Source organism: Nicotiana tomentosiformis, chromosome 3, assembly GCF_000390325.3.
Source record: "Nicotiana tomentosiformis chromosome 3, ASM39032v3, whole genome shotgun sequence".
In the NCBI taxonomy this organism is placed as follows: Eukaryota; Viridiplantae; Streptophyta; class Magnoliopsida; order Solanales; family Solanaceae; genus Nicotiana; species Nicotiana tomentosiformis.
This window is the reverse complement of record NC_090814.1, coordinates 83,409,665-83,480,042: the sequence shown is the minus strand read 5'-3', so window position 1 is coordinate 83,480,042 and position 70,378 is coordinate 83,409,665. Positions and strand designations below refer to the sequence as shown.

The window sequence follows — 70,378 nt, the reverse complement described above, 5'->3', positions numbered from 1 at the left end:
GATGTACTCCTTTAATCAAACACTGAAAATATTTTATTAACAACATCCATTTCATTCCCATTAGCAGCTTCATTTATAAATTCCAAAATATCACGAGTTAATAGAATTAATGAAAAATGTTATTTCCAAATACCAACATTTATAATCCAATTCCCAACATCAACCACAACCCACAATCTGTCTACGGAGCCTCTAAGTACAATAGAAGAGTAATATAAAAATGTCAGTAACAAGGCCCAGGCTATACCTCAAAACACAGTACATGAGAAACAAAAGATACATGACCCCGAAATAAAGTGAGGCTCACCAAATCAGTTGAAAAGAGTGTACTTGCTATCACTGATCAATGTCGCCTGCTGTAGAACCACCTGCATCCATTAAAGATGCAGCGCCCCCGGCAAAAGGGACGTTAGTATTATCGAATAGCACTAGTATGTATAGCTAAAAATTCTCTTTCAAAATAGAATGCCCATATAAGAAAAGACAATACATAGAAACAGTAAGTCACAATCAATAATATCCAAATGTTCAGTTAAAACATAATAATTTTCAAAATACGAACTTCATATATAATTTTGGTTGGGAGATCATTAGCACCGATATACCACCATCTTTGTTAGCACGGAGTCCGATCATGCCCGATCGGCTAGTCCATCTTCCCACGGACAATGTGGTTTGACAGGTGATGCGAAAGAAAGTTGTTAACAAGAGTAGTACCACCATGTGCGCAACATGGCGTCTGATCTCCACCCGATCAGCTAGGCCACCTTCCCACATATGCCGTGTGGGTTGACTTTTCCAATCCACAAAGGTTCCGGTTTCATCCCAATTAAGGGGAATAAAATCAAAATTTCCCAAAGGTTCCAATTTCATCTCAAATAAAGGAAATAATCGCAATACACCCCTACACCTGCACGTGTAGTTTCAGGTGTGGGCCTTATGACGCACCCTTCCTCGGTTTTGCTAATGATGCTCCCAAAAACATTTTTTTTTATTTGATTTGCAAACAGAAATATCATAATTACAATTGTACACACCTCTACATCTTTCACATTGTATAAATTCTCATTAGTATTTCCAGTCATTCATAACGACAATATTTCCTTGGCTCATTAGGCCATTCACAAAATTCTTTATTCCTGACACGATGGCCATATTTCATATTTCACACTTTTGCCTCTTTCAATTTCGAAGATCACTATCAAATATGAACATATAGAATATTTAAGAAATCATATACTTCAAATCCATTTGAAATGGGAACATCAAACACGAATGCTTTCTTCCCAAAGAATGAGGCATACCAACCAACAATGTAAACATACATGAAAAATCATAAACAATCAATACACCATTTATTCTTGCAATACTCTTCCCCAGAAATGACAATGTACAATTTCAACACATGAGTATATAGAACTCGAATCACACTGGATATATTTATAAAGTAAAGCATTAGTTAAAGGAGCCACTAATGGGCATGAATTGAGTATAAAAGTTCTTAGGCAAATTTTATTTTTCCAAATCACTTTCAAAACGGTGGAGACGAGGCTCATTTCATATTCTTTATCGCATCTTCTAAAATCATATGCACTACTAGCCACAACATAACTTAAATTCTTGGCACGTTAGCCATACTCTAATTCTTCAATCCGCTTATTTCATTTTCAAGCATCTTTAAAGATTATCAACAACAAGACACTTCCAATCAAGTCTTTACGTACACATATGAGCAATTATGAGTCTTAAGCATATCGAGTTTTTCTCACCCAAATCGTATACTAGTTCTCATTTAAAACACGACTCAAAGCCACAACATTTTAATACGCAAACCATACTTTGAACATCTATCTTTCGACATAAGGCTCATTCGGAATAAACAAGTTTATAAGGATTAACCCAGAATATAGAAGTTAGGAATCTTGAGCCAATCATATTTGATCTTATGGAAACATTATGGATATCTATTCCAAGAGAAAAAATTTAGCAACATACCTCAATTGAGCTTTCCTGAAATTACTACAACGTTCCGGAAATTCTAGCAATCCCAATCTATTTTGAGACATAACAAAATTGAACCATTATTTGGAAGATATTCATGGTCTTAGCTCATTTGAGCATTTTTATCAAATACTAGGTGTGCAAATTTAACCACAAGGTTCTTCTACAAGATTTCCTTCACTCCACAACCCAATCCTTAGTTTTTTAAACTCAACAATCTTTCCACAAATCTTATTGATACATGCATGTATAAATAATACACTCATACCCAAGAATCATACTCCTAACCAACCTTCTTCTTCCCAAATTCGAAATTGAAAACTAGGGTATGGAACCTTACCTCTTAGATGAAGAACTTGTGAGATTTCCTTGTTAATCTTCCAAGATCTGAGCAAGACTTGATGAATAATTAACCTAGGGTTTCCTCTCTCTCTCTCTCTAAAGCACTCTCCATTCTCTCTAAAACATCAGAATGTTTGCTCAAAAATGACCCTTTACGTGTATTTAACGAAGTTGGGTCGGGTTGTAAAAACCCAAAAATGAAGCTCCGAAATAGATTCTGCGATTGTATAATCAATATGCGGACCGCATATCGGTCGCATAATTGCTGCCCAAAACGACCAAAAATTTGTCTGTGTCTGCGATCACTATGTGGTCTGCATAACTGTTATGCGGTCGCATAATGCACCGCAAAACAGTTATGCAGTCGCATAGTCGACCACATAATTGCTCCCAGACTAACCCTCTCCTGCCTCACTTCTGCTGTCATTATGTGGCCCGCAGAGTGGTTCTGCGGTCGCATAATGGATCGTAGAAACACTTTTTTCGCCAATAATTTTCCTTTACTTTTCAGTGCATTGTTCAACCCAAAAAGTCCGAGTCGCGGTGAGAAAGCTCACCGCGAAGAATTTCTAAAATCCTTAAACACGTATACCTACTCTGGCACCACGAAACCTTAAATGCATTTGCGAAATTTTACGGAGTTGTACACTTAAGTACTTCGAAATTTTCCGGGGTGTTACATTCTCCCCCGCTTAGGATCATTCGTCCTCGAATGAGGGTAAAAATCCGTTATTAGCATCAAATGTGGCCCAACTCACTAGTAGTTTCAAAATTTGGCTAACTCCCTAAATTTCCAAAATTTTTGTTAGAGTCTCCCCTGTAACTGGGCCTATCCACTTGTCAGAGTAACACCAAAACAACTCCTAACAACACATCCACAACTCAACAAAGCATCTCTATGTATATCAACATCACTAATCTCAACATTACATGCATTACATTATCTCAAGCAGCATCTGGACAAGAATCGCACATATATAAATCGTAACATAAAGAGAGTGCCTTTCGATCCACAATCATTTAACTATACACTCAAGTGAGAATATTTTATTTCCTTAACACTTTTGGCCCTCAATATGGCCTCCTCGACTTACAGGCTTCGCCATAACACATTAACGTAGACAATCTAAACTCCTACACATTTCTAACAAGTATAGCAAATAGTTGCTCCTCACAATCCCAATATCCATTAACTTCACCTTATTAGAAGTGGACACATGAAACTCCGGGTACACGAAGAAAAGTAATAGGAAAATATCATACTCATAGTTTGGCCTATTTCCTTCAAGATTTCATAAGGCCTAATGTGACTTCACATACTTTACCGTTATTAACAATTCACATAGCATCCTTATGGATAAAATATTAATAATAACACATCCACTTTCTTCAACTCTAAATCTCCACGCCGAACACCCAAACTTAACCTTTGGCAACCTCCAACACTTTTCTTTAAGATGTGTTAGCTTGAACATTACCATAAAATTTCACATCCAATATATTTTCTCACGGGATGATGCTTCTTCTTTGACATGTTTGAACCTTCAACCCCCATAAGTTACTATAAAGATGCACAACGAGATTTGAGATTGGCTAAAATTATTCAAGAATCCATCAATGTGTTGAGCACGGCATTTCAAGAGGTTATATCCTAAGAGACATGAAGGTTACTACCAATAGTGCTGACATTGTTAATCATTGTGATGACATCATTGATTTGACATATGAGGCATAGAGCTGCCTAGTAGGCATTGATAATGTAGGGACTATGTTCATGATTCTGAGATGTAATAGAAGTGAGTCGTTTTAGACATGTGACATATGGGAGGCATAATCAGAAGGATAAAGACATTAGCGTCAGTTATTCTTGGGAAGCGATGAGTCATGAAGAGGACATCAATAATTGTTTCATTCCATACATGCCTTGTTTGGCAATAGTAGGCCTCAAAGAGAGATAGCACTTATGTGACACTAGCCGCCTCCTGAAGTGTAGGGAAAATCAGTTTAACTCGAAATGAGGATATTCTAGCACCCTGAATGTGATATGGGTTTCAAGATACACAAAGTTGCATTATGATCTTAACTGTATTTGACACAAGAAATTTATGCCACAAACCCATGAGGATGAAAAAGAAGTTGAACACTTGTGATATTATTATCATTCTGACAACTTTACCCTTCGCAATAGTTGATCCTATATGAGAGGACTAGAGATACAACAAACTTGTCTTTCAAATTAATATGCTCATCATAAGGTTGTTTAACTTTCAACTACACACTAGTGAAATCATGTAGATAGGACATCTTAATATTTGGATGAAATCATGTATTAGTTAGAGAGAATGTACACTTTGTTGTGAGCTAGACATGTTTTTGCCATAACAACCCTCAAGCTGCAATACTAGGCCACTTCATGTACAACTACAATGCTAGGTACAAAGTGAGTTACTTACTGATGCATGATCTAGGTGGACATGAAAGTCACACTAAGATGGGTAAACAACAAGATCTCCCTGTGACAAATTTGTGATAAATCTCAAATTTCTCAGAAACTGTATGCGGACAAGTAGCCCCATTTCAATTGACATATACGTACATGATAGGTGTTGAGATATGCTCTCATGTTACTAGACAGTGAAAATGGTTCATGATACTATTCATAAAGGGGTAAAATGATTGTTCTAATCATAGGAGCTACGTACACCGGAGAGAGAAAGAGTGGCTTAAGAAGGATCTCAACACTAGGCTACCTTACATTGGATATGATACCACTTAGGTAATTATTACGATGATGCACACATAGGCACAGATGCGCAGATGTTATTCATTCGAATCAAAAGATTCCGTAAGAAATTCATCAGATATAGTCCCTTATTAGGAAGTTAGGAAAGCAAGTGGGAAGTATTAATCCTAGAGTTATAACTCAATTTAAGGACATAGTTATAGATCTCAATTCCTCAAGAGGTTGTAAACAAGAGAATTTGTGATAGAGTGGCTTCACGAATAATGCGTCTCATTCAAAGAGTAGATGCAGAGAACGGCTCATAAAGTTGTTCCGGTTCTATCCCAACTTCCATAGTAACATAAGGAGTGACATATGACAAAGTGGAACCGGGATCAATAATAGCATACACATCATGAGATTGGACAGTCAATATACCTGTAACCACATCTGGAGAAGCCTCAAACTTTTGACGCCTCCTCATAGCATAAAACCTGATAGGCCCTCCCGAGCTCTGAATACCACCCCTAGCTGCTCCACGCCATGCGGGCGGTATAGTGCCTCTAGCTGAGGGAGGCGCTGTGGATGTAGTAGCTACAGAACTGGCTGGCTTGGCCATACCCATGCCCAAGCTCTGGCGAGACAAATAACAATCTCTTTGAAAGTGATCCATCATACCACACTTGTAGCATACTTTGGTACCATAGTGACATACTCCCGGATGACATCTCCCACACTTCACACAACGGGGATGAGGTATGCTAAACTGATTCATCTCACTGATCTGATATTTACCCTTTCTGCATACGTCATAAGCATTCCCCTTATCCTTCCTCCAAACTTCCAATGCGGGAGTAATAATTCCAGCATCGGGTTTCTGTGCAGGCCTTTGGTATTGCCCAAAGCCATCACCCCTAACGCGCTGCTAAGCATACTCACAACACGACAACAAATGTTCCTTCCCGCATGACGGACACAACTGGATGGGTGTACCCAACCATGGGCATTTGTTCTTCTTGTGCCCCCTCTTTCCATAACCATAACATATTTCAAGAGTCATCCAACATCTCCCCAAGTGACGCTTCTTGCAAACCAAACAATTCAGCTCATTAGTACCAACAACCCTTTTTCGCTTCTCCGATTCCCTCACCACGCGATTCGGTGGTGCGGTGATATTGGTAGGAACAAGGACACTTCCCTTAGCAATAAGTTCTTCCAACCCCTCCACCGCTCAACGCATTCTCCCAACGAACTCTTGTGTAATCTCCCCAGATTCAATGGCGCGGCCATTCCCTCCTCACTGTTTCGAACTAGTGGATTACTCATCTGGAAAACAAAATAAGACATAACGAGGAAATTAGCTTCCTATCTTGAGCTCTATCGCACGATCTGGAGTATCAAAGAAGTGTGAAATTCCTAAATGTCCAAGTAGCCTCCTCATTATAGATGTGGTCGACAACACGCCGATAAGAAGGACTCTACTAGAAATAGCTCTGAGACATCCTAGGACACTTTAAAACCTTAGGCTCTGATACCAAATTTGTCACGCCCCAAACTCGGGGAGCGCGCCCGGCACTCAATCGAGAGAACCCGGCCGAGAAAGCCTGTTAGATTTTCTTCTACCCAAACTCATCCATGAATAAAGAGAAGATGTACTCCTTTAATCAAACACTAAAAAAATTTTATTAACAACTTCCATTTCATTCCCATTAGCAGCTTCATTTATAAATTCCAAAATATTACGAGTTTATAAAATTAATGAAAAACATGATTTTCAAATACCAACATTTCTAATTCAATTTCCAATATCAACCACAACCCACAGTCTGTCTATAGAGCCTCTAAGTACAATAGAAGAGTAATATGGAAATGTCGGCAACAAGGTCCCGACTATACCTCAAAATACAGTACATGAGAAACAAAAGATACATGACCCTGAAATGAAGTGGAGCTTACCAAATCAGTTGAAAAGAGTGTACTTGCTATCACTGATCAATGTCGCCTGCTGTAGAACCACCTGCATCCATTAAAGATGCAGCGCCCCCGGCAAAAGGGACGTTAGTACTATCGAATAGCACTAGTATGTATAGCTAAAAATTCTCTTTCAAAATAGAATGCCCATATAAGAAAAGACAACACATAGAAACAGTAAGTCACAATCAATAATATCAAAATGTTCAGTTAAAACATAATAATTTTCAAACTACGAACTTCATATATAATTTTGGTTGGGAGATCATTAGCACCGATATACCACCATCTTTGTTAGCATGGAGTCCAATCACGCCCGATCGGCTAGGTCATCTTCCCAAGGACAATGTGGTTTGACAGGTGATGCGAAAGAAAGTTGTTACCAAGAGTAGTACCACTATGTGCGCAACATGGCGTCTGATCTCCACCCGATCAGCTAGGCCGCCTTCCCACATATGCTGTGTGGGTTGACTTTTCCAATCCACAAAGGTTCCAGTTTCATCCCAATTAATAGGAATAATATCACAATTATCCAAAGGTTCTAATTTAATCCCAAATAAGGAAAATAATCAATATACGCCCCTACACCGGCATGTGTAGTTTCAGGTGTGGGCCTTATGACGCACCTTTCCTCGATTTTGCTAATGATGCTCCTAAAAATATTTTTTTGATTTGATTTGAAAATAGAAATATCATAAATACAATTGTACTCACCTTAACATCTTTCACATTGTATAAATTCTCATTAGTATTTTCAGTCGATCACAACGACAATATTTCCTTGGCTCATTAGGCCATTTACAAAATTCTTTATTCGTGGCACAATTGCCGTATTTCATATTCCACACTTTCACCTCTTTCAATTTCGAAGATCACTATCAAATATGAACATATAGAATATTTCAGAAATCATATACTTCAAATCCATTTGAAATGGGAACATCAAACACGAATGCTTTCTTCCCAAAGAATGAGACATACCAACCAATAATGTAAACACACATGAAAAATCATAAATAATCAATACACCATTTATTCTTGCAATACTCTTCCCCAGAAATGACAATGTACAATTTCAACACATGAGTATATAGAACTCGAATCACACTGAATATATTTATAAAGTAAAGCATTAGTTAAAGGAGCCACTAATGTGCTTGAATTGAGTATAAAAGTTCTTAGGCAAATTCTATATTTCCAAAGCACTTTTAAAACGGTGGAGTCGAGGCTCATTTCATATTGTTTATCGCATCCTCTAAAATCATAAGCACTACTAGCCACAACATAACTTAAATTCTTGGCACGTTGGCCATACTCTAATTATTCAATCCGCTTATTTCAATTTCAAGCATCTTTAAAGATTATCAACAACAAGACACTTCCAATCAAGTCTTTAGGTACCCATATGAGCAATTATGAGTGTTAAGCATATCGAGTTTTTCTCACCCAATTGGTATACTAGTTCTCATTTAAAACACGACTCAAAGCCACAACATTTTAATACGCAAACCATACTTTGAACATCTATCTTTCGACATAAGGCTCATTCGGAATAAACAAGTGTATAGGGAGTAACCCGGAATAAAGAAGTTAGGAATCTTGAGCCAATCATACTTGATCTTACGGAAACATTATGGATATCTATTCCAAGAGAAAAAGTTTAACCAACATACCTCAATTGAGCTTTCCTTAAATTACTACAACGTTCTGGAAATTCTAGCAATCCCAATCTATTTTGAGACATAACAAAATTGAACCATTATTAGGAAGATATTCATGGTCTCAGTTCATTTGAGCATTTTATCAAACACTAGGTGTGCAAATTTAACCACAAAGTTCTTCTACAAGATTTCCTTCACTCCACAACCCAATCCTTACTTATTTAAACTCAACAATCTTTCCACAAATCTTATTGATACATGCATGTATAAATAATACTCTCGTACCCAAGAATCATACTCCTAATCAACCATCTTCTTCCCAAATTCAAAATTAAAAACTAGGGTATAGAACCTTACCTCTTAGATGAAGAACTTGTGAGATTTCCCTATTAATCTTCCAAGATTTGAGCAAGGTTTGATGAATAATTAGCCTAGGGTTTCCTCTCTCTCTAAAGCACTCTCCCTTCTCTCTAAAACATCAGAATTTTTGCTCAAAAATGACCCTTTGCGTGTATTTAACAAAGTTAGGTCGGGTTGCAAAAACCCAAAAATGAAGCTCTGAAATAGGTTCTGCGATCGCATAATCAATATGCGGACTGCATATCGATCGCATAATTGCTGCCCAAAACGACCAAAAATTTGTTTGTGTCTGCGATCACTATGCGGTCCGTATAACTATTATGCGGTCGCATAATGCACCGCAGAACAGTTATGCGGTCGCATAGTCGACCTCATAATTGCTCCCAGACTAACCCTCTCCTGCCTCACTTCTGCGGCCATTATGCGGCCCGCAGAGTGGTTCTGCGGTCGCATAATGGACCGCAGAAATGCGTTTTTCCGCCAAAAAATTTCCTTTACTTTCCAGTTCATTGTTCAACCCAAAAAGTCCGAGCCGAGGTGAGCAAGCTCGCCGTGAAGAATTTCTAAAATCCTCAAACACGTATACCTACTCCGACACCACGAAAGCTTAAATTCATTTGCGAAATTGTACGGGGTTGTACACTTAAATACTTTGAAATTTTTCAGCGTGTTACAGGTATCATTCTGAGTTGTTTAAGTATGATTCAGCATGTTCGGAGCAAGTTGAAAGAACTTGAAGTTCATAAATTGATTCGATTTGGTTTTGGAGTGTGGTTCTTTATTTTGATATTATTGTACGCGTTCCGATGGCTCGAGCGAGTCCGGTTTATGTTTACAAACTTGTTGGTATATTTGGTTGAGGTCCCATGTCCCCCGTGTAGGATTCGGAGGGTCGACGGAGCTTGATAGCTCTTTGGAGAAGAGCTGAAGGTGGCTGGCATCTGGTGCGTTCGCACCTGCGGTGGGAATGGCCGCAAGAACTGCACCGCAGGTGCGGTGTATCATTTGCAAAATCGAAATGCAGGGGAGTCAGCGAGTTCCGCAGAAGCAAAACCGCAGAAGCGAAAGATTTCCGCAGAAGCGAACTCACTTTTGCGAAGAAGGGGTCCACATATGCGGAGAGAGGCAGCCTGGCCATGGTCGCAGGTGCGCGAGGCGAGCCGTAGAAGCGGGCGCGTAGATGCAAGACTTGACCGCAGGTGCGGTTGGTCATGGATCGTGTGTGTTCCGAAGATGCAGACAATCGATCAAAGGAACAGTCCCACAGAAGCGGAGATTCTTCCGCAGGTGCGAGAACCGCTGGGAGGCAGTGAAGTGCATTTATATTGGGACTTAGGCTATTTTAGCTTATTTTTTTCATCTCTTGGGCGATTTTGGATCTCTTTGAAGAGGGGTTTTCACCTAGCAGTTTGAGATAAGTAATTTCTAAATAGGATGATGATAATTTATGCATTTTGGGTAGATTCTTAGCACATAAAGTGTAGAAATTGTGGTTCTAGTTGTAAAACCTAGAAAAACCTAGGGTTTGATAAAAATGAAAATTTACCACGAAAATGATTATGGAATTAGGTAAAAATTATATATATGAGTTCGTGAGTTATGGGTAATATTTATCTTTGAATATGTCCGGAATCCGTGCACTTGGGCCCGAGGAGAATTTTAGGAATCTTTCAGTTTGGGTTGGGTAATAACTCTAATAGCTAAATTATTAACATTTGAGTGTATATTAATTAATTTATATAATATTTGGCTAGCTTCGGATTGTTCGGCACCAAGTTGAGGCCTTAGAGTGTATTCGTGGGCTGGAAAGTGAGCTTTGAGATGAGGTAAGTCTCTTGCCTAACCTTGTAAGAGGAATTTTACCTCATAGGTGTTTTAAATTACTATTTGCTTCTAATTGTGAGGGATACACATGCATGAGGTGATGAGAGTCTGTGCGTACATACTAATTATGCTTAAGTCCGGCTAGTTTTAGGACCCCAAATCATGAAATACTTGTATTGTTTGCATTCTACTTGTTAATTTAAGTGCCTAAATTATATTGAAACTTGATAAAGGATTCATAAAGACCGAATTTTACTTACTTTGAGTTTTGGCGGTTTACTTGACCGTTAATGTAAATTGTGCTTCCGTGTGTATTAGTCTTGTAATAGCTTTTAAATCGGATGTTCATAGAATATTCTCTCTTCTTGTGGAGCAGGCCGAATGCTTCGGCAGTAGAATAGATGCATCTGTGATTTGTGCCGCTCGACTCTCGGCAGTGTACACATTATTTTGGATCTGGTCGTACGACCTCGACATAAATCGTTCGTGTTAATGCTTGGAGCCCGAATACACTTGATATTATTTTTATGAATTAAGGGGTTATAACTTATTTATTGGCCCGAATTTTATCTGGAGTTAGTATGTGTTAGTTGAAGATTTTTGGGATTTATTATCAGTTAGAATCATTTATTCACTGCTTGCTAATGTGTTATTTTTATTGTTCTTGTATCTAATGCCTATTTAAAATTCTTATATTTTATTGTTGGCCCGTAGTATGTGTCGATGTCGGTCCCTCGTCACTAGTTATTCGAAGTTAGACTGGATACTTACTGGGTACATATGTACTCACGCTATACTTCTGCACTAATAGTCAGTCAGGCGTACACCCCCGTTACCCCGAGGCTTAGTGGTGAGCTGCTTTCTGAATCCGTTCTGCAGCACCCGGAGTCTCTCTTTTGTATTTACTTTATGTCTACTCTATTTCAGACAGTAGCTTAGTGTTTTGTATATTCTACTAGTCGCTCATACACTTTTGACACCAGGACTTGGAAACATGCTAGTAGACATTTGATGATTTTTTGGGGTATTTATATCATTGTACTTGCTCCTTTATGAGCTTACGCTTACTTTATTAAATTTCTCACTTCTCATTTGCTCAATAAACACAAATCAACTACTTTGAAATTATTAAAAATAATAAATACATGGCTAGTTCACGCGTTGGCTTGCGTAGCGGCAATGTTGGGCGTCATCACGTCCTTTAGGAGAAATTAAGTCGTGACACTAAATTATCCTTGTCATATTCTTTTTGGGAATTGAGGAGTATTTTTCTTTAATATTAAGTGTATAATTAAAAATAATTAACAAATTTATTCTTGAATTATTAAAGTGATAGTAATTATTTTGGGATAAATTGTTTGAGCTAAAGTAACGGTTGATTTGAGATGTATTAAGTATTTATTATATCCGAGAATGGGCCAAATCATCATATATATATATATATATATATATATATATATATATATGTTAGATCGCCATCTTTTTCAGTTAGGTTAAAATACTAGTCAAGTTGTTCAGTGCTGTCGACCAAAAGAAATGGAGTACATAAGATAGAACGTTCAAAGTTTTCTCTTTTAGAAAGTTCAAGAAAGCTATAACAGAAAGATAGTACATAATTTGAGCTTTAAGGACTAGGTAGGCTTCAAATAATTCTGTTAGAAGTGTCACTTTAGAATCACTTAATAGAAGTTAGAGTAACACTTTTGGTGAAACCCATAGCTAATACGTTAAGGGGTCGTTTGGTTGACGTATTTAACCAATCAAGAGTCTGTTTGGCCAAGTTTATGGGAAGTTAAAAGTACTTTTTTCTCCAAAAAAGTACATTTAAAAAAAAATTAAGTTATTTGACCAAGACGGAAAAGTACGTTTAGCCAGCAACAGAAGCAGTTTTTCTGCTTTTGGGAAGAAACGAAAAATTGTAGCTTCTTCCAAGAAGTAGAAGCAGAATCGAGAATCGAGAAGCAAAAGGGAATTTATTGTCCAAATCAGTAGATGGAACTCTATTGAGTATGTATGCTGCTGACTCTACACATAGACCCCATAATCGAGTAAGGCCTTTGGTGAGGAGGTCAGCTTGCTCTTCGGAATAAATGGTGGAAACCAACTCTTGTTGAACCTTCTCACTTTATACGTATAAAGTGACAATCAATATCAATATATTTGGTACGCTCGTGAAACACAGGGTTAGCAGCTATCTAAATAGCATATTTGCTATCGGAGTGTAGAGGGACCGGTAAAGCTACCTGAACACTAAGATCTCTGTAAAGACTAATTAACCAGACAATTTCAGCCACAGTTGCAACAAGACTCATGTACTGAACTTCAGTGGAGTTTGAAAGATAGTTGGTTGTTTCTTAGACTTTTAAGAGACCAGAGAATCCCTAAACTTGACAAAATGCCCGGTGATTAACCTCCGCGTATTAGGGCAAGCAGCCCAATCAGCATCACAATAGGCAATAAACTGATATGAACTCTTGGCAGACGTGAAATCACCAACCCTGGAGCTTGCTTAAGGTATTTTACTATTCTGATGGCAGCCTCTAAATGAGATTATGTAGGTGAATGCATAAATTGGCTTAAGCTCTGTACTGCAAAGGCAACATTAGGTCGGGTAACAGTCAGGTATAGCAATCTGCCAATAAGTTATTGATATGCACCAAGATCTCGCAACAACTAATCACATGTCCTCCCTATGTGTTGATCATAATCCAGTGAAGTGAGCTTGACATTATGTTCTAGTGGTGTTTCTTGAGGCTTAGAGCCAGCTAAGCCCATATCATAAATGAGCTCCAGGGTATATTTTCTTTGATGCATCATAATCCCATCCTTTTTTCCTGGCAAAATTAATACCAAGGAAATATTTGAGCTCACCAAGGTCTTTAATATGAAAGTTCCTTTGCAAACTATCTCTGGTATCTTGAATGAGTTGTGCATCATTTCCAGTAATCAAGAGGTCATCTACATAGATGAGGACCACCACAATCTTTCCAGCTGATTGCATAGTGAACAAAGAGTAATCTAAATGGCTTTGTACAAAACCTGCTGCCAATAGGGCTAAAGTAAGCTTAATATTCCACTGCCTGGATGCTTGCTTCAATCTATAGAGATATTTGATTAATCTGCAAACTTGATTCTTTCCTTTGTCAGTATTGAAACATTGAGGCAAATCCATGTATACTTCCTTATTGAGGTCTCCATAAAGGAACGCATTATTGATATCCATCTGGCGAATGTCTCAATTTTTTGTAGCAACTAAGGAAAACGACCACCCTAACTGTCACCATTTTCACCACAGGAGAAAAAGTCTCTTGATAGTCAAGACCCTCTCTCTGGTTGTTACCCTTGGCCACCAACCGTGCCTTAAATCTTTCTACTTTTTCGTTAGCTTTGTATTTAATTTTATACGCCCATTTGCACCCAATAGCTTTCTTCTTAGCAAGCAATGAAATCACATGCCATGTCTGATTTTTTTCTTTCCTCCTTCATAGCAGTTTTCCATCTGCTATCCTTCACAACCTCAAAGTAAATTCTGGGCTCCACTTCCCTGGAGAACTTGGTAATATGACAGTGGTATTTAGGAGACAAGTTATCATACCTTAATACATCTAAAAGGGATAAGTGCAGCAACTTGCCTTCTTGGATTTGTCAGGCCTCACATAGTCTGCAAGCCAAATGGGAGGCTTGCTAGTCCTAGTGGACTATCTAGTCAATGTATTAGTATGTACAAAATCCCCAGCTGGAGCAATTGTTGGAGAATAAGGAACAGGAGCAATAGGGACACGTAAAGCAGTTGAGTTTGGCTCCTCATCCATTGGACTATGCAAGGGATCAGCAGTAGTAGCAACCTGAACAGCAGAATGATCAAAAGAGAAACTGTACATGAGCAATCGTTGGAACTGAATGCTGGACCTGGATGAAAGGATTTGAAAAGATATCTTTGCACTCCTTGAATGGAAAAATTGCCTTGTGAAATACTACATCTTTGCTAATGAAAATCTTCTTGTTATCCAAGTCATAGAGTTTATACCTCTTCTCAGTAAGGCTGTGCATAATTTGGTAAATACCGAATTACCGTACTGAAATCAAAAATTTTGGTATTTGGTATTCGGTATGGTATTTGGTTTAAGTTTTTAAAAAAATGGATATTAGGTATGGTATTTGGTATTTTATAATAAAATATCGAAATACCGATACCGTACCGAAATATATATTATATTATACAATACACATATTATTAATTATAATATAAACATAAAAAATCTAAAATTTTACTTTCTTTTATTCTCTAAATTCATTAATTAACTCTAAGTAGAAAGACATTTCTAACGATCAAATTTATTCCTTTACGTATAGTTTTCTTTCTCTGAGTTGATATTTGCTGGTTTTAGACAAAACTTTTGTCAACAAATGTTTTAAGTTTTGTACTTTTGAGTATCTTAATTACGAATATTACAGTCTGTGACTTTATGCACTAGTTAGTATTCAAACCGAATAAACCGAAGTTACCAAACCGAATAAACCGAACGGAGAAAAACTGAACCATATCTAATTTAATTAGGTACGGTATTAGTATAACATTTTAAGAAACCGAATACCGAAAATACCGAACCGAAATGTCTAAATATCGTACCTTACCGACCGACGAATACCCCTACTTAGAGGTACCATACCCCAACAAGACTGACTTAAGAACTTTTGTACCAAACTTGTCCTGTGTAGGTAGAGTAGATGCGAAGCACAAACATCCAATAACCCTCAGATGATCCAATATAGGAGGCCTACCATACAAAACTTCTAAAGTGGATTTATTGTCCATAACAGTAGAAGGAACTTTATTGAGTAGCAGAAACAGAAAATTAATTTATTCAAGATAAAACTATCCTCACCGTAAATTTATATTTTTCAAATTATCCCTTACTAATTTAGGCTTTTTTTTCTTTTTTGTTTCTAGTTTCTACCATTCTTTTAAAATAAGAGAAATCATATATATATATATATATATATATATATATATATATATATATATATATATATATATATATATATATATATATATATTAACTTTTCAAATTCTTTTTCGACTTTTCTTGTTTTTGATTTTTTTTTTCTTTGGGTGATGTCTTGTAACTTTTCAAATTATCTTTTTCTTTTTTCACGCTAAAGTAAACTATCTACATCCTTCTTTAGATTATTAATTCTCTTCCTACAAAAATAATTTATAATTTCTTATGTTATAGCCTATTAATTCCCGAATCTTTAAAATAATTATCAAATCTAATTTGTGAAAATTACCTACAAATAGGTAATAAATTTATAATTGCATCACATATATATATATATATATATATATATATATATATATATATATATATATATATATATATATATATATATATATATATATATATATATATATATATAATTTAAAAAAAGAACAAAAGGCCTCCACATTAAGCCAAGTGACAGTCTCACAATAGGTCACTTGAAAATTTAGGAGAAAATTAATTAGGTTAGGTAATAATTAATTTCTTTTTAAATTTAAATTTTAAAAATTTAAATCATGAATTATGTGATGTTAATAATTAGTTACTTTTTTGAATTTGAATTTGAATTTAAATATACTTAACTATTTTTTTAATGAAAATAATATTTTTTATATATTTAAAATTATTTCTATTTTATGCTCAATGTCATCTTTCAATTCTCACATTCAGAATCATCTTGTTATAACTACCATGGCTATACGTAATTTCATCCAACGATATTCTTCTACCGATAAGGAATTCAACTATTATGCTAATGAAGACATTACTGCAAAGATTGAGGAAGGAGATGGGTCTTCTAATATTCCTTTAGAAATATAAGGCAAGCCTTCTACGAATATGTAGGCATTGTGTGATAATATGAGATGAAATTGTTGAGAAATATTATCATGTGTGAGTGACTTTGCTTATTATTTCACGATGGATTATCAATATATAGTAATTCTTGGAATAGACTTCTAATTCATACTGAATGATTACAATAAGTAATTATAATAGATAATATTATGTGCTTTGGTATAACTATATATGTTATATTAATTTAAATTTTTAATATATATGTTTACTTTATGTTTTATATTTTAATTAAATAAAAAATAATAAAGGTCTTTTGCGATAAATATTTAAGTTTATTTTTCTCTTTAAAATAATTATAAGACCTTGGTACTATCCTTTTTGGTAATTTGACACTCAAAAATACTTTTTAGAAAGATTGGCCAAATACAATTTGTTTATCAAATGTTACAAAAAGTAATTCTTAATGCGAGGATTAACCTATTTAAAAATAAAAAATTCCTTTAAAGTAAGTAATTTATGTGTAACAATTCCTTTATTATTGATTACCACGTATACAAATCCTGCATTACAATTACTAGTATGTGAGTCAAAGGCACAATAGTTTTACGAAGAGGAAAATGACCCTTAAGATTTGTTAAAAGCCGCTTTAAAGTCGATAGGCTTTTTAGGTGGATTTTAGCATGCATGCATGCATGCATTTCTTACTATTCTTCCTCTAATGCCAAGTTGCAGGTGGAAGTAAGAGGCCAAATTTGAGTTGGTCTTCACAAGAGCCTTTCTTTGAACCGACTTTTCTCCTTACACCTTCTATTAATTTTCAATCCCTTTTACCCAATTGCTTTGGTGCAAATTGCTGCACAGCCCCCTCCCTACGTGACCCCACATTGTCCAATCCTCTGCGGCAACTTCCAACTTTTATTAACAGCGAACAATGAAAATTAATTAAGAAGAAAATTAAAAAGAGAAAGAGAGAAGTTATTCATTTGTTAATATTTTGTTTACCTCCATTTTTGTATCTTAATATCCTAACATAGCCCAGGAGGCACTACAACTTTACGCATATACAATTACAAAATATATTGTAGCTAAATATGAAAAATATTGCTTTAGCCACGATATTTTTTCCGTAGCAAAAAGTAACGTAAGTAAAAGTTAACTACAAATTTTATACGTTTCGTGGATAAGGATTAATATTTATTATTACAATTTATTTTTTGTATTGTAGCAATATTAGTAGAACTTTTTTTGCCATAAAATTTATATTTATACCAAAAACTCTTATTCTTTTACCACGACTAATAAACTTTGTAGCAATCTTTTTGAAAAAGTTGACCCCTCTAAGAGTTAGTAAGTGAAGGAGTAGAGGATTTTTAGTTTATTTAAAAATTAATTAATCTATATATAAACTAATTTCTTTCTAGTGCTTCTGTCATTCCGAGTTTAAACTCGACTATGATATACTTATTGAAACTTAATTAGTAGGAATACGATAGAATTTTTTAGCTCCCATTTGGCTATAAGTTATTTTCTTTTTAAAAAAAAAAATTGAAAACATTATTTGGTTATAAAAACTGATTAGTTTTTGGGCAGTTTTTGTAGATGAATTTTTCAAGTTCAAAAAGTGATTTAGACTAGTTTTTCAAGTTTCTTACTCACAAAATTTCAAATTCTTTTAAAGTAAAGACATATTCAAACACAATTTCAACTTTCAAAAATAATTTTTTATCTTATCTTCAATTTTAGTTTTCAAGTTTCAACAAAATTTATCGCTAAGTTAGTATCTAAAGATATCGTTGGCAGAAGAAAATCAAGAAAACCCGCTTTAGAGTGAAGAATTGAATATTGTGAATAATTTCAAGTTTTGAGTTACATAACACTTTCCGAAATTCACTAGAACTGAATAATTTTAATGGCAAAAAGACAACTACTACCGTTTGAACTGCACAATGTTATCGAGTTAGATCTCCTCTATCATCTCATTCCAATTTTATCCGATGACTTCGAAGGGACATATCTCCTCTATTTTTCCTCAATTATAATACGCATTTTTTTTAAATAAAAAGATTTCCTTATCAATTTGTTCTCTTCCCACACTAAATTCCAGACTACATTTTTATTTTTATTTTATTTTTGCTAATAATTCCAGACTACATAGGAAGCAAAGGTATATTGATGGGAGCAAAAATCACACACATTTTAGAGGATAAATTCCAAGAAGAAAGTGACGAAAGGAAGCGCGTAAAAAATGCCACGTAATCTAAGATGAGAGGATTGAGGAGTGTGCCGGTCCTCCCCCAAAAAGGGCAAACTAACTGCCACGTGGCATGCCACCTCCCTCAGTCTCACCTACACCTAAAAATAAGGTTTTTCTGGTAATCGGAATTGGATTCTTCGTTCTAACTTCTATACTTCACATCACTTCCTTCACCGCCTCCACTCTATATATACCTTAACCACCCATTCCATTCCTCAAATCATTTCAACCTTCTCCGCTATTCTTTAGTTTGATTATTATTATAAATTGTTTTCCTCATTCTGTGACCAGATTTCTAAGATATAGTACTATATTATTGATTGTGTTAAATATTCGCTATGGCGAGTTTGACACTCACTGGATTGTTGAAACATGTCGCCGAAAAATTCCCTTCTCATCGTGCGATTTCCATTTCTGGAAAGTTTGATATTACTCATGCACGGCTTCAAGAACTCGTCGAACGTACTGCTTCTCAACTTGTATCTGCCGGCGTTAAGCACGGCGATGTCGTTGCCCTCACATTCCCCAACACTGTCGAGGTCTAATTTCTATTTCCTTTGTTTTCCTTTTTACGTTCAGCAAAATTTACAGAATCTGAAAAGAACAACAGAAGAAAGACTTAAGAAGCGTTAAGGATGTAAATTCTTTTGTGATATAATCAGGATTTAATTTTTCAAACCAGACGATTAAAAACTAATTGTCTTTTAAATTTTGTTTTTACAGTTCGTGATCATGTTTCTAGCTGTAATTCGAGTACGAGCCACGGCGGCGCCACTGAATTCAGCGTACATGGCCGAAGAATTCGAGTTCTATTTATCCGATTCAGAGTCAAAACTCTTATTAACTGGAAATGAAGGAAATGAAGCGGCTCAAACCGCAGCTTCCAAGCTGAAAATCCGTCATATTACTGCTACTCTGCCTCAAGCCGACTCTGATATCACTTTTTCCCCTGCTCCTTCCGGGTCGGACCTTGAATCGGTGTCCAAAATCGTTAACGACCCATCGGATGTTGGACTTTTCCTTCATACGTCAGGCACCACGAGCCGACCAAAAGGTGTTCCTCTGACTCAGATAAATTTAGCATCTTCAGTGAATAATATCAAATCGGTGTATAAATTGAGTGACTCGGATTCAACGGTGATCGTGTTACCGTTATTTCACGTTCACGGGTTAATTGCCGGGTTACTGAGTTCACTCGGAGCCGGAGCATCTGTGACACTTCCTTCCGCTGGGAGATTTTCTGCTTCAACTTTCTGGCCAGACATGAAAAAATACAACGCCACGTGGTACACGGCTGTACCTACAATTCACCAGATTCTTTTGGATCGCCACCTCAGCAAACCCGAACCCGATTACCCGAAGCTCCGGTTCATTCGGAGTTGCAGTGCAGCACTGGCTCCATCAGTGATGGCCCGGTTAGAGGAAGCATTCGGGGCTCCTGTTTTGGAGGCGTATGCGATGACAGAGGCGACCCATTTGATGGCTTCGAACCCGTTACCTGAAGATGGCCCGCATATTCCCGGGTCTGTTGGGAAACCCGTGGGTCAAGAGATGGCTATATTGGATGAGAATGGTGTGGTACAAGGTGCTAATGCTAAGGGAGAGGTCTGCATTAGAGGTCCAAATGTTACAAAAGGGTATAAGAATAATCCTGAGGCTAATAAATCAGCTTTCCAGTTTGGTTGGTTTCACACTGGTGATGTGGGGTATTTGGACTCTGATGGATATTTGCATTTGGTTGGCAGAATTAAGGAGTTGATCAACCGTGGAGGTAACTTGGTTCTACACTTTCGCAATCTTTTATATTTTATGTTAACCTATTTTATTTAAGCGAATATATTTGATTTAACATAAAGTTCAAGATAGAAATTTGTGTGAGTATAAAATTATTAGAAGTTAAGATAATATGATTTATATCATTAGATTTCAACAGATTAAAAAAATTTAATATCACGTCAAGTGGAACAGTGAAAGTACTAATAATCATGGAACTTTTCCTTGTTCCTCATTGGAAGAATGACAAATCACATGAAAAGTAGCTTTACGGAGAAATTTGGCTCAACAATTTTACTTATGCTCATTGTTGCTAGTTAAGGGTGGAACACGCTTTTGTAGGATGATGTAATATGGACCTGAAGTATGACATGTTAGTATCTTTACTCTAATGCCAAGTTTGGTGGTCCCAGTATGAGAAAATTAGATCAAACTTGGCTTGCACCGCCCTAAATATTTTGTTGTTAAGATGTAACTTTTAGTTGGTAGAACTTTTCATCCGTTGCTATTGCTGTAAGTTTGGCCACTTTTAGGTGCATGATATTGACTTCTTCTCTTCTTTTTTCAAAGCAAATCCTTGGTTATTCCCTCGTCCATGGTCTTGTAATTAATTTAGCAAGTAGACTTTAAGGCCTTGTAGATGTGACAACTCAAAATTCAAATTTATAAAACGGTAAAAAGCATAAGTCGTGTTAATCTAACTATTTCCTAATCTTCTGAGTGATTTTGTTTCTAGCGTATGACTGCCTAATTTCCAATTTAATGAGGTCCAATAGGAGGCGGATTTTAATATAGTTGAAGACACCCAAAATCTTTTTATTCTGAGATTGCTTGTCATGTCATAATTGATAGTCGAGTTTATGAAAATTGTAGCATCTGTTGAATATTATGAGCGTTGAAGTAACTTTGCTAATTAGATAAATGTATTAAAATATTTGGAGCAACGAATGAACTATTACTCGTCAATGATAGTTTTTTTCCCTGCTTATAATCTTAGGGGAGAAAATATCGCCTATTGAAGTGGACGCAGTGCTGGTTTCTCATCCGGAAGTTGCTCAGGCAGTTGCTTTCGGAGTTCCTGACGACAAGTATGGTGAAGAGGTAAGAGATAAACTCCAATATTGTCAAATTGGTAGGCTTCCATTAATGAAAAATGGAGATCTCCATTTGTTTGTTTGTTTCAATAGCAATGGTTGCACGTGGGGGTGATATGTACATGTTACATGTATATATTTCATTAGTTAGACGTCTATTTCTCTGTTTAATTTGCATGTATCTCATTCCACGTGAGCCCCTCTTTTTATTTTGGTGCCGTTCTGTAGAGAGCTTGCTATTAAATTGCATTTTGGTAACCACATAAGCTAGCTATATCAGCAACGACCCTTGTGACACATAAGCTAGCTCTGTCCCTTCCAAATGCTTTGTATGGTCTCTAAAGCCTTAGTAGCAATGGCGCATGTAGAATATAGACATTGTTGATTCTGAGTTAAGAAGGTGGGTCTCCAAATATACATCTTACCGGTAGCGGAATTAGAAATTCATACAAGGAGATTCGAAAAAAATCTAAGATGTCATAGTTGAAATTTGAACCTATGACTTAAAGCATATTTGAACCCCCTTTACTACTCCCTCTGTCTCATATTTTGTGTCGTGTTTCTTTTTTACACGCCCCTTCAGAAATACTCGCCCAGGTCCATAATAAGTGATTTTTTGACTGTTTTCACACAGATTAAGAAATCCACTTTTTAACATTAATTAGCAATAAAATTGACCATATTAACCTTTAGTATCTCTTCACATAAATAATCCAACACTATTTACTCCAAGGACAATAAAGAAAAAAAAATAATTAATTCATTCTTGAAATATGAAAAAATCACATATTTTGGACCACAAAAAAAAGGGCCAAAAAATCACTTATTGTGGACAAGAGAGAGTATTAATTAGGAAAGGGATTGGACTATTCTACCCTTATTTATGTCTTAAGATATAATCTCTCGTCATTGAATATTTATTCTATTTATGTGTTATCTCCATCTTCAAGAACAATTATTACTAAGGGTAAAAAAGAAAAAAAATAATCAATTTTGTCTTGAACTTCTAAAATGACAAATAATTTGAGACATTAGTTTTAGTAACCACGACTATTAATATGAGACGGAGGGAGTACTATACTTGAATTTTTGTTCATACCAAGGGGATTCAACAGCTCACGTGTAACAAAAAAAAAATCAATTTTACTCCATTTGCACATATATATCAACCCCAAAGTACGGGGATGAACCCAGGAACCCATGGTTACATCCGCTGTTATAACGCGATGTTTATGGTGTTGCCGGCCCTGCATTAAGAATCAACGTTTCATAGAGTTCACTTATCGATATTCTCATTGTATGCTGACTAAATCAAATATTTTCTTGTTTGACAGATAAACTGTGCAGTTATTCCAAGAGAAGGGTCAAACATTGATGAGGCACAGGTGCTGAGATTTTGTAAGAAGAATCTCGCGGCCTTTAAAGTACCAAAGAAGGTTTTCATGACCGACTCTCTACCAAAGACTGCAACAGGAAAAATTCAACGACGACTTGTTGCAGAGCACTTCCTCGCACAGATTTCAACTGCTAAAGTCCCCAAGTTCGGAGCTTAGAAAAATTGTTGCGTAATGATATTCCTTCTCCTATAGTAACAATAAAAGTATGATATTCACTATTAGTTACGTAAATACTTGGTCAAGAAACGAGAATCAATGCCTCTGAGGTTTTCAGTAATGGCGCAAGGTTATCATCCTTGAGTCTTAACAGGGGATATATTGGCTAGATTTTTTGGATTTTATATTAGATTCTTAGTCTATTATTATGTAAAATAAGTAGGTGATTATCAAGTATTGCAATGTTCTTTTATTTATATCAATACCTTTGACAATGAGTATGCAACGCGTAGGTTTGAGCTCTCAGTTTTCGCCCATTTCTCTCTTTTCGTCGCTCTGGATTTTGGGGCAGGGCGTGGTTCACAGGTTCATGTTTCTGATTTTGCATTAGTGCATGTCATATACTCAGCAAACCTGTCATCAATTTCTTAAGAATCATTTGCTTATTAACAGCAGGAATTACTGGGGGATATCTTACTGCAAATCCGTTATATTACTCATAAAATTGAGTGGAATTGATAAGAAACGAATCATATCTACCAAGTGAATAACCCACAATCGATGGGTGAGAATTGGTGTTTATGATTCCTTGTCTTTTGGCCTTGTCTTTTGGCTTACTTTCCGTCAAATATTTGGTTCTCTCGTTCCGAGTTACTATGGTTCAGTTGGCAAAGAGACAACAACATACCCAGTATTATCCCACACCGTGGGGTTTGGAGAGGGTAGTGTGTACGCAGACCTTACCCCTACCTTGTGAGGATAGAGATGTTGTTTCCAATAGACCATCGGCTCAGGAAAGCATAAGCACCACATTAATGAAAATATAGACAAAAAGGGACAGTACCAAAAAGTCATATATAAGCAGAACAAAAATAACAAGATAGTAAGGTGATCATCAATGAAAGAAAATAACGGTTAGTCATAAAAACCTACTACCAACAGAAAGCGAGACTGCGTGCCAATACTACTGTTATGAACACCCTAGACTACCTACTCTACTACCATAATACTCGACCTCCATACCTTTCTATCAAGGGTCATGTCCTCGGTCAGCTGAAGTTGCACCATATCTTGCCTAATCACCTCTCCCCACCTCTTCTTTCGCCTACATCTACCTCTCAGTAGGCCCTCCAATGTCAACCTCTCACACCTCCTCACCGGGGCATCTGTGCTCCTCCTCCTCACATGACCAAACCACCTAAGCCGCGCTTCTCGCATCTTATCCCCAACAGGGGCCACACCCACCTTGTCGCGAGTAACCTCATTTCTGATCCTATCTCACCTGGTGTGCCCGCACATCTATCTCAACATCCTCATCTCTGCTACCTTCATCTTCTGGACATGAGCGATCTTGACTGGCCAACACTCAGCCCCATATAACATCGTTGGTCTGACCACCACTCTGTAAAATTTACCTTTATGTTTCGGTGGCACCTTCTTATCACACAAAACACTGGAAGCAAGTCTTCATTTCATTCATCCTGCCCTAATACGATGCGTGACATTTTCATCAATCTCCCCATCCCCCTGAATAATAGACCCAAGGTACTTAAAACTTCCTCTCCTAGGGATGACCTGCGAGTCCAACCTCACCTTCCCTTCCCCTCCTTGAGTCTCGCCACTGAACTTACACTCCAAATATTCTGTCTTGATCCTGCTCAACTTGAAACCTTTTGACTCCAGGGTCTACCTCCATACCTCTAATTGCGCGTTCACGCCATCTCGCGTCTCGTCAATCAATACAATATCATCTGCAAATAGCATGCACCACGGCACCTCCCCTTGGATGTGGCGCGTCAGTACATCCATCGCCAGAGCAAACAAAAAAGGGCTGAGTGTAGACCCCTGATACAACCCCATCATAACCGAAAAATGGTCTAAGGCCCACCCACCGTCCTCACTCGGGTCTTTGTTCCATCATACATGTCATTAATCAACCTAACGTAGGTAACAGGTACACCTCTAGCCTCCAAACATCACCACAAAACCCCCCTCAGAACTTTATCGCACGCCTTTACTAAGTCGATGAACACCATATGCAAGTCCTTCTTTCTCTCTCTATAATGCTCTATCAATCTCCTAACAAGTTGGATGGCTTCTGTAGTCGAACGCCCCAACATAAACCCGAACTGGTTCTCGAAAATAGACATACTCCTCCTCACCCTTAGCTCTATCACTCTCTCCCAGACTTTCATAGTATGGCTAAGCAGCTTGATACCCCGATAGTTATTGCAATTTTGAATATCACCATTGTTCTTATATACAGGAACCATCGTGCTCCACCTCCACTCTTCGGGCATCTTGTTCGTTCTAAAAATGACATTAAATAACCTAGTGAGCCACTCCAAGCTTGCCTTGCCCGCACTCTTCCAAAACTCCACCAAGATTTCATCCGGCCCGGTCGCTTTACCCCTGCTCATCTTACACATAGCCCCCCAAACTTCATCAACTCTAATCCGCCTACAATACCCAAAGTCACGACTCCCGGAGAGTTCCAAATCACCCAATACAATCACTACTAGAAATTCGGCAAAAACCGACCAAGGTCGACTGACCAACTTTGGTCGGTCAAAAAACCGACCAAAGTTGGTCGGTTTTTCAAAATATTTTATTTTTTAATTTTTTTTACATCGGTTTTCTTTGGCGCAAAAATGCGAGAAATTATTTTTGAGTCCCGCAAAATTTATTTTTCAAGAAACCAACCAAAATAAATAAAAATTAATATTAAAAAAATTGACCAACTTTGATCGGTTATTTTCGTGCGAAAATACAATTAAAGAGTATAAATCAAATAAAAGACAGTCTTAAAATAAAATGCACCAATGGTCTAGTGGTAGAATAGTATCCTGCCACAGTACAGACCCCGATTCGATTCCTAGATGGTAAATCTTTTGATTACATAATTAAAATACCGACCAACTTTGGTCTGAAAAAATCGACCAACTTTGGTCGGTAATTTCCGACCAACTTTGGTCGGTATTCCTTTCCGACCCCTAAAATACTGTTCACACGTAAATGGTCGCGTTTTGGTCGGTTATTGGCCATTAGCGACCAACTTTAGTCGGTTTTTACAGGATTTCTAGTAGTGAATGCTCTTGTCCCCTCCTCATTCAAGAGACTATGGAAGTAAGTCTGCCATCTCTGACGGATAAGCCCTTCATCCAACAAAACTCTACCTTTTTCGTCCTTGATGCAATTTATTTGGTCCAAGTCGCGCGCCTTCCTTTCTCGCGCCTTGGCTAACCTGAACAACCTCTTATCCCCACCTCGACCCTCGAGTTCCTTATACAAACGACTAAAAGCTGCAGTCTTGGCTGCCGTAGTTGCTAGCTTTGCCTCTATCTTAGCCAACTTATAATGGTCCATATTCGCCCTCTTCTCCTCGTCGTCTACACTTGCCACTAGCTTCAGATACACTGCTTTCTTGATTTTCACTTTTCCTTGGACATCTCCATTCCACCACCAGTCTCCCTTGGGACCACCAAAGTAACCCTTTGAGACGCCAATACCTTTCTCGCGGCTTCCCTAATGCACTGCGTAGTCGTGATCCACATAACTCTTGCATTCCCACTACTCCTCCAAGCCCCCATAGTCAACAGCTTCACCCCCAACTCCTGCGCGTTAGCTTCCGTCAAGGCTCCCCACTTGATCATATGTTGGTTATACATCGTTCTCTTTCTCCTCTTCCTCGTGATCTCAAGATCCATTACCAGGAGCCTAGGAAGGGTCAAGAGGTTCTCACTCGGGATGACCTTGCGATCCATGCAAAGACCTCTATCGGACTTCCTGCAGAGTAAATAATCAAGTGCTCCCTCTTCTTCGGGAAACTCGAGTTTGCTATCACCAAATCAAATGCTCTAGCAAAGTCCAGCAGAGACGCTCCTCCTCCGTTTCTATCTCCAAAACCAAAACCATCATGCACATTATCATACCCCCAGACGTCGCTCCAATGTGGCCGTTGAAATCTCCTCCTATGAAAAGCTTCTCGGTATGCGGGATACCACGCACCATCTCATCCAAATCCTCCCAAAAAGGCCTCTTGACTTGCTCATCCAAGCCTGCTTGGGGTGCGTACACACTGATTATGTTCAAAGTAAAACCTCCAACAACTAGCTTAATAGTCATCAGCCTGTCATTCACCCTCCTAACCTTCACCACTAGTTCACGAAGGTCCTTATCAATCAAGATACCTACCCCGTTCCTGCCCCCCACCCTCCCAGCATACCATAGTTTGAACATGTCTACATCTCGCGCCTTATCTTCTACCCACCTAGTCTCCTGTACACAAGCTATATTTGGAGACCAACTATAGCTTAATAGTCTCATGTAATGTTTCAACAAATAAACATTACATGGAAATGTCAAAAAGACCAACTACTTCATGAGATTTGTGAGGGTGGTCTAATACTTGTTCAGTTGGCAAAGAGAATTTATAGAAAAACAAACAAAATCCATTCAAACTAGGATTGTTCAAAACCGAACCGAAATCGTTAAACGAACTGAACCGATAGCTTATTGGCTTATTGGTATCGGATTAGCGGGGTAATGGATGGTGAACGGATTAAAATTTCATAATTAATGGCTTAATGGTTTGGGGGCGGATTACTCAATTTTCTTATCGGATAAATTGTTAACCCGTTAATAATTTTTGTATTTATACTTTTACCCCTATGTATATAAAGTACTATTGAAACTCTAAATGGCTAAATCCCTAATTTTTATTTTCTAATCATTTGCATTCTAACAGCAACAAACGGTCACTTAGGGTAAATGCTCTCCAATTCCACCTCCGAGAAAGGTCTCAGACCCCACCGGCACCGCCGGAACCCTCAAACATGCAATATGTTGCTTTTTCCCCACTGATTCACCCAAATGCCCCTGCTCCGCAAATGTTCCGTCACCAAATCGGAGGCCCCATGATTACTGAAAATACACATCTTGGTGATAATCCACTAAAGTATACATCTGTTATTCGAGGTGTCGTCAGTATTTCGAAGAAGAAGGTCCATTTCAAGCACATGCCATATGAGATTGTATCAAGAAAGGCGGTGGTCAGTTTCACAAAAGAAGAACATGGGATTTTGGCAGAGACTTGTCGTCTAACTATTGTGGGAAAATTCTCTAGAACCAGACCATCCATTGAAAGAATTTGTTCTGAGTTTATTAGAACGATTCCGCTAAAAGGTGCGATCAAAATAGGTGCGTACAATCTGAAGAATGTTTTCATCGATTTTGATTTAGAAGAGGATCACAAATGTGTCTATGCTAGGGACTTCATCCAAATTGGTGGTATGCAAATGAAGCTACAAAAATGAAAAACTGATTTCAGGCTAGAGATTGAAACTACCATCGCACCAGTTTGGATTAATCTTCCTGATTTACGGTGGCATTTCTTTGAATGGGTAGCTCTTTGTCGAATTGTCGAACCAATTGGTATCCCCATTATTCGTGACAAGGCGACTCTATCGAAAACGAGGCCTACCACTGCTAAAGTCAAAGTCGAAATTGATATAACAAAGCCTCTTCTCAAGGAAGTGTTGATTGATATCCTCAATGAAGCAGGTCAAAAGGAGACTATAGTTTAGAAGGTGGAATATGAAACCATTCCAGAATTCTGTAACCATTGCAAGATGCAGGGACACAGTGATCTCAAGTGTGGTATGTTGCATCCTGCATTAAGACAATCTACTGAAAAAAATAGAGAAAAGGCTAATATAAACTCTGCTACTAATAACACTTCTATTGATTCTATAAGTGGAGGAAATATTGGTAAGTTGATAGTGGGTAGTAAGGCAGAATGGAATTAACAAGGAGCAAGATGCCTCGACTATGGAGGTGGAGATCACAGATAAAGAAGGATGGACCACTGTAGGCAAAAACACTGGGAGGAAGAAGGGAAGAAATAGCAACAACTATCTTCTTCCTTCAAAACAGTTAGTAGAAATTCAAAATCCTCCAAAAAAAAAAAATACATAAAGGGTCATCTGAAAATAATGTTACTATTCCATAATCCCAAGGGAAAGAACAAATTTTGACTACTGATATAAGCGAGCAACCCTAGGCACCTAAGGAAGAAGTAATGAGCCTGAATGATCAAATGAAATGCACTTCTACTAGGAAGGTCAGAAGGCATAGGAAGTCCTCCTTTGAGAAAGTGGTTCCTCCTTATAAGAAAAAGAAGAAGTAGTCTCGAAGTGGAAAGTGCACGAGTATAATCAATCCCAACGTTGAAGAAACATGGAATGTTGAAACATACTAGATTGTCAAGACAAGAGTGAATGGTTCAAAAAATTTGCCTATACAAGCTTCCTCCATGATTGTGAGGCCTCCAGAAGATCCGGATGGGAACCAAGGTGTAGTTAATAACACGTAAGGTTACAATTCGATTGTTCTCACTGGTGATTCCCTCTAGAATTAGAGTTGAGGAGCAATATAAGTTTGATGATGTAAATATGGAGAATGTCCCTATTAAGTCTGGATCACAGCTTGATGACAATGAAGTGGATGAATACTCCCACTTTGAATCTGAATCGAAAGAAGATGTGGAAGAGACTCAGTTCCAAAAGGTGCAAGCTTCCTTATCTGAAAATGATGTCGATGTCATAGTCAAAATTTTCATGGAAGTAGATCCTGGAACTGACTTGAATTTAACTCAAGAGCATAACAGAATTGTTGAGGTCAACAATCTATCCCCTGGGGGTCTAGAAAGAGGGAAGACCGGTTGGTCCAACTCTCAAAAGACTATCTCTACCAAAACTCAAAACATAGTTTCTTGCACAAAAGTTTCCAATGATTGACACTCTTTCGTGGAATATAAAGAGTATTAGAACTCAAAGTACATTTGAGAGACTCAAAACTCTCAAAGACCAATATAAAATCTCCCTCATTTGCCTGCAAGAACCTAAAGTGAGAGTGGGTTATATGAACTATTACATGAGACAAATCAATATGAATGGATGATACTCAAATGTTAACAATAAATTTTGGGTCTTCTGGTCTAGTGATTTTGTTGTTGATATTGTCAAAGACACTGATCAACTAGTGACTTGAAAAATATCTCATATTTGTACAAATACTCAATTCCATTGTTCCTTTGTTTATGCAAAATGTAGGACAAATTTGAGGAAGGATCTTTGGACTGACCTTCTCAATCCATCGAACACTCTTACATGTCTTTGGGCTATGATGGGTGATTTTAATGTTATCACAACTCCTGGGGGAAAAATAGCAGGCAATTCTTATAGGATCGACAAGAGTTTTGACTTCCTAGAGTGCCTAAGGGAATATGGTATGTAGGATGCACGGTATCTTGGCAATGTGATTACATTGTGTAATAAGTAACAACAGTGGAGCTCCTGATACTATATGGAATAGACTAGATATGATGGTGTATAACTCATAATGGTATGAACTGTATGGTAGGACTATTGTTACCCACCTTGCTAATGTATGTTCTGATCATGTGCCACTTCTTATCCAATTCAGCTCTATTGAAGAGGTTAATGTAAGGTACTTTAAACTTCTTAATTTCTGGACGGATCATGAGGATTTCTCTTATGTCGTCAAAAGTATATGGGAAGAGGATATCCAAGGTAATCCTCCCTGGTCCTTACACCAGAAGCTTAAAAAGGCTGCCTCCAAACTCAGTTCCTGGTCAAGAGAAGTTTATGGAGACATTCATGAAGAACCTATAAGACTCGAGAGAGAAATTTCTAACCTTGAAATAGTTCTAATGAATGATAGCAGCAAGAGCAATAGAACCAAGCTGTACAAATCAAAGGCTGAATATATTAGATATCTCAAAATTCAGGATTCTAAGTTGAGACAGAAAGCTAGAGTTAAATGGCTCTCTGAAGGTGATTCTAATACTTCTTACTGTCACAGTGTGATCAAGGATAAAAGAAGGGAACTGGGCATCAAAAAGATTCAGAATGAACATTTCCAATGGGTGGAAGGAACTAAAGAAGTCTATGAAGCTGCATTGAGATATTTCCAGGGAAATTTTAGTCAGAAACCTGAGTATAATGACTACTCTGAATTGAATATTATTGACCCAGTTATTTCAGAGGATATTAATAAAAAATTGATTGCTTTTCCCATTGAGGAAGAGCTAAAAATATGTGTTTTCTCTATGGACTCCGATAGTTCTCCTGGCCCTAATGGATTCACGGCTAAATTCTTCCAATCTTGTTGGTCTATTGTTGCCCCTGATATTATCCAGTCTTTTAAATCTATTTTTTGTGGTCATAATATTCCTAATCAAAGTGGTTTTGTAAAGGTCAAATCTATCAGTGAAAATATCTTACTCGCCCAGGAAATCATTCAAGATATAAGGAAGCCAAATGAGGAAGAAAATATTGCTTTAAAATTAGATATGGCAAAGGCATATGATAGGATGGCATGACCGTATCTTTGTATCCTTATGAGAAAACTTGGATTCTATGAAATTTGGATTGACATAATCTTTAGACACATTTCCAGTAATTGGTATTCCCTTATTGTCAATGGTACTAGACAAGCATGCTTCAAGTCTGAAAGAGGGTTAAGACAAGGAGACCCTATCTCCCCTTCTCTTTTTGTTATTTGTGCTGACTTTCTTTCAAAAAAATTAAATCATATAACTACCCTTGAGGAGTTCAAAAGCTTTCACATGAACATAAATGGTCCTTTAATAAATCATCTTGCATTTGATGATGATGTCATTCTTTTTTCTAGTGGTTGCAGGAATTCTTTGATGATGTTGATTGAGGCATTATCAGTGTATGAAAAGGTCTCAGGACAACTAGTCAACAAGTCTAAGTCTTGCTTTATTCTAGCCCCTAATGCACATGTGGAGGAAATTTCAAGGGTGAAAAATATTACTGAGATGGAAAACAAAAGTCTTCCTATCAAATACTTGGGTTTCCTTTGTATGTTAGAAGGAAGAAGATTTCTATTTTCTCTAAGATTATCTCCAGGATCCTGAAAATGATCTCAGGGTAGCATTCCAAGTTTCTGTCCTCTGGGGGTAGAGCGGCGTTAATTAGGCATGTCTTATTAGCATTGCCTACATATCTACTAGCTGTTATTCATCCTCCAAATGGAGTTCTCAACCAAATAGAGAGGATGCTTACCAGGTTTTTTGGGGGAGGGTCGGCTGAGAAGAAAAGACATCACTGGGATTCCTGGGATAACCTGTGTTTTCCATATGAGGAAGGGGTGCCAATTTCAGGAAACTTAATGACATCTGCAAAGCAGTGGTGGAACTTTAGAACTGGTCAATCATTATGGAAGAGGTTCCTAATGGTGAAATATTGTCAGAGAGCTCATCCACTTATAAAACAGTGGTACTCTGGGCAGTCCCAGTCATGGAATGCAATGTGCAAAATTAAAAGGCTTGTGGATAAGCAAATTCTATGAAAAATTGGTTGTGGAAAGGTTGCTTTATGGTATGATAATTGGTCCGAGTTAGGTCCATTATACAAGTTTCTTCCAGAAGGTTACAAACCTAAGAATATTACTCTCTCTAGTATGATGCTTAACAATCACATAAATTGGAGAGGATTAGATCTTTTGCTTCCGCAACATGTGGTGGTTAAAGTGAATACTTTCCAGATATCACTAAGATCCACAATTCCTGATAGTCCAGTTTGGACAGAGGATAATAGTGGTTCTTTTTCAGTTGCTTCAGCTTGCTAATTATTTAGAAAGAAGAGGCATAAGTTATGGATTAATATGATGAATTGGCAGAAATGTGTCCCATTCAAGATGAATTTTATTGTATGGAGAGCTCTGAGAGATAAGATTCCCACGGATGCTAAAGTAGATAAGATGGACATCCCTACTTCTTCCAGTTGTTGCTGTTGTAGATTTCCAAGTTTAGAAACTATTGACCATATTTTCTTCAGTGGCCTCTTTGCTCAGGAGCTATGGAGAATCTTGTGTGGTCCCATTGGGCATTGCATATTCAAATATCTCTTTCAGGCAACTTATGATCAACTGGTGGGGATGTAAATTCACAAATCTTGTCCATGCATTCATTGTTAAATTCCTACCTATTATCACATCTTGGGAGATTTGGAGAGCTAGATGTAGTGCCAAGTATGACTCTATCAGGACTAATGTGAGAAGAATAATTTATCTGATTGTTTTCTCCATGTCCCAACTTGTCAATCTTCAATTCCAGCAAATTCAGTTGGTTCCCAGCTAGGAGGAGATCAATCAGCTTTTGAGAAGTACTATCCATTTTGAGAAATCCATTATTGTTAAATGGATTAAACCGAAGTTATCATATGTTAAATTAAACTCTGATGGTAGTTGCAAAGAGGGAAAGTGTTGAGTTGGAGGTGTGATAAGGGATTAAAAGGGTTGCCTTGTCTTTGCCTACTCTTTAGTGCTTGGTTCAAGAACAAGCAACTGGGCAGAAGTAGTTGCTCTTCACTACGGCATTAAAGGGTGTCTATTTAATAGTTGTCATATTATTAGTGCTGAAAGCGACTCTAAATTATTAGTGGAGTGTGTTAATGGTCGTAATACAAGTCCCTGGAATATTGCAAAGGAGGTAGAAGAACTTAAAAAGTTCATGGAGCAATCCAGATTCTCTCTTAATCACTGTTATAGAGAGAGAAATCAAGTTGCAAACAAGCTTGCATCCATCAGTCACTCTATCCCTCATTCCCACTGTTTCGAGTGTTGTCTGACCTTCCTCCTTAAGTCAAGGGCCTCATGAACATGGATAGATGGGACTTGCCGGTATTTCGAAGGACTAGACTAAAGATAACATGCATTACCTTTGATCCTCCTTGACCATGCAGTCTTGTACAGTAGGGATAGACTCTCTAGTAGTACTTTTTTGGTATAGGCTGGATCTCCTTTTTCCAGGCACATAGCTTGTGTAATATTTCTCATATGCATTTACTTAATCTCAATTGTAAAAGTTGGCATCTGCTATCTAACAAGGGTATAGAGAGTTAGCTAGTTTATCTATACTCCCTCATCTCAATATCTTTTTTTGGAGAGGAATAAAATGCACAGTTTATTTAGAAAACAAATTCTCAATTGTCTGCAGCCACCAGAGGCAGAGAAGTCGCCAGTCTCGTCTCTCTCTCAATGATTAATACGTGTATGTATGTATGAGTAGTCTTGATGGTATTAAAAAATTGGTTAATACGTGTATGACAGTATGAATAGTCTTGAAGACTCTTCAATTAAAAAATACTGTTTTGCTAGATCTTAAATGGTAGTATTAAAATTTTAGTATTGATTTGAACTGTTTGGTATTGATTGAATGATTATTCAAAAAAATCTATTTGGTTTAGCCGATAAGTCGTCAGATAACCGTCCAATAATTGTTAATCTGATACCAATCCGCTCGTTGTCTTATTGGATGGCTAGCGGATTACTACATTTATAATCCGATAATCGTTAAGCCAAACCGTTAAGCATAATTATCCTCTTGATCCGCCCGATAAGCACCCCTAATTCAGACAATTAGCATGAGCAACAACGTAAAGCACGACCTCTCAACTCATACTAGTGAAATTTCGCAATAAATTTGATCGAATATAATTCTGACATATACATACAAAAAACAATATTTTTTTTTATACTGTACAATAACCTGCAAACCACACAGAGGATGTAAACCGCACTAGGCAAGCCCTGTGCGATAGGCTCAACCCAGAAGGCATTGAGAGGGGAATCGATCTCAGGTCATCCGTATGGATAACTACCCTCCAAACCAACTGGGCAACCCAAAAGGGTTTATATTGTATTTTAACATGTGGTAATATATTATTTGTCTTTTCTAAGTTGCCAATACTATTTACCGTTGGCAGAAATTTGTATCTTTTGGTTAGAGAGCAATAACTATCCAATTAGAACAGTCATACAAAGCCATGTTATCCATACCCTAAACAAGAAATCAGGAACTGTTGATGCACACTAATGAAATCACATAAGTAATATATCTCATTAAGTGTACAACAACAACAACAACAACCCAGTATAATCCCACTAGTGGGGTCTGGGGAGGGTAGTGTATACGCAGACCTTACCTCTACTATGAGGTAGAGAGGCAGTTTCCAATAGACCCTCGGCATCCTTCCCTCCAAGAACTCCCCACTTTGCTCTTGGGGTGACTCGAACTCACAACCTCTTGGTTGGAAGTGGAGGTTGCTTACCATCAGAGCAACCCCTCTTGTCTATATCTCATCAAGTGTAACTATAGAAAATTAACAACTTACCTACGGAAAGCAATACATAGTCCTAGTTGGGCCAACGTTCAACGCAAATTAGGCAGGACTCGTCAATTATCTTAATCCCAACAAAACATAATGCAGTCTCCAGACACACCAACTATAATGACAAGGCATTGAGGAACTATGCCACTACGATGTCCAAAGGCGTCTCAATAAAACTTGTTACCTAAAACTAAATTTTAATAAAGGGCCTTAATTTTTTTTGTCTATAGTATAGTTATCTTGTAAAATATAGTATTAATATTACATTGGTACAAATATATTATGGTCATATTAATATTACATTTTGGTACAAATATATTACATTGGTACCTTCTTCCTCCTCGTCTTTATAGTCATATTAATATTACATTTTTATAAGAATTTTGATTTTTTTTTCTATAAATTTCAATATTATCTAAGCGAAAATAAGATAGTAAATCTATAATTAAAAATATTTTTTGAGGCCCAAAATTTAGGGGGCCTAATGCAAAAGCTTTACTAGCCTGACGATGTCACATGCAAAACGGAAAAAAAAATCCAAACCCTAAACAAGATTTAAAAAATGAACAGTACCCACTATTGCATAACAACACTCAAAAATTCTCCACAAGCTGAACTAGTTAAGCTTCTTGATCTTCTTCCTCCTCGTCTTCATAGTCATACGCATCCTCTTCAGTTGTCGCATCTTGATATTGTTGGTACTCACAGAACCTTCTCCGGTGTATAGTTATCTTGTAAAATATAGTATTAATATTACATTGGTTTCTTTTATTCTTTCTTTCTTTTTGTCTATAATATAGTTATCTTATAAAATATAATATTAATATTTACATTGGTAAGAAAATTCAAGTTAAAAAGATGTTAGCCACTTATTTACAATTCGTTATCTTGGATTTTATTGTAAAAATGTTATTTATCAATATGACGATTAGAGTATCTTAATTCAAAGTTCTAAAATATTTCTATTGTTCAAGAATATTTCTATTGTTCAAGAATAGATAGTCTTTCTTTTCATTTTTATAAGGATATTGTATTTTTTTTTCTTTTTTCTATAAACTTCAATATTGTCTAAGCGAAAAAAAGATACTAAATCCATAATTAAAAATATTTTGGGGGACCCAAAATTTAGGGGGCCTAAAGCAAAGGTTTTACTAGCCTCCCCTTGAGCCACCCCTGACGATGTCACATGCAAAACAGGAAAAAATCTAAACCCTAAACAAGATTTAAAAAATGAATAGTACCTGGCACCCAAAAATTCTCCACAAGCTGAACTAGATAAGCGTCTTGACCTTCCTCCTCGACTCGTCTTCATAGTCATACTCATCCTCTTCAGCTGTCGCATCTTGATATTGTTGGTACTCAGAAACTAAATCATTCATGTTGCTTTCAACCTCTGTAAACTCCATCTCATCCATAGCTTCTCCGGTGTACCAATGCAGGAAAGCTTTTCTTCGAAACATTGCTGTAAATTGCTCACTGAAGCTACGGAACATCTCTTGAATTGAGGTGGAATTGCCAATGAAAGTTGAGGCCATCTTCAGTCCAGTTGGAGGGATGTCACAGACAGTAGAGTTCACATTGTTAGGAATCCACTCAACAAAGTAAGAAGAGTTCTTGTTCTGTACATTAATCATTTGCTCATCAACTTCCTTGGTGCTCATTTTCCCCCGGAACATTGATGAAGCAGTCAGATAACAACCATAACGAGGATCAGCTGCACACATCATGTTCTTTGAATCCAACATCTGCTGAGTGAGCTCGGGAACAGTCAGGTTTCTGTATTATAGTGACCCACGAGAAGTGAGCGGAGCAAATCCAACCATGAAAAAAAGCAATCGAGGGAATGGGATGAGGTTAACAGCAAGCTTGCGGAGATCAGAATTGAGCTGACCAGGGAATCGGAGGCAGCAAGTTACACCACTCATGGTGGCAGAAATCAAATGATTAAGGTCTCCAACTGAGGCAAACATTATGAGTCAGTACATTAATCTACAAATATCCACATAATACAATCATGTAAAAATAGCAGATTCAATAGAATCTGAAGTCCCAGATAGAAAGAAACTCTGATTATGAGCCACGAAGACAAAAGAAAAGAAATAAAATGCAGTGTTCACATTAATATAAGTGTAGGCATATAAAATTTATTGGATTTAAATTCAATAAATAATTTGAATGATATTTTAAATATACTAGTCCAAATAAATATTATGAGCTGATATAATTGAATTAATTATATAAGTCCAATATATATGGATTAAATAAATAAGTTTTAATCCATTGGGCTAGCCCGTTTAATTGGACTAAAGTGATAAGCCCAAGATATCATCTTCCTAGAGGCCCAGTTTAGTGTCACGTATCAAATGACGTAGCACGTCAAGTCAAACGAAAGAACCAATAGGATCATGCCACGTGTTAAAATGACAAGGCATGCCAAGTCACATTAAAAGGCTAATGAAATAGCGTCACGCGTGCAGGTGACATGTTCTTGCCAATCAAATGCAACCTTGTCACGATTTGATTAGTCGAAAAGAGTTTGTTTCTTATCATAACTCTTCTCTCCTACAACTATAAATAGGGGTATTCATAATTCAGAAAAGACACCATAAGTTATAACAAGAAGCAACAAAGAGCTCGTAGATCAAACGCTGCAAATTCCTCCACAAGTTTCAAGCTTCAAGCAATCAAGTTCAAGTTCAAGCAATCAAGCCCAAGCTCAAGAACGAAAAACAAATCAAGACTCAAGGAGTACAAGTTCAAATCAAAGTTCGTGCTAGTTGAATTCAAGATCATTCGTGACAACAAATATAGGTTCAAGATCAAGCTCAAAGACCCTTGAATTTATATTGGAAAAGTAGAATCAGAGGATTTATACAGATTGTAACACTCAAATATTTGAAATAAAATACTATGATTGTTGCAATATTTTTCAATCTTGATTTTATTTTCTCGACGCAATTTATTGCCTACAAATTCTGACACGCCCAGTGGGACAATCTCTACCTCTCATCTCAACTTTTCAATCATCAAAATTCAAGAACGTTGAAATGGCTTCAAATAAAATCAACTCCAGTTCAACTTCCACCAAGGCTGCTAATTCCATGTTCTATGCTGATGTGGAAAGCATCCTCGATGTTACCTTTGGAAGCTTTGGACCGGTTACGAGGAGCAAAGCAAGCTCGTTAGGACAACAAGCACCCCAAGTGTCGTCCGCATTAACCCCCGTTTTCGGATCTTCATTTTCAAAAGAAGCAAGATCTTCCACAAACGTACCTGAAGGAGGAACCGATGTTGCTGAAAAGATCAAGAAAACTCTTGCTCTGCTTGACCTCTCCGGATCCAAGAATTTGGCTGTGAAGGAAGATGATGATGCTTCAAGTGATGGATCCTCTCCACTTACATCGCGTAGCGTGAGCCATTCGAGAATCAATCTGTGTGACAATCCATGCTACTCCTTATCATCTACAACAATCATGCAAGCCATGGTGACAAACACTTCATCTATGAAAGAGCAGTTGGCAAACTTGACGGAAGCAATCGCTGGCTTGACTGGAATTGACAAGCTAACAGACAGGGTGGGAATCTTGATGGAAGAAGAATCCACCCATGCAACTGGCAAGCTCCCAGAAGTTCCAGATATTGATTCTCCCCCGATACGAGTAGCATCCGCTAAGGCTATCCCTGTCTCATCTGAAGGGATGATTCCCATCAATCAACTGAAAGAGTTCATTGAAGGAACTATTAAGAATAAATATGAAGTTGCTGCCAAGTCCTCCCTTACATGCGCAAAGTCGTACACTGCAAGGATCGATATGTTGAAGATGCCTACTGGCTATCAACGTCCAAAGTTTCAACAGTTTGATGGTAAAGGCAATCCAAAGCAACATGTGGCGCACTGCGTTGAGACATGCAACAACGCTGGGACTTATGGAGATTACCTTGTCAAACAGTTTGTCCGCTCGCTAAAAGGAAATGCTTTTGATTGGTATATAGACCTCGAGGCGGGATCTATTGATAGCTAGGATCAACTAGAGCAAAAGTTCCTCAATCGCTTTTATAGCACAAAGGCGCATTGTGAGCATGGTGGAACTCACAAATACTCGTCAACGAAAGGGTGAACCAATTATCGACTTTATCAATCGTTGGAGGAATGCAAGCCTCAACTGTAAAGACAGGCTTAGTGAAGCTTCTGGAATAGAGATGTGCATCCAAGGCATGCATTGGGGATTGCGCTACATCTTGCAAGGTATCAAGCCTAGAACATTCGGTCTTGATTTTATTTTCTCGACGCAATTTATTGTCTACAATAAGCATATGCAATGAGATATTAATTTGGTTATGTTGTGCAATCTCCACAAAGTCGTTGAGCAGCTAAATTAGTTCAGCCGTTAAATTGACATAGTTTCTTTCACAAATTTCTCTTTTGGTACATAACCTTTCCAATTCATAAGTGCCAAATTACATACCAACAAATCCAGATAAACAACATTATGTAAGCCCAGATAATTCACCAATAAACTCTATTATTGGTTTATCCATACGTTGATCAAGCTATAAACCCAAATATCAGACCCCAACCAATTCATTTTCCCTAAATGTCCAATCATCTGAACTAAGTTAACACGCCCATTATAGTCTCTTCCACCCCTAGATTTTTCCCCTGAATCACATTATATAATTAAGGATATTTCAGAAAAATGAAGCAACGTTATGATCACAAGCATGCATTGGCTGATAACATATCCATCGCCCTTCCTCGGTCCGTCCCCATAGCAAGCTTCCTATTGGCTTCTCACCCCGGATAGAGACTCACTCTTCTCGTCCAGAAGAATAGTTGTCTTCCTGGTTAACTAGTCATTGGTCTTTGGCACCAAAGAAAGTCGAGAAGGTTGGGACGCAAGGTGGTTGTCGCTCAAGCAACTGTGGAAGCAGACTCCGTGAAAAAGTCGTGTGCATCAAAGAAATGGAAGGGCTGATAATCACTCCACATCTAACATACTGATGAATTAGAAGCTCAAGAACAAATAGGATATACCAGACATAAACAAGCAAGAAACAAGTCAATCATGCCCTCATTCCATGCTGTCATTTTAAATGTAAACAGTAAATCATTTAATACTAAAGGTAGTGCATGAAATAAAACAACCAAAACAACACAACTGTAAAACTGCATCAGAGAAACTATTTCTGATCAAAGAAGACAACTTACAGCTCGGGGTAGTAAGTTTGAGAGTTCGGAAGCAAATGTCATAAAGAGCTTCATTGTCCAAGACCATACACTCATTTGCATTCTCAACAAGCTGGTGAACAGAGAGAGTAGCATTATAGGGCTCAACAACAGTGTCTGAAACTTTCGGGGAAGGGAACACAGAGAAAGTAAGCATCATTCTGTCCGGGTACTCTTCCCCTATCTTAGATATAAGTAGAGTTCCCATTCCTGATCCAGTTCCACCTCCCAAAGAGTGACAAACCTGAAAACCTGAAATTGAAAACAGAGTCCACATTCATAGGCTTTACAAAGCAGAAAATTTACTTGGACGCTATTCCATTTACTGCATATACTGCAGATAATCAGTAAATTATAACAACCTCAAACTTCACTTCTCTTCGAGGCCTAACAAGCATTTTTTTCAAGCAGGGAGTGGATATATCAGTTTCTACACTTCTATATTTAAAAGGATTTAAATTATATACAAAGATAGTGTAAAAATTTGTTTATACACAATTAGTGCATATAACTTAAACTCAATTTAAAATTGCACTATTTTTACAAGATCAAAATTATTTCCTGCCAAGTTGAATATACATGCAATTTCCACATACACACACACAAAAATCTACTGAAATATATGTTAGCTTACTAAACTCAAAAAGGAAATTGAAGCATATAACACGAAAAGCAACAGCCAAATTACCTAGTAAGCAGTCACGGTTCACAGCCTCCTTCCTCACAACCAGGGGCGGCTCTAAGGCTTTGGGTCCCCAAATTTATTTTAAATTCTTATTATTATTGTTACTATTATATATTATATAATTTATATAAATAATTAGAATAAAGAAAAGTGTTACAGTATATTTTTTGTTAGTTGATTGAGGTTATTTTATACAATAAATTTATAAATTATAATAATTTTTTCCCCTCATTAATTAGTATATTTGACAAGAGTGGGTTGCTCCAGTGGTGAACACCCTCCACCTCCAACCAAGAGGTTGTGAGTTCGAGTCACCTCAAGATCAAGGTGGAGAGTTCTTGGAGGGAGAGAGCCGAGGGTCTATCGGAAACAACCTCTCTACTCCAGGGTAGGGGTAAGGTCTGCGTACAAACTACCCTCCCCATACCCTACTAGTGGGATTATACTGGGTTGTTATTGTTGTTGTTGTTGCTGCTTCACTTTTCAATTTTAATTTTATCTTTTATATATAGGAATTAAGTTATATATATCGACAACATAATAAATTTCTTTTATAATGTTCTCTGAAACAACATGAACACAAAAGCATTCATGCACCAACTTTCTTTTAGTGTAATTTGACATATTATATTACGTTATTTACAATTTATTTTAGATATTCACCAATAAGTGTTACTTAATAGAATGAACTACAATCACCATTTAAATTGATCAAACGGAGTAAATATTTTTTACACTGTCAATACTCAAAACTTAAGTTATTACGTTATGTACGTTTATTTTATTTTTTTTTTGTTTGTGATGATAGCGGAATCAAAATTTTCACTTTGAGTTCTGGACCTCAATATTCGATAATCCACCGCTTTATTTTTTGTGCTATTTTTCCTAAATTATTTTTTGAAATTCGCTTTTTTATCTTAAATGATTTATTTGTTATTTAAAAAGCAAATTTTGTTGTTAGTGTAAATATTTTATAAAATAAATTTAAGGGCCTCCGAATATGGTTTCGCCTTAGGCCCCGAGATCTGTTGAGCCGCCCCTGCTCACAACATTGAGAACCGAGTCAATAAGAAACGCTCCCTCGGTGTAGTATTCTCGGGCCGGAAAATCTGACCATAAGACCCGGATCTGACACTAGAGTGGATGATGATGATCAACCATCGTACCTCTGCTGCCAATAACTCCGATATTCGATCCATCGGTATCGCTGGAGATAACTTCCCTAATTTCCATTCAGAACAAAAAATTTAAGGTTTTATCGAAAAACTAGGGTTTTTCTGCCACAATCAGACTCAAATCCCTCAATTTTCACAATAGATATGTGAAAAATCCGTCAATTTAGTTGATTATGGCTCTGATACCATGATAATTATCATTAGAACCAGTGAAGAGAACAAACAGTGATAAAGGAGTACAATCCAGTGAGAGAAAGAAGACGGGAAAAGAGAAGAATGGTTTTCAATATATTCAATTTGTCAATTACAGACCTATCTACTGTTATTTATAGTTGTGGCTAACTAATTACAATCAATCTCCTAACTACTCAATATCTGATAAGTTAATAACTAATATTTATTATAATTGTTGCCAGCTATCAAGTAGTAGTAGTAGTAGTAGTAGTAATAATGATAGTGGTAGTCACGTGTCCTTCAATATATTGCACACTATAACATTTAAGGCCTCCAGCCATCTGTCAAAAGTGTTGCCTAGGATGTCAAAAAGTGTAGCATTTGATCAAAGGCAACACTTTACGACTTTAGGCTACACTTTTAGGGGGAGGCCTAAAGAACCGTAACTTTTGACCTATGGCCACGCTTGTTACGTGTCGCCTTAGAAGCCACGCTTCAACAGTGTGGCCGATGCGGTAAAAAAAACCACACTTTATATTTCCTCTTATAGCCATGCTTTTACGACGTAAAGCTACAAATTTGAAGTGTGGTTTTTGGTTCCTTATAGACCACGCTTTTAAAGTGTGGCTTCTAAAGCCGCAGTTATCAAGCATAGCGCCAAATTGCGAGTCCCTATGGCCACATTTTCTAAGCATGGCAATTTTGTGTACGCTATGAAATAATTTGTAAAATATTTATATTTGCCATAATTGTGTGGTTAAGAAATTATACTTCCCTGCAATAAATTTTGTATTCACATTTGTTTCAAGCATATACATTATGATCTCAAACATTAAATTAGATAATAAGTAACAAAATAAAAATAAGTCAAATGCATATACTTAAAATAAATTTCAACAAACAAATATAATTTGTGTGCCCATACTAATAAAGCATTGCTTCAAGTTCACTAGCAACACACGCTACAAAACCGAATTTATTAAAATATATAGTATGAATAATAATAAACATCACAATTATTCAAACAGTCTCCACAATTCACTTCTATAGGTCAAATTGATTTGTTGCCACCATTTTCAATTGCATCACTCACATTTTCCTACACATTCAAAATAACCACCAAATTCAGAAGCAATTTAAAAATATTTTGAAATCACAAAATCAACCTAAATAACGCCCTACTTGTCAAACTTTTAAGTATAATTTGATCGAATGCAAATCTCAATAAACTTATACATCGCAAAGACGATTAGAGCTTTGACACCCAAAATCAAACAAAAAGGATAACTTATTTTTCAACTCAAGAATACGAATCAAGGATAAAACTGAAAACTTTGATAGCCAGAAATTAAACAAAAAATTACTTATTTAAGCCCAATAATCTGAAATTGAAAAAATTTTAAAATTTTGAGTACAAAATAAAGACTAAACAAAAATAACCAGTAATTATATAATATAAAATTTATTTATATCCGCACCATCAATAAGAAGCTAGACAAACTGAAGCTTTAACTATAAGAACAAAGACTATACAAAGATACCAAAAATCAAATAAAAAAGATTACTTTTTTTCAGCCCAAGAATTTGAAATTAGTAAAAAACTAAGAACTTTGATACCCAGAAATTAAACAAAACAAAATTACTTCTTTTCAGCCCAAGAATCTGAAATTAGAAAAAGTTAAAACTTTAAGTATAAAACAAAGACTGTACCAAGATACTCATATATTATACATAATAAAAGATTATTTTTTCATCATAAATTAAAAAAAAACGAAAAACTTTTAAGTAAAAGAAATACTAACCAATAGAGAAAGGGATGGAGATTTGCTAGGGGTGAGATTAATCTGGAAGAAGCAGCAATGAATAGCAAGCTGCGACGAAAAAAGCAACAATGAAGTTAGGGTGCAGCAACGGAGGAGAAAAAAGAATTAGGAAAGTTTTTCGCATGCAGTAGTATTCTAGGGGCTGATGTTTTCTTTGCCTTTTGAGTATTGGGGAAAATATTTTCATTACGTGAAATATTTGGGGGGCAATTTTGAGAAAATGTTTTATTACATTTTTTAATGTTATGCTTATAAAGAGTTACATTTAGTATGCCAATATAACAATTCTTCAAAAATGTTGCATTATAACTAATAAGCATTGCTAGATAATTTGTAAGTTGGCAACACTTAAGAAGTGTTGTCTTTATATTTTTAGAACAAACTTCATAAGTATGGCCTTAAAAAAACATGGCCAAAGACTCTAATCAGAGACCACGCTTATAAAGATATCTATAGATACCTTTGGCAATACTTTTCGAGGGTTGTCTATAATTAGTGTGGTTATAGGCAAAAAAAATGTTGGTCAATTGACCTCTGCTAAATTTAGTCTTTTTTCCATTCTTCATGTGCACTTAGAAATGTCTCATAATATGAAACAATTAAGATCGTTTATTTTCTCAATATCTAAATATATAACAACAATAACAATCCAGCGTATTCTCACAAGTGTGGTCTGGGGAAGGTAGAATATACGTAACCTTACCCCTACCTTGGAATGGCAAAGAGACTATTTCCGATAGACCCTCGGCTAAAGAAGGTGAAAGAAGCCCTGATAGCAAGTAATAGCAAGACAATATAATTAGAAAATTAAATCAAAGATAGCAACAAAGAATATGAAAGAAGTACCGATAACAAGTAATAGCAAGACAATATATTTAGAAAACTGAATCCAAGGTAGCAAACGCTAATATGAACAAATTACTGCTAGCAAACTACGGAAGTACCGATGGCAAGTAATAACAGAACAAGAAATACGATAATAGCAAACTAAGGATAAAAAGGTACCGTACTAACACTAATACTATCGAACTGGAGAAGACAAAAGGGAAACACACGACTACATACTAACCTTCAACCCTAATATTCAACCTCCACACCCTTCTATCTAGGGTCATGTCCTCGGTTAGCTCAAGATGTTCCATGTCCCGCCTGATTACCTCTCCCCAAGACTTCTTTGGCCTACCTCTACCCCTCCTCTTACCCCCCAAGGCCAACCTCTCACGCCTCCTGACTGGGGCATTTGTACTTCTCCTCTTAACATGCCCGAACCATCTCAGCCTCATTTCACGCATCTTTTCCTCCACAGGGGCCACTCTCACCTTGTCCCGAATAACTTTTCCAGCCTACTGTACCCACACATCCATATCAAACATCCTCATTTTCAGCTACTTTCATCTGTTAGACATGGGAGTTCTTGAATAGCCAATACTCTGCCATATACAACATAGTCGGTCTAACCACAACATTGTAAAACATACCCTTAAGTCTCAACGGTACATTCTTATCGCACAAGACACCGGAAGCGAGCCTCCATTTCATCCACCCTGCTCCGATACGGTGTGTGACATCCTCATCTATCTCCCCATCCTTCTGCGTTATAGACCCCAGATACTTGAAATTCTCTCTCCTAGGAATGACTTGCGTATCAAGCCTGACATTCCCATCCACCTCCTGGGTAACACCGCTGAACTTGCATTGCAAATATTCTGTCTTGGTCCTGCTCAACTTGAAACCCTTAGACTCCAGAGTATGTCTCCAGACCTCCGGCCTCTCGTTAACACCATCTCGCGTCTCATCAATTAGGACTATGTCATGCGCAGATAACAAGCACCAAGACACCTCCCCTAGAATGTGTCGCGTCAATGAATCCAAAAATGGAATTCCGTTACGGGACTTGAACCCGGGTCGCTCGGATGAGAGCTCTCAATATCTACATATATAAAATTTAATTATTGGAAGTTAATATAATATAAAATTTAAATAAAAATACTAATTAATATTAATACATCAACTAAATATAAAACAAATAAAGTATATGATCGCTCGTAGTGGTGCTGGCTAACGATGATCGTTGTGGGTGTTGACTGACGGTTGTCGTGATTGTGAGAACTGTTTTTTCCTTTGAATTTGTCAAAAGTGAGCGCTTTTGGTATTTGTCAACTATTTAACAAGCTCTGGTTGTTAGATCTTATAGAAGTTGTGACAATATTTTTTAATGAGAGCTCAGTTTTAGAGGTGTAGTTTTTGCTATTTTTAGTCTATTTTTAGTGTCTAGTGTAGTTTCAACTATTTTTGTTTATATCTAGTGTTTGATGTAGGTTTTGATGGGATGTTTATGGTGCTTTTAGTAATCATTCTTTTCGTAAATTCAATTAAATCTAACAAGCAAAATTTGTTATTTTTTTTATGAAGACAAAAGTATTTAAAGGACCAAGACCGCTCAAAAATGCATTTTACAATGATGGATATCCCATAATATTCCATGAGATCAGTTATCCTACTTTTTATATGGGATAACTAATCCCATAATTTTAGTGTAGAAATTATCCCGGAATTAGCTAATTTTCACATTAAACATGCGATAAAGTTAATCACAAACTTTATCCATGATTATTGTTTTTATCCCATGTACCAAACAACCCCTTAAAGTGCTATTTAAACTCACCTCTACAAAGTGACCATTTTTATCATTTAGGGATCGTTTTGTTGGGAAAGAAGTTATTCCAGGATTAATAATTCCGAGATTAATTATCTCGGGATTGTTATCCCATACTCCTATAGGGATAAAAAAAAGTACAATCTCGAGACCTGAATTAGTTATATCGTAATTTTATCACAACCAAACTTGAGATAAACTCATCTCAAATTTAATTGCGGGATTATTATTCTCTATCCATCGTTTGGAAAATAAGTTATACTATGATTAATTATTCTGAGATTAGTTATCTCGGGATTAGTTATTCCATTCTCCCACGGGGATAAAAAATACTACAATCCCGGAATTAGTTATATCAATATTTTATCTCAACCAAACATGGGATAAACTCATCTTAAATTTAATCCCAAAATTAATTATTTCCTTCTACCTCGTACCGAACTAGGCCTTGGTCTCTTATTTTACCCCTAATCCGAGAACCCATGGAGCTTGGTCCGGTCCGAAATCGGGCCGTAATGTCGAATTTGGTATCCAAAACCTCACAAAACCCTCGTCTTCAACTTGCAGCCTTACCTATAGCTTTCCTCTTCACAGTGCTCAGCCTTGGAGCTACAGGCAACTGTTAATATCAGCAAGTGAAACAATACTCTAAGAAAAATGGTGAGCAAGAGGCAGAAATTAGCTCGAAAGCGATACAAGGAAGAACATCCAGACTTATTCCCTAAGCCAGAACCAACTCCACCCAAAGACCCAAACAAGAAAAAGAAGAAGAAGAGCAACTTCAAGAAGAGAAAAGGAGAATCCAAAGATGCTAAAGATCCTAATAGGAAACGTTTATTACATACAAAGCACCCTTTTAGAGTCGCTGGAATGAAGCCTGGCGAAAACTGTTTTATTTGTAAAGAACACGACCACATTGCCAAGGATTGCCCTAGGAAAGCAGAATGGGAAAAGAATAAGGTATGCTTTTTTCCTTGGGCTAAATTTTTAGTTTCTTTATTTTTCTGTAAATCTGTGTTACAGTTTCTTTGAGCTTAATATTCCATAATTTGCTCCTAAGTGCATTTTTACTTACCAAAAAAGAAAATATACACTCCATATCATTTGCAAGATGTTATTCATTCTTTACAACTCCGTGCCCAATCCCAATCTCCACAGCCACTGATTCCACCAACTTTTATGCCCAATGAGACATTAACAAATGACTTAGGAAATGATTTTCTTAGGTAAAACGTTTTAACCGAGTACATTTTCTGCCAAAAACATTCAAGTCATACCAGAGATGGCCAAATTGGGTAGAATCTATTTAGTCTTTTAATTGTATGTTCACTGCACAATGTTATACTCGATGATGTTTTGCTACATTAGAAGCATATTGTTGCCCTCCTACTGATTGATGCAACTTTGTTTGGTATGCGCTTATGAAGATATGTTTGCTTTGTCGTCGACGCGGTCACAGCCTGAAGAATTGCCCCAACAAAGATGATGAAAAGGTGGATAAAAAGTTATGTTACAATTGTGGGGAAACAAGTCATTCGTTGGCTAACTGCCCCTATCCGCTTCAAGATGGTATTTTGCCTTTGAACTTATCAAATATCTCTTTTCTTCATTCTATGGACAATGTATGTTCTGTTTTTTTTTTTGGGATGCATAGCATTTTTTCAGGTTTCCAGCTTTTTCTTGCCCTTCTCATTTTATTTCATTAGTGGCCCTTTATTTCCATGTACTCTATGTAATATGTATTAACTTAGTAATGCAAAGTAGCCCGGACACCACGGTTATAAAAAAAAACTTAGTAATGCAAAGTATGGAAGTGTTTAAGCCTCAATTAGCTTAACGCTTAAGTACTAAATAAGACGCTTAACCACTGGCGGGGTCATGGATAGTTGGTGAACTGTTATATTGCTGTCTTGACCAATGGTACTCCATGTATCCGTACTTGCAAAGTCAGGAGTTGCCACAAATTGGATTAATGCGGAGTTATAAAATAATTTTCATCCAGAATATCTCTGGCGGAGACAGAAAAACAAAATGTATACAAGCAATGAATATAAGAGCTACACAAAAATGGATTCACAAAATTCTTGTTATATGTCTGCTATTTCAAATTGAGTTGCCCTTGTGTTACAAAGGTCCATCAAAATCGACTAACAATAATATCACTTCTTTTAGAAAGTTTCTTCTTGTTTCTCTTTGATGCAAATATTAGTAATATCATGTTGTTTTCTTAATTATGCAGGGGGAACAAAGTTTGCCAATTGCTTTATTTGTAAAGAACAAGGTCACTTGAGTAAGAATTGCCCTAAAAGTACTCATGGTATATACCCAAAGGTACATATATTTGATTTGCTTCAGACACCATTTTCAATCACTTCACAGCTACCTTCTGATGCTGGTTCAATACGCTTCCTGTTTATTTCTAGCCTAAATTAAGCTCATTTCTGAGAAGGAAACTTAAAAACATTAAATCTTACTGGCGGTTAGAAGTTCAAGTTTTTGATGTCTTTTTTGCAGGGTGGTTGTTGCAAAATTTGTGGTGGTGTTACACATTTGGCAAAAGATTGTCCTAATAAAACTGGCAAAGCTTCTGATGGGGCCTTTGGTAGAGTTAAAGCTTGTACGTATTTTCGTGTATCTTTCCATTGATTTTTTCTCCGAGACATCTAGTTTCCCTTGCATTTGAAAAAAAAAGAGATTATTACTACCTGCAACTTTTGTTTGCTAAGTATCTTTTTATACGCTTTGACTTCTTAACTTATATGCTGTCATTGTACATATTCACACTCTATAGCTTCTTTGTTATTCAGCTTGTCTCATGTCCTAACTCCTATATCCATAATCATTTTGGCCTCAACTGTTGTAGATTTAGCAATGGTGCATATGAACTCTATGAACTGAACCACTCACTCTCTTCAACTTTTCTTTATTTGTACATGGCCTAGTCTTACTTGCTTAGTCTTGATGGTATAATGACAGTGACAAGTTTATCAAAATTTTTTTTGCTTTCAGTGTTTCTGTGGAACAGTTTTGGCCATGGCACAGCCAAGCCAACTTCATTTGTAGCAGAAGATAACTAATCAAGCTACAGTTTGTCTGTTTTTCATGTTTGTTCCAAATAATTGAATGCCTAATACTCCCTCCGTCCCAATTTTTGTGAAGGTGTTCGAGTGAATACGGAATTTAAGAAAGAAAGAAAGACTTTTGAAACATGTAGTCTAAATCAAACCATAAAAAAATGTGTGGCTTGAAATCATCTCATTAAGGGTAAAAAGGAAAATTTAAAGTTGAATTGTTACTAAATATAGAAAGGTGTCATTCTTTTCGCGACTCACTTAAATTGAAAGAGTTTCATATAAATTGGGACAGAGGGAGCCCGTTTGGACATAAAATTTGATGGAAGAATTTTCCAAAAAATTTTATTTTTTTTTCGAAATCAGCGTTTGTTCATAAAATTTCCAATTTTCACTTCAAGATGCATGTTGAAAATTTTCGAAAATTTGAAAAACTGCAAAAAGCTGTTTTTCAAAATTTTCACTCAAATCACTCACAAAACTTAAAAACAACCCAAACTGAAATTTATGTCCAAACACAACTCTAAATTTCAAATACCATTCACTTGAAAAAAAATTTCACCATTTTTTTGAATTATACAATTCTTATGTCCAAACGCCTACTAAGCTAGCGTTTGGCTGTAGATTCCCAAATTTATTCTGAAAAATCTGATTTGGGTGAAATTTGGTTTGAAGATGAAAATGTGTTTGGACATCTGTTTTGGGTGAAATTTGGTTTGGAAAAACATGAACAATGACTTATACCCACAAGTTCTAAAAACTATCCCAAATACCCAACAATACCATTATCAATAACATTCATTATATTATCGCAAACCATAGTCCTGTACATAAGTAAATTTGATACAAAATTATCATTTTTATAATGAACTACATGATACACTATCAGATGACCAAGAAGACGAAGCAACATCGTTACAAAATAATAAATGGTGGGCTCTTTTATAAAATACAAAAGTTTGGGGCAATTTTTAAAAATATAATAGTGATATTTTGGCCCAAAATCAGCTATTAAGCTGGTTTTGGGATTTGGAATTTGAGATTTGGCCAAAATGTAAGCAAAATCTATAGCCAAACATGTGTTTGCCAAATAAAACCCAAGTTTATTTTGGCAAAATCTATGGCCAAACGGGTCCTAAATCAAACCATAGAAATTTGTGCGGCTTGATATCATCTCATTAAGGGTAAAAAGGAAAATTTAAAGTTGAATTGTTACTAAATATAGAAAGGTGTCATTCTTTTCGCGACTCACTTAAATTGAAAGAGTTTCATATAAATTGGGACAGAGGGAGTAAGTCATTTCGCAGTCAATCTAGTTCTGTTTTAATATAAAGACCATACATTCTCTTGTCCTCTTTCGTGCACTCCAACAATTCCATGTCCATTTATTTTGTGTCAAATGTGGCAACGAAGCAGTGCATTTCATTGGCTTGTGTGGTGATGTTTTAGAAGAGATGTGTCATGACATAAGTGGCTGACATGCGAATAACTTTGGTGAATGTTTGTTTGCTCCTTAATTGATTCCAAAACATGCTGTGATATATTGTTTTTTCTTTTTGCTATATGCCATTAGATTAGCGGCAGCAGATGCTGCTTGTTAGTGTTGGTTCGGTTTTAATTCTTACACTTTTGCACTTTTTTTTTGCGACTTTTCCTTGTTTCTGGCAGTTCAATTTGAGGATCGGCCAAGGGGACAAGTTACCAAACTCAGCAGTGGGGATGATCTGGAAGATGACTTCATGGCAGAGGAAGTTCACGAAGACGGTGATGCTAAATTAAAGAAGAAAAAAGAACCTAAAGTTGTCAACTTTGCAGGATGAGTGAATCTCCGGAAGAAGTGGTGATTCTGGAAACTGAAGTGCAATCTGTTTTAAATTTACATTTGCAGTATTCTTTTCTCCTCTAGTTAATGAGGATCTTGGACATAAAATACGTCAGAAAATGAAACACTTAATGACAAAATTTTTGAGAGTTGCTGCTGGGAGCAGCTAATGCCTAACGGAGTCCTTTGAGTTTTGATGAAAAGGCGTAGGACATTTTTAGTGATCATTGTACTCCCCATCAGTTCTTAGGAGAATCGCATTCTTCCCAGTTTTACGTTTATCCACCTGTTTCTTTTTCACAAACAGATATTATGCTCATCTGCACTGCGTAGTATATGTTATGAGAATCATTTTTTATGTCAAGAATTTCTGGTTGATAGCAGCATAACAGATAGTAGAGTTCATGCTTATCATTTTAACTTTCTAGATTTCCATCAGGAGGTACATTTCTTTAGGTCAATAAGGCATTGTTGAAGTGGCAAGATTGAGATGTCCTTGTATTGTATTTTACTTATTCCCTTATGTAGGTAACTTATAATTCTCTAATAATAATGCCAGACTTGAAATTATTTCATTTGAGTCGTAATCTTCTCTGCTTGTATATGCATTCTTTCCACAACAAAATCAACAAATCCAGTGAATTTTCACAAGTGCTGCCTTATGAAGGTAGATAGGCTGTTTTCGAAGCCTTATGAAGGTAGATAGGCTGTTTTCGAATATGCATTCTTTCCACAAAATGATTATATCTTGTCTTGGTTATCAAATTGAAAAAAATTTATCCTGATAATGAATTATGGTCGTTTTTAATGTTCAACTTCCATTTGGAAAAGAAAAAAAAAAGATGAAAGAGCAAATTGTCCTAATGTAATAGGAATAACGAGTGTCGTGCAAACAGCAACAGGCATGACCAAAGAGTGGTCGTGGACAAGGTGACTAAATTAATAAGCCTCAGAAAAGCTCAGATAACTCTCTACCCCTAATGTTTTGTTGTCCCTCAAAATATGCCGAATTTCTCTCATGTTTTATAAACCAGCTCGTGTTTCCTCTCTTACGGATTCAAGGATCTCTATCCCCATTTCATTCAACTCTATTCTCTACCACTTTCTCCTTTATCCCCCCATCCCTTTTCTTTTTTTCCTATCCATTTTGCAGAGATCCTTACCTATCTCATTCCAGGACACCATGGTATAGTATCTTCCTTCTTTTCCCTTGTTTTGTGTTTCATTTCCTTTTCTCAGATCATTTTATGCTATTCATCATTTTCTGTATTATTCTAGTTCTAGTTTCATTATAACAAATTTGGAGATTTTCAACTGAATTTGCATCCGACTGATCGTTGGAGCTGGTCCATAAGAAATTTCTCATCATATGGAAAACAAGGACTGAAACAGAAAAAAAAATAATTGGTGCTTTGATGGAAGGGGCTGCCTTTTCTTTGTCCTGGAAACGTCATCTTGGTTGGCAGTTTTCAGGATGTCAAGTCAATGTAGGCGAATTAAGGATTTAAATTTAATGGGTTCAGCTTTTAAGATATTTAACATAGCAGTTCAAATCTAATATTTGTTGAAATTTTAGTAGGTTTTTACATATAAAATTCATACTCCGTGTCGAAAGTTATGGGTTCAGTTAGCCAAAAGTCTACGTTCACCCTTGTGTATTCATGCATGTGTGTGTACGGTGAACCTAATGCTGCATCTACTGGGGAAAAGGTGGATCTGCTCATGTTGGTTTGTTGCATGCATCTGTCTATAGTCATGTTTAAAAATTCATTGTCTGCTGAAACTGATTTTCTTTAGGATTTATCAGTTAATTAATATTCTGATGATAAGGACCCGCGTGGTTGTTTACTGTAATGACATTTCATTATCTGTGTTTTCATTTTGTTTTTTCTCTTGTTCCTGACTTGACAAATATATGGGCAGGCGAATGCAGTGTCTGGAATGGCAGTGCAAGATGAATGTAAGCTAAAATTCTTGGAATTAAAAACAAAGAGAAACTACAGGTTCATTATTTTCAAGATTGATGGCCAGGAAGTGGTGGTGGAGAAGCTTGGCAGCCCTGAAGAAAGCTATGAAGATTTTGCTAACTCTCTGCCTGCCGATGAATGTCGCTATGCTGTCTTTGATTTAGACTTCATAACTAATGAAAATTGCCAGAAAAGCAAGATTTTCTTCATTGCTTGGTATCCTTTTCCTCCTTTTTTTTAACCATGTTGTCTTCATTCCTCAAGCAATCTCAACTTTGGTAATTCCTAATTGAATCTAAGTTATATATATTGACAAATTATAGAATTATTACATTGTCATTGCAATTTACCAGCTAATACCTATAATATATATTATTACTACTTTATATCTCACATTATCATTTTACTATGAAGACTTACCTCTTGTAATCGGTAAACATTACCTGAGGGTTACACACTGTCAATGCATAACACTTAACCTTCTTAGTTTACTTGCTGCTAAGGCTCGGGTGTTAGATATGATAACTATAGATAGCATCGAATAGGTAGAGAATAGATTTAGCTAACAGCATGGGGGATAAGTCAATTTTATATAACTTCTACAGGTGCATCAGCATACGAGTAGTTAAGTATTTGTGACAGATAGTTTGGAGTTTCATCGGTACCTTGGTTCATGAGTTGTTGGTTGTCCAAAAAAAAAGGGCAGTCTGGTGCACAAGGCATCCCGTATTCACGCAGGGTCCGAGGAAGGGCCGTACCCCAAGGGTATGATGTAGACAACTTATCCTAATACAAGCATCAGTGGCCACTTCCACGTCTCGAACCCGTGATCTATAGGTCACACAGAGACAATTTTACCGTTGCTCCAAGGCTCCTCTTCTTGTTGGTTGTTCCAAAAGCACTTACTAAATGATTCACCGGGTTCTTATGGGCTCCTGATGATTTTCACAATAATTTAGTTCAATTTGCAGCAATAACAAGCTTTGGCGTCGTTCTAATAACTTTGTCATGAATTTTAGGTCACCAGAAACATCAAGGGTGAGGATGAAGATGGTCTACGCGAGCTCAAAGGATAGGTTCAAGAGAGAACTGGACGGTATTCAAGTTGAGTTGCAAGCAACAGATCCTAGTGAAATGAGCTTTGACATTGTAAAAGCACGAGCCTATTGAGTCTCATGACCTTAACATCTCCAGCCTTAATACAGTTACATAACCAGCATCTTTGCTTGTGTTCATATTATACACTGATCTGTGTATCTGTTGATGTAATATTATGCGCCTTACTCTGTAGTCTGAATGCTGCAACAACATAACAGCATTCCGTTTCAGTTCCATCTTCCTTTGCCTTAACATCTCCGAGTCTTAAAATAGACAAAAATCATATTGTTGCTCTTAAATAAAACATCTGATTGTGCTCTTTTTGCGTGTCAACTTTAGTGATAACTTCTTAATGGATAACTTGTTTAAGATATGCAGACAACATTTACTAAAATAATTTATAGACTGAAATGCATCTGAATGTACTAAAACACGTTTTAGTTTGGCTAATTCCATTGCATTTTCTTTTTACCAACACCATTTACCAGCTGTGATAAAAGTTTTACAGAGCGTATGCAACTGTATTTTACACTAACCTTCTTGAAAAACCTTGACGAGTTTTAATGTTCTATACACTAACGGTTTCACAGTTAGGTCTAATTGCAAGTAACTCTATTTAGTAGAAAATTCTTATACTATATAACTTAAATACTAACAAGATACCATTGTGTTCCCAATGAACGTCGCCACTGAACTGCAAATTATATTAATATATAAAAAGGAAAAGGTTGTAGCTGAATTGTTTTCTCCTACACATATTTTCCCAATACCAAGATTTATCGTTCGTGCTCCTTCATTGTGTTAGATGATTAACACAACAAACTCTGTCAACACAATATACCTCACTTGTACGTGTAAGCAATGAGTTAAAAAACCTATACTATTCATTGTTGTTTGCTTTCTTTCTTCCAGTATTGTTGTTCCCACGATTCAACTTGTTTTATTGAATTGTCTTTTCCATCAAGAATAGAGTGAAGGCCTGCAGGACCAAAGGGAGGTGGCATGGTGCAAGGTATTGCGTCCGAGGGGCCTTCAACGAGAGATTCTAACATGAACTTCTTTGTCACTCCTTCAGCTGGGCATGCCATTGCTTCTGAACAAAGCTCAACTGCTTTTCGTGGTACAACAGGCTTGTATTTCAAGAGCTTCGCGTACTCGCTCAATAGATGGAACATGTAGTCATACACATAATCCATTTTGAGTTGTTCTTGAATGAAATCGCTTGCTGCCTTACCAATGGCCTGTGCCTATTTTATTCACCAAAGTCATCGTTAAACATGATAAAACATGGTCGCAGGAAAATTAACACTGATTCAGCTTGATATTCTATTAAGAGCATAAATATGAGAATTTGCGGTAGAAATAAATGTTTGTGTCATTAGTAGGTGGTGTCAACACGCTGCTTGCACATTTGATTGCTCAGCTAGAATGCTTGTATCCTCCTATGAAAATTGTTTAATAAACGCTAAATTTGAAAGGCTTGATGTATTCCTGACATCTAAAAGTATGGTCATTTCCTTTCTAACTGAACCTGAGAAAACTTAAGCTACAAGTATTTTCCTCGTTCTTCTAGCATAATTGGGTGTTGATAAAACAGAACACTAAACTGGTCTGATGCATCAATCGGTTCTAGTGACTAATTTAGAGAAGAACACTAAAAAGATGGTGAAGACATGATTTTGTAACATCGAAATTTTCAGGTGAATTGGCAGTCAAACTTGAAAATAGAGCTGGGTTCAGATGATAGATTACCTCTTGTTGATGAGTGTTTCCCCAGTCGACAGCATGCTTGATAGAACGGCATTTGTCATTGTCTTTTACGGGCCAGTAATGTTTCAGCGGCATCAAACCTCTGGTGTAGAAATCGTAGTAGTGGGGTTCTACAAGTAACGTAACAGAATCACATGCCAGAATGTATTTTTCACTCACAGACCATGCAGATCCTTCTATATAAATCTTGTATCTGACATATTGCACGGTGAAGAAAAGAGAAAAATAAGACAACATTTAGGACGATATAAATAACAAACACGGACATGTTCACCGAAAACAAAGCCATACCAGTAAGAAAAGCAAATTTGTTTTCGTACCTGTGGATGCACTGACTAGCTAAGTCTGATTGCTTGTAACCTTGCCTCTGTTCTTGAATCCAGTCCTACATATATTTCCATATTCATCACTAAAATTTCTTTTGCATTCTACCTTTCATACATATTTCCAGATTCATCACTGTAATTAGCGTCATAAAAGCGGGGAATCTGATAGGCCCAGATCCCGGAACTGCAGTGACGATGACAAACATGTTCCACATACATTCATCGCGCCAATTATATTAATATGGAGAAGTACCTAAAAGATACTTTTATTGTTGAAGATTTGCTTCAGTTACTGTTGCAATTTTTAGCACAATAAGTTGCTTAGTTTTAGGACGAATTTCAATTTGAAATTTCTATTAGATTGTTTAAGTTAGTTAAGATAATTTAGGTTTTTTGAATTTTAAATTATGTGGCTTTTTTGTTCCTAATTGGTTATTTAAAGCCTTGTTATGCTTAATAAAATCATTGAGAGACATTTTCAATCAACACTTTTAATCTTTTTGCTGCCCCGTCTTTTAAAAACCAAACATTTATAAGCCTGCAGTCGTAACACTTCAATTCCCTATCTTTTGGAGGGAGGTGGGGAGGGGGGAAGAAGAGAGTTTCCTTTTACCCTCTTTCTTTTTGGTAGTGGTAGAATATAGGGTAACGGTCTTGAAAAGCTGTATTTCTTGACAAAAAAATATGATCGCAATTTTGCACAACTTGATACCTGAGCGTATAGTCGTGCATTCCAGTCCTGCTTTTCTGAAACATTGCACTTGAGCAGATCCATCCTGGTTTCAGCAACAACAGGATTGCCCTTCCAATAGGCATATTGTTCCCTGTCGGTCCATTTCACCTTCTCATTGCCTTCTCTTAAATTTTTCGACAAAGTTTCCCAAGGCTTTAAATTAATCTCTGGCCTACACAATGTTTTTGAAAAAAAAAAAAAAAAAAGAAGGTTCACTAAAACTGTTAAGATTATCATATCAATATGGATGCAAAAAAGTAAGAGTTTGTACCATCCCCAGAATGACCAATCTGGAAAAACAATATCCAAACTGGCATTGTTCCCACAGTATCGGAACAGAGGTGGAGGAGCAGGGGCATTAGGGCGTCGGTAGAATTCAGTTTTTATGACTGGCCAGTCAACACAGTCGAACATCAGGTCCAAATCAGGAACTTTACCCGGGTACCTACGTAACATTTGTAAAATACCCCACAATGTGAATTGGTCTCTGCTTTGAAATGACTTCTGATATGTCTCAACATATGCTCTTCCTTTCACTATCACCAACCGAAAATTTGCCGTCCTTCTGGCTTGCATTACCATTTCTTCGGTGATTCCTGTTTCTCTCCAAGGCCATAGGTCATCATAGATCCAGCGGAAGTAATCAGGACACGCAGGCGGAGGAGTTGATGAAGTGGCTTGGTTTTGATCCGTGGATTTTGACGGGTAGTAAGAAGCAGGGCAAGTCCTTGTGAGATTCCCAAGTTTACAATTTAGTTGGACTTCCAGTTTCTTTTGGGGCGGCTCTGAGACTGCTGGCGTTGCATCAGTGTGATTGTGAAATGTTACGAGTTCAAGTTTCTTTTGGGGCTCTTTTGAGTTAGCTGTGGTTGTATCAGTGGGATTGTTGCGTGTTATGGGGGTTAATATTGACTTTCGTGGAGAATATCCTGCAGTGGTCTGTAAATTTGGAAGAGCAAAACCAATTAGCCCAATAATTTGGATAATTGGAAGATTACAAAAACGAAATGATTTAGTTTGAACAACAAAAGGCGATTAATCAAGTCCAACAACGGTTTTTCCATTCAAGAAGAGGACGAATAGGTTCATACTGCAGACAACAACAAGATATGAATACTGAACGGCATTGATAGACGGTGTCTTCGACATACATACATGATCATTGGTGCTTTATACAACAAAGGGTGTACCTATAATCACAAGGGTGAAGCAGGGGCGGCTCAACAAAGTTGGTGGCCTAAAGCCAAATTGTATTAAGAGGCCTATTTCACAAAATTCATATAACAGTGAGACACAAAAGATCTCCTGTTCTAATCAATGGGTCAATTAAACATTAGAAAGTAGCTAAATCAAAAAAACAGAGCTTGAAATTGGAAAGCGAAATCTCAAAGTCATGTGAAAGAAGAAGGAAAAATTAGAACAGAAGAGGAAAATAAATATACTACTAACAAGATGGAGATTTATTGCTCTTTACTCACTCATCTGTGCATTCTTAACCAAATATTAAAATTTGGACTCTTAAGAGTAATCACATAAGATATATACTAATACATAATAGGGATCTTTACACAAATAGCCGGTCATATTAACTATTTACTTTTTCTAGTCATATACATAGATTATATATTGATTATACACAATTATGCATATGTTATACCTTCATCGGCTATTTTTGATTTAAGTGGTTGGGTGGATGACTATTTGGGTTAATTTTTCTACATAATAATATAGTATAATATTTTTGGGGCCCTCTAAAATTTGGGGCCCAAGGCAATGGCTTGAGCAGCCTTACCCTCCAGCCGGCCCTGGGGTGAAGGAACAAGATGATCAAGATTAGGTGAAGTTGCTTCACATTGGCACATAATCCCCAGTTTTTGTCACTATAGCAGTAAATCTGATTCAATCCTGTTCTGATCTAGCATGGATTACAAGAAATGCTATGACTTGAGACAAGAAGTTAAAATTACTTTAAAAACTAAATATTACTCTACTATCCATCCCAGTCTTGCATATTTTATGCAAGATTTTGTGCTGGGATGATCTTTCCTAATCCCTCCAACCAAACTACTACTAAATGCAACCAGCAAAGCGAACAAAAACAAGGGAGCTTTTGCCGTGCAAAGATAACCACAACCACATCCCCCCTAAGGAGAAAAAAGAACAACGAATACAGAAAACCATATAATTTAACAAAGATGTAAGAATTGAGGACCCCAAAAGAAAATGACCATCATTCATACTCTTATGTGTTACTAGTATTTATACCAGCGTTGCGCGGAGAATATTTTGTAGTATCTTGACATTTGGCTTAATCTTATTAATAACACTTTTTTTGTCCTAAAATTGCTAAGTGGCTTTTTATTATGCTGTCACTTGGTTTAATATGATATCCTTTTATTATATATAGATAATATAATATATAATATATAGATACCTCCTTTAATATAACATAGATAATATAGATTTCTTACTTCGTCCAAAAAATATATTTTTTATTATTTTGTATAAAATGTATCAATATTTTGATGTTTTTTCTCTACATTATATGTAATAAGCAATTAGACTTTTCTTCTATTTTATTTTCAATATAAAGTTTTGATTTTTACATTTTTTACTTCATCCAAAATATATGTTCTTTTATTATTTTGTATAAAATGTATCAATATTTTTAGAATGTTTTTCTATATTATATGGAATAAGCAATTAAAATTTTCTTCGATTTTATTTTCGATATAAAGTTTTGATTTTTATATTTTTTACTATGTTGCTTGTAATTATTTCAAATTTAAATTAGACTTTTTTTCTTAAATTCAAATTCAAAAAGAGTAACTATTTATTAATGATAAATAATGCATAATTTAATTTTATTAAAATTTAAATTCAAAAAGAAACTAAGGATTACCTAACCTAACTAACTTTGCCCTAAAATTGTGATGTGGCTTTTTATTATGTTGCCACTTGGCTTACTATGGTGTCTTTAATTGCCTCTCATATTATATACAGATAGATTATATGGGATAAGCTATTAGATTTTTCTTCTATTTTATTTTTAATATAAAGATTTTATTTTTATATTTTTTTACTATGTTGCTTGTAATTATTTCAAATTCAAATTAGACTTTTCTTCTATATTTAAATTCAAACTAAAAAGAATAACTAATTAGTAATAATAAGTAATGCATAATTTATTTTTTTATAAAATTTAAATTCAAAAAGAAATTAATTATTACCTAATCTAACTAGCTTTGTCCTAAAATTACCAAGTGAATTTTTATTATGTTGCCACTTGGCATACTATGGCGTCTTTGCCTCTCCTATTATATATATATAGATAGATATAAATAGATTTTCGATATAAAATATATTTTTTAGTATGTTGGTTGTAATTATTTCAAATTCACATTAGACTTTTCTTCTATATTTAAATTTAAATTCAAAAAGAGTAACTAATTATTAATAATAAAAGGCATAATTTTATTTATTTAAAATTTAACTTAAAAAAACTAATTACTATTACCTAACCTAATCAACTTTGTCCTAACATTGTCAAGTGGCTTTTTATTAGGTGCCACTTGACTTACTATGATCTCTTTGCCTCTCCTATTATATATAGTTTGAAGTGAATCGGGTTAAAAGAAATGGGATGGGTCGATTTAATCTGGTGCAACCACATGTCATTCCGTCCAAAATAAGGGTATATTTGTTGCATAGTATAACGGTAGGGTCTGAAATGACCAAATAGTATAACGAATGATATATTTAAACTATTTTTTATAGTACAAGGATATATTTGACCTTTTTCCGTAGATTATATGGAATAAGCAATTAGACTTTTCTTCTATTTTATTTTCAATATAAAGTTTTGATTTATATTTTTTTTACTATGTTGCTTGTAATTATTTCAAATTCAAATTAGACTTTTCTTCTATATTTAAATTCAAACTCAAAAAGAGTAACTAATTATTAATAATAAGTAATACATATTAGTTTTAAAAAAAAATTAAATTCAAAAAGAAACTAATTATTATTTAATCTAACTAACTTTGTCATAAAATTGCCAAGTGACTTTTTATTATGTTTCCACTTGGCATACTATGGCGTCTTTGCCTCTCATATTATATATAGATAGATTTAAATTCAAACTCAAAAAGAGTAACTAATTATTAATAATAAATAATGCACTAGTTTTTTTTAAAATTTAAATTCAAAAAGAAATTAATTATTAATAATAAATAATGCATATTAGTTTTTTTTAAAATTTAAATTCAAAAAGAAACTAATTATTACCTAACCTAATTAGCTTTGTCCTAAAATTGCCAAGTGGCTTTTTATTATGTTGCCACTTGGCATACTATGGCGTATTTGCCTCTCCTATTATATATATAGATAGATAGATTTGATACTAACTTAATTTCCATTCGTCTTTGGCCTTTTTTTTTACTAGCTCATTGGTCTTACTTCACTCGAACAACATCTAGAAGACTTTGTAGTCACACCTTTTTTCAATTGTCTAATTAGAGGATCAAAGCCATCGCAATAGATTCTAACACTATTCTGATGTTCTTACCACTCCTCGTATAGCCAAGGATCTTGAAACCTTTACAGAAAAAAAAAAGTGGGAGGAAAATATTTTGGACTAGGATTTTCCTTTTGTTATTCTGCCAATCATTTCCCGATTTTGCAGTTGTTTTGGAGCAACTAATGTTGTATACTGTCGAAATAGATTTCGACCTTCGTACGTCTGATCGTGTTCAAAAGATAATCGATCGAAGTGAGACCTCGAGATGGGTTCCGAAAATGGTACAAACAAGCTTCGAATCCGAGGGACCGATCAATGTCGAGTTCGATATCATTATCAAGCTCGGATTCAAATCGAACTATGATGCAAAGTAAAGCTATCAAGCTTATGATCCAGAGATCGACCAACATCGACCCCGAATCAATTCGAGAGCTCGAGTCAGAATCGAGCTCAAGCCAAAATCGAGAGATCGAGTCAGAATCGAGCTCAAGCCAAAATCGAGAGCTCGAGTCAAGATCAAGCTCACAGACAAAGCCGTTGCAATCCCACTAGAGGAGAGAATCTTGACGGGAATTGTGGAAAAACTGATTTATCGTGGGTCTCCCACTGAGTATTTTTAATTATGTTTAAAGCAAGATCCCTCTACTATAAAGGGCATGGTTATCATTTCTGTAAAGGCAAGTTTTTCATGCTTACATTGTAATCAAAACACTATATTCTCCCATAGTAAAGAGTTGTTCTTTCAAGCTTTTTAAATTGATTCCACTTGTTTAGTCCTAAAATTCATCTTCTTTACAACCTTATCTATTTTGCATTCTTTGCAATCCATACTTATATTTCTATTTATCCTTACAATTTGTATTAAGTTGCGCCACATATCCTTAGAACTACGTAGAAATTCAACTCTATCCGTTTTTCGGATAAACAAATGTATTCATTGACTTGGAAAAAAATTCAAATAATACCATTAAACTTGTACTACATTATTTTATCCAATATTAAAGAAATTAAAATATATCCAGAATTACATATCAATAACGTTTTCAGCTCAAATGTACAGTTTCTAAGAAAGGAAGTTAAAATGAAATATACTAAAAATATAAAGTGAATAAGCAAATCTTGGATTCCTCCTCTAAAATATGGAAATTTTAATTAATGACTTTCTTATAATTTTAAAGCCAATACAACAGACACTATCAGAAGTAAATGAGATAACAAGTAGTAATAATATGAAATTTTTTATCAATAGAAATACTCTAATACATAAATTAATGTATAGTTATTCCATTGCACATTGTAAAATTAATACTCCCTCCGTTTCAGTTTATGTGAACCTATTTCCTTTTTGGTCCGGTCAAAAAAGAATGACCCATTTCTAAATTTGGAAACAATTTAGCTTAAACTTTCAATTCTACCCTTAATGAGAAACTTTTATAACCACACAACTACTCTAGACCCCTTTTTGACTTGTTTAAGATCACAAATTCAAAATGTCTTCATTTTTTCTTAAGCTCTGTGCCCAGTCAAACAGGTTCACATAAATTGATAAATTGGAACGCAAGGAATAGTAGGTTATAAGCCTTGTCAACTTTTCTTATTAGGAGGAAACGGTTCATAATCCAACCACACCTCTTGAAGCGTGAACGAAGCAAATCAATCTCTGTCTCCAGTTCCAGAGTTGCAACACTGCGTCCTCAGCAAACTTCCACAGTCTTCTACCGTGTTACCCAAATAATATCCGGAAAGAGAGAATTTCGGGTGGGCGAAATTTAAGGAAGAAAACGTGTAGAACCAGTGCAAAAAACGGCCAGCCTATATCTCATATATATAGCCACATTTTTTTAGGTTAAAACCCTTTTTCAAAGCCTGTTAGGTTTTCTTCTTCCACTACGGAAATGTTTTCTTTATTTCCTATTATTTAGGCACGGTAGGGACCACATAATTTACTTAACAAGGCTTTCTATTATGGAATTAATTTCGAAATTTTGAAATTAGTTTCTACCATAATAAATTAAGAATTATTCCACTAAAAATTCGTAATTGCACTCCTTAGTTCAATTTCGAAATTCTTCCATAAAACCTTATTTAACTCCCCATGTTAAGATTCAGATACTAACCAATCAAATTAAATTACTGACAATTTAATTTATTGATTACTTCCTTTAGACTTTCGCTTAACTTATTTCATGTGTCGGATACAAAATCCACCGGCCGGGTTTACACATGAAAACTTATAAGCTTTCATAAAGTAGTATCATCAATCTAAAAAATCGAGACATGGATTCTATCAACTAATTATTACTTCGCCAATGTATATCATTATTGTCCAATTTACCAGGCTTATTGACCCACAAAAGAATCTCGCCTTTTAATAAATCAAAACAATAAATGACACACGCAACTAATAATAATTATATCAAGATTAAGAGTATAAGTACATTGAATGGACTAGAGAAATTATTTTATTAAGTCAGTATAAAATACTTATCTCTAATTGATCCGTTCAATACATACAAAATGTACTAGCACAAGAAGTTGAAATTAAATCATTCCCATAATCAAGATAAATTACATTTAATCTTGTGCTACAACCATTCCGATGGTTTGTCCAATTCCATCATTAGATTGTGAACATAAATTTTATGACTTATAAGAACCGATTATTTAATCTTTCGTGTATAAGTTAAACTCTATACACTAAATCATCTACTATATAAGCAACGGACACACAAACCAATACATGGTCTATTTAAAATAAAACTTTATTGAATTTAATAAATAAATAATTATTTCATAAAGAATACTATAATAATAGGCATGGTTTATAGTATATCCACATGGTTTGCTTGCTTGCTACTACAAACTCCGTGGTCCAATCTCCAAGTTAAATTGGAATTGGACGTGGTATATAGTCAAAATGCACCAACTGGGCTAATTTGTGATATAGGGTTCCTGTACATTGCCATCCCAGTTACTGCAAATTAAAATTCGTCACTTGCAAATCCTAGTAAAAATGTCTTTTTTGTTTCCCACCAGATATTGGTACCTGCGTTGGAAACCAACTAATATGTACGCGCACAAAGGTTTCTGTATGGGAGAAGCATTCTCTGTCATAATTGAGCTCGAAAAAGATATGGTTAGGTTAAGGCTAGGTCCAATTTCTAGATATTCGTCAATGAGATCCCAATTTCAAATAGTAAATAGTTAGTTGAAATTCACCTAACATTACTGATTTTTTTTTCTGAAAAAAGGACGAAAAAGTGAAGGGGAGAAAGAGGAAATTGAAGTAGAACACATGCATTTTGTAGAGCGTCGGCAACAGAACAGGGAATTCCTAACGCCACGTAACCTTGTACAACAGACACCTAAGCGTACTTGTCACAGGAAAATTGTTTCACTGTCTCTGTCTCATACGTATGAATTACTCCATTAAGATTTTTAAATCGCTAAACGACAGCGTAAAAGATGCAAGCTGTAATACTGTCCCGCCGCTTATATTCTTTTTTTTCCCCCGACTGTCCCGCCGCTTATTCGCCAAACAGTTTTTATTGCACCTTCAATAATGTCCCGCAGCTTTTCGGGTCGGACTCGAAATATAAAGGCCAAAAGTATCACATTGGCTATTTGCTGGTGTTAAGTGAACACTCCTATTTGATTACAGTTAAAATATTTTTAAAAATATACAAGATCATAATTAAGAAAAACTAATTGACATTGACACTATTAAGTAAAAATATTATTCAAGCTAATAATTAATGTAATAACTTTGGCAGTATCAAGCAGCTAATACGGTAAAAAACAAAGAAGAGAAGAGAATTGTTTTTTCCCCGTCGGGGTTCGTTAAGGTGATAAATAAGGAACAGTTAAATATAGTTAAAAGAATTTATAGAAAGCTGATCTATGTCAAAAAGTAAGGAGACAATAACTTTCCAAATTAAGAGTAAATAATGAAACTTACAATTTCAAAGGAAGAGTGCAGCAATCGCATGGAGACGAAAACGCCGATGAAGAGTAGAACAGAGATGAAGATTGTTCGTGAAGATCTCAGCGTTGTCTTGGTCGCCATTAATGAACAGCTAGCAGATTATTTCTGTGAAATGTCTACAAAGACCTAACTGTCCTTCTCTCTCTCCGCTCTGCTGCAGTACCCCTTAACACTTGTCAACAAAAAGATGCAAGTTGTTGCATGCACCGCTATACACTTGTCCACCTAAATATGGAAATATATAGCTGCAACAATTTTCTTCAGTATTAACTGTCAAAAACACGAACTTTACCTTTTTCTAAGTTTGAAAGCAATTTACAAGACTTTAGTGTATACCAACCTAAAACGGCATTTGAATTTGGTAATAAGGCTAGGTGAAGTACAAATATAGCACGCGAACCCCACCCCTATTGGCCCAGCTGAAAGAGAGAAGTGGCCGTAGATGGAGAAATGTATTGACTTTTCTTAAATGGTACGGTGATACTTAAAAAAGAAGTTCCTTTTTGTAAAAAATAAAAATTTGGGTTGAATTAAAAGGGAATTTTGAAGGGGAAGAGGATAGAGGCCAGATACCTAAAGCGTGAGCTCATATGAACAAAGTGGAAAGTGGAGATTTTATGGACAATATGGAAGAATAGTGTGAAGTTGAGGTGGAGTGGCAAGATTTTTCTCTTTCTGCACTAATATGCTGCAAATTCAGGTGATCCTTAAAAAGAGAATGTGGAAGTGGAAATAGACCCAAAGAGGAGCTGCGCAAAAAGTTATAACTGTAGGACAATATAAGGAGGATTAGTGTGAAGTGGAAGGTGGGGGTGGCAAGAATATCCTGGTGCCAGCTGCTAATTTCAGGGGAGTCTTGTTCTTTAATTGTCAGTAATCAGTAAGCAGAATGGAGTGTGAAATAGTTGTGTTTGAGGATGAGTATCATTTATGAAGCAATGAGAATGAGGAGAAATTTGTGGAATTGCTTATAGCTGGTACCAGACATCTAGCAAAGGTGGCAAAATGTCGATGGAAAGAATATTTGAAGTCGTTGCTTTTCTTAAATCATTTGAATAAAGCTGTGGGGTCAACTAACATGTGAATTAGTCATGGGGAGAGTGAGTTTGACGCATTCTTCTCTGCATTTTAACCGATAAATTGTAATAATTTGAGTCAAAACAAAAAAATAAAAAATAAAAAAAGGTCCGATATAGTTTGGTTTGATTTGGAAAATAAAATTCAGCATAACTGGTTTGGTTTGATTTTAACTAAAAAAAAAGAAGTCAAACCGAAACTAATATATATATATATATATATAGTAATATAATTTATAAATATTTTTAAAATTTTTTCACAGTTTTATCTTTTAACGTATTATTTCAAGTTTAGACTTAACATTCTTGAATGATAAATAAATTTTAAAGCCATAAATGTAATAACTCAAATAAAGTTCAAATCAATACTAACGCTAACAAAAGAAATTCAATTCAATACTAGAAATGACGATAGTGTTGGATAATTATTTTAGTTTTACAGTAATTTATTATGAAAATGCATAACTTAGTTTATCTTTTTCTTTAGTGCTTAGTTATGTAATTAATATTAGTACTTATTAGCTATACTTATTTTAGCATGACCTATATAGTATTTTTAGATTATGTTAATTTTCATTATGGCTTACTAATTATCAATATTTAATTTATGTAATTTTATTATTTTATCTTTTTTATTGAATATTTTAGTATAATGCTATGACTTATCTCATATTATTGTGTTAGTTTCTTGGAAAATATATTATATAGTAGGACTTAAGAAATATTTGGAGCACAAGTTACATATTTTATGCTATGCAGACTTTACCGGTAAAAATTCGAAAACCCGAAAAACTAAATAAAAATCGAAATTGAAAACCCGACTTTGTTGGTTTGGTTTAGTTTATAAATTTAAAAACTCGATACCATTGGTTTGGGTAATTGAAAAATTCTAACTAACCTGACCTATATACACCTAACCTACGTACTAATTATAAATGTGACACTATTCCTTACTGCTTTTAGCTATTCTATCATTAATTAATTATCAAAGAAAATAAAAAATCTACTTAGTTTAGGGGCGGCTCGAGGGCATTTGAGGCCTAAGGCCAAAGTCGAATGTGAGGCCTAAGTATTTAAATTTTTTTTAAAAATATAAATGATATGTATGGAGTAAAATTAATGAAATATCAAATACCAAATAAAAATAATATTAGAAAGATATTACCCGATTACTGATTCAGGAAATTTGAAGAATGAAGACTTTGAGTCCAAAATATCTAGTTATTCCTTGTCTATTTCAAAATTCTTGCTATAAATCTTGAAAACTATACTATATTTTTTTATAAAGTAATAGAAGTATAGAACTATTGGAATCTTAAAAATATTATTGAACACTTGAACTAATAAATTTTTGGAGAAAGAAGGTAAAAAATAAAAAATTTGGAGAAAGAAAAAAAATATTGGAGAAAGAAAAAAAATATTGGAGAAAGAATTTAAGAATGTGAGCAAGAATAAAGAGAAAGGAAGAAGATAAGGTTCTGGAGTAAATAGTAAGATTGAAACATGGGAAAAGAAGGAGTAAAAAATGAAATTATTAAATCAACTCAAATTGAAAATTATTCATCTATCATTTTTAAGTAAGTCAAATTTTTACTTTATTTACTCTAAAAGGTTTTCTTTTCATTTATATGAAAAATACAAAAATACTACTATACATTATTTTTTAAAATACGTATAAAATATACTCTTTCCATTTCAATTTACGTGAACCTATTTCCTTTTTAGTCTGTGCCAAAAAGAATGACCTCTTTCCTTATTTGGAAATAATTTTCCTTTATGCAATGATTTATAGCCACACAAAATATATGTGCCTCATTTTACACCATAAATTTAAAAAATTTCTCTTTTTTCTTAAACTCTGTGCTCAGTCAAATGAATTCGCATAAATTAAAATGGAGGGAGTATATTATTTTTGAAAAATGGACCCCTCAAAATTAGGGCTACCCACCATAATGTTAGAGCCTGCCTTGAGTTTAGAGCTCTTTACTAGTCTTACCAGCGAGAATCTTTCTTCATTTAATTATGTTGCAGTTATTGCAAATTTATAGCAATAGTATAAAATTTGAGGTTTTAAGTATTCCGTGGGAACATTTTCCCGCAGTTTACTGAAATGTAATCGTTAAGCTACCTCGTAAATACCGTGTTGTATACTTAATATTTTGGGGCCTATTCCGTTTTATGTCTTTCATTGGTCTCAATAATCAAATACATCCTCTAGTCCAAATATTACCAGTTTTCTCAAACTAAACTTATTCTAAGATTTTGACATTGTATCTCCGGATACCGTTGAATGTGGATATTGTGAATGAAAGTTGAAGGATATTAGGCCAGAAAAATCGGGCAATCATTCCCCTATGTGTCAATCACTAGCACATCCAAGCGCCATAGCTAGCCTAATGCGGAAAGTGCTAATTCGGTATGGATAAACTTCATTCAAGAATGTCATCGCCTCGGAAATTTATTAGAAAACAAATGCGAAGTTTTAGATTAGTGAACATGTATACGATCAAAATCGGTTTCGCCCTTCGTATGTAGTCAAGATTGAAACATAATGCACCGAAGGTCATCTTCATAATATCGAGATAAGATTTGAAGCTAGGATACCGAGCTCAAATTTCTGGGACCGATCGAATACCGAGCTCGAAGTCATTACCG

The 70,378-nt window shown here is 35.8% G+C and overlaps 9 protein-coding genes and 1 long non-coding RNA gene across 11 annotated transcripts; 6 read left to right on the top strand and 4 right to left on the bottom strand.

The window, feature by feature from the left end:
• Positions 1-19,107: 19,107 nt before the first annotated feature.
• On the top strand, positions 19,108-23,697 carry LOC104097010 (probable CoA ligase CCL9). Its single transcript, XM_009603510.4, has 4 exons — positions 19,108-19,514; positions 19,699-20,746; positions 21,746-21,849; positions 23,177-23,697. Exons 1-4 carry the CDS (start codon positions 19,314-19,316, stop codon positions 23,393-23,395), a joined length of 1,572 nt encoding a protein of 523 aa, XP_009601805.1. The 5' UTR covers positions 19,108-19,313; the 3' UTR covers positions 23,396-23,697.
• A 3,129-nt stretch (positions 23,698-26,826) lies between these two features.
• LOC138908099 (uncharacterized) lies at positions 26,827-27,634 on the bottom strand. The gene is made up of 2 exons (XM_070198739.1): positions 27,318-27,634; positions 26,827-27,232 (listed from the first exon to the last, which is right to left on the bottom strand). Exons 1-2 carry the CDS (start codon positions 27,632-27,634, stop codon positions 26,827-26,829), a joined length of 723 nt encoding a protein of 240 aa, XP_070054840.1.
• Positions 27,635-29,224: 1,590 nt separating this feature from the next.
• LOC138908098 (uncharacterized) lies at positions 29,225-31,799 on the top strand. Its single transcript, XM_070198738.1, has 4 exons — positions 29,225-29,328; positions 29,808-30,119; positions 30,508-30,666; positions 30,818-31,799. Exons 1-4 carry the CDS (start codon positions 29,225-29,227, stop codon positions 31,797-31,799), a joined length of 1,557 nt encoding a protein of 518 aa, XP_070054839.1.
• Positions 31,800-31,817: 18 nt separating this feature from the next.
• LOC138908097 (uncharacterized) lies at positions 31,818-33,073 on the top strand. The gene is made up of 3 exons (XM_070198737.1): positions 31,818-32,304; positions 32,457-32,680; positions 32,813-33,073. The coding sequence occupies exons 1-3, from the start codon at positions 31,818-31,820 to the stop codon at positions 33,071-33,073; spliced, it is 972 nt and encodes a 323-aa protein (XP_070054838.1).
• Positions 33,074-36,973: 3,900 nt separating this feature from the next.
• On the top strand, positions 36,974-37,311 carry LOC108945280 (uncharacterized). Its single transcript, XM_018771074.3, is given in 1 exon segment — positions 36,974-37,311. A coding segment is annotated over 1 exon segment (318 nt). The 5' UTR covers positions 36,974-36,993.
• LOC104097035 (tubulin beta-1 chain-like) lies at positions 37,189-41,662 on the bottom strand. The gene is made up of 4 exons (XM_070197185.1): positions 41,532-41,662; positions 40,826-41,095; positions 37,508-37,573; positions 37,189-37,392 (listed from the first exon to the last, which is right to left on the bottom strand). The coding sequence occupies exons 2-4, from the start codon at positions 41,049-41,051 to the stop codon at positions 37,385-37,387; spliced, it is 300 nt and encodes a 99-aa protein (XP_070053286.1). The 5' UTR covers positions 41,052-41,095; positions 41,532-41,662; the 3' UTR covers positions 37,189-37,384.
• A 2,060-nt stretch (positions 41,663-43,722) lies between these two features.
• Positions 43,723-44,896, bottom strand: LOC138907082 (uncharacterized). Its single transcript, XR_011414794.1, has 2 exons — positions 44,680-44,896; positions 43,723-43,976 (listed from the first exon to the last, which is right to left on the bottom strand). It is a non-coding gene; the product is annotated as an uncharacterized lncRNA (long non-coding RNA).
• Positions 44,897-47,843: 2,947 nt separating this feature from the next.
• LOC104097027 (uncharacterized protein C683.02c) lies at positions 47,844-52,824 on the top strand. The gene is made up of 5 exons (XM_018771049.3): positions 47,844-48,316; positions 48,784-48,925; positions 49,596-49,687; positions 49,871-49,973; positions 52,096-52,824. Exons 1-5 carry the CDS (start codon positions 48,014-48,016, stop codon positions 52,245-52,247), a joined length of 792 nt encoding a protein of 263 aa, XP_018626565.2. The 5' UTR covers positions 47,844-48,013; the 3' UTR covers positions 52,248-52,824.
• A 428-nt stretch (positions 52,825-53,252) lies between these two features.
• On the top strand, positions 53,253-55,633 carry LOC138907081 (actin-depolymerizing factor 7-like). Its single transcript, XM_070197184.1, has 3 exons — positions 53,253-53,435; positions 54,173-54,432; positions 55,236-55,633. Exons 1-3 carry the CDS (start codon positions 53,268-53,270, stop codon positions 55,384-55,386), a joined length of 579 nt encoding a protein of 192 aa, XP_070053285.1. The 5' UTR covers positions 53,253-53,267; the 3' UTR covers positions 55,387-55,633.
• A 346-nt stretch (positions 55,634-55,979) lies between these two features.
• LOC104096994 (uncharacterized) lies at positions 55,980-67,641 on the bottom strand. 2 transcript variants are annotated; one of them, XM_009603490.4, is made up of 7 exons: positions 66,988-67,641; positions 66,621-66,892; positions 58,415-59,082; positions 58,123-58,315; positions 57,405-57,469; positions 57,067-57,277; positions 55,980-56,561 (listed from the first exon to the last, which is right to left on the bottom strand). In XM_009603490.4, exons 2-7 carry the CDS (start codon positions 66,726-66,728, stop codon positions 56,199-56,201), a joined length of 1,608 nt encoding a protein of 535 aa, XP_009601785.1. In that variant the 5' UTR covers positions 66,729-66,892; positions 66,988-67,641; the 3' UTR covers positions 55,980-56,198. The 2 variants fall into 2 exon arrangements, with proteins under 2 accessions (XP_009601785.1, XP_033512297.1); XM_033656406.2 differs by having other exon boundaries at positions 66,621-67,641.
• Between the last annotated feature and the right edge of the window lie 2,737 nt (positions 67,642-70,378).

Coding starts and splice junctions, on each gene's coding strand:
- LOC104097027 (XM_018771049.3), top strand. CDS start 48,014: ATGGTGAGCAAGAGGCAGAAATTAGCTCGAAAGCGATACAAGGAAGAA. Junction 48,317..48,783: donor CAGAATGGGAAAAGAATAAG/GTATGCTTTTTT, acceptor GCGCTTATGAAG/ATATGTTTGCTTTGTCGTCG. Junction 49,974..52,095: donor CTTTGGTAGAGTTAAAGCTT/GTACGTATTTTC, acceptor TGTTTCTGGCAG/TTCAATTTGAGGATCGGCCA.
- LOC138908098 (XM_070198738.1), top strand. CDS start 29,225: ATGGAGGTGGAGATCACAGATAAAGAAGGATGGACCACTGTAGGCAAA. Junction 30,120..30,507: donor GAAAGAGGGAAGACCGGTTG/GTCCAACTCTCA, acceptor TGCAAAATGTAG/GACAAATTTGAGGAAGGATC. Junction 30,667..30,817: donor AAGAGTTTTGACTTCCTAGA/GTGCCTAAGGGA, acceptor ACTGTATGGTAG/GACTATTGTTACCCACCTTG.
- LOC138908099 (XM_070198739.1), bottom strand. CDS start 27,634: ATGTTCAAACTATGGTATGCTGGGAGGGTGGGGGGCAGGAACGGGGTA. Junction 27,233..27,317: donor ACGTCTGGGGGTATGATAAT/GTGCATGATGGT, acceptor ATTTGGTGATAG/CAAACTCGAGTTTCCCGAAG.
- LOC138908097 (XM_070198737.1), top strand. CDS start 31,818: ATGAGAAAACTTGGATTCTATGAAATTTGGATTGACATAATCTTTAGA. Junction 32,305..32,456: donor CAAATACTTGGGTTTCCTTT/GTATGTTAGAAG, acceptor CATATCTACTAG/CTGTTATTCATCCTCCAAAT. Junction 32,681..32,812: donor TATGGAAGAGGTTCCTAATG/GTGAAATATTGT, acceptor GGTTGTGGAAAG/GTTGCTTTATGGTATGATAA.
- LOC104097010 (XM_009603510.4), top strand. CDS start 19,314: ATGGCGAGTTTGACACTCACTGGATTGTTGAAACATGTCGCCGAAAAA. Junction 19,515..19,698: donor CATTCCCCAACACTGTCGAG/GTCTAATTTCTA, acceptor TTGTTTTTACAG/TTCGTGATCATGTTTCTAGC. Junction 21,850..23,176: donor ACGACAAGTATGGTGAAGAG/GTAAGAGATAAA, acceptor CTTGTTTGACAG/ATAAACTGTGCAGTTATTCC.
- LOC104097035 (XM_070197185.1), bottom strand. CDS start 41,051: ATGGGAACTCTACTTATATCTAAGATAGGGGAAGAGTACCCGGACAGA. Junction 37,574..40,825: donor CAAACTTACTACCCCGAGCT/GTAAGTTGTCTT, acceptor TGTTTGCCTCAG/TTGGAGACCTTAATCATTTG.
- LOC104096994 (XM_033656406.2), bottom strand. CDS start 66,728: ATGGCGACCAAGACAACGCTGAGATCTTCACGAACAATCTTCATCTCT. Junction 59,083..66,620: donor TGCACTCTTCCTTTGAAATT/GTAAGTTTCATT, acceptor CCAAATTTACAG/ACCACTGCAGGATATTCTCC. Junction 57,470..58,122: donor ATGCACGACTATACGCTCAG/GTATCAAGTTGT, acceptor AAATATATGTAG/GACTGGATTCAAGAACAGAG.
- LOC138907081 (XM_070197184.1), top strand. CDS start 53,268: ATGTTTTATAAACCAGCTCGTGTTTCCTCTCTTACGGATTCAAGGATC. Junction 53,436..54,172: donor TCTCATTCCAGGACACCATG/GTATAGTATCTT, acceptor ATATATGGGCAG/GCGAATGCAGTGTCTGGAAT. Junction 54,433..55,235: donor AAGATTTTCTTCATTGCTTG/GTATCCTTTTCC, acceptor CATGAATTTTAG/GTCACCAGAAACATCAAGGG.